The following is a 72,089-nucleotide window of genomic DNA, read 5'->3' as shown; positions in this document are numbered from 1 at the left end:
ACACCGAAGAGGTGATTTTTTTTGTAATTTGACCAGGCATGTCAATGGCCATAATCGTCCCACGGACAACAGGTGTCTCCCCGGTTGCCTGACTTAAACAAACCACCTCACCATCAGAATCCTCCTTGTCAATATCCTCCCCAGCGCCAGCAACATCCATATCCTCATCCTGGTGTACTTCAACAATGACATGTTCAATTTGACTCTCAGGAACTGGACTGCGAGTGCTCCTTCCAGCACTTGCAGGGGGCGTGCAAATGGTGGAAGGCGCCACCTCTTCCCGTCCAGTGTTGAGAAGGTCAGGCATCACAACCGACACAATTGGACTCTCCTTGGGGATTTGTGATTTAGAAGAACGCACAGTTCTTTGCTGTGCTTTTGCCATCTTAACTCTTTTAAGTTTTCAAGCAGGAGGATGAGTGCTTCCATCCTCATGTGAAGCTGAACCACTATCAATGAACATAGGCCAGGCCCTCAGCCATTCCTTGCCACTCCGTGTCGTAAATGGCACATTGGCAAGTTTACGCTTCTCCTCAGACAATTTTGATTTAGATTTTTGGGTCATTTTACTGAGCTTTTTATTTTTTTATTTTACATGCTCTCTACTATGACATTGGGCATCGGTCTTGGCAGACGACGTTGATGGCATTTTATCGTCTCGGCCATGACTAGTGGCAGCAGCTTCAGCACGAGGTGGAAGTGGATCTTGATATTTCCCTATTTTACCCTCCACATTTTTGTTCTCCATTTTTTAATGTGTGGAATTATATGCCAGTAATATATCAATAGCAATGGACTACTACTATATATACTGCGCACAACTGAAATGTACCACAGGTGTGGATGGATAGTATACTTGACGACACAGAGGTAGGTAGAGCAGTGGCCTAATGTACCGTACTGCTATATATTATATACTGGTGGTCAGCAAAATTATGCACTGTCATCCTACTATATATATACTGCGCAAAACTTAAATGGATCACAGGTATGGATGGGATAGTATACTTGACGACACATAGGTAGGTAGAGCAGTGGCCTAATGTACCGTACTGCTATATATTATATACTGGTGGTCAGCAAAATTATGCACTGTCCTCCTACTATATATATATACTGCGTACAAAAACTTAAATGCACCACAGGTATGGATGGGATAGTATACTTGACGACACAGAGGTAGGTAGAGCAGTGGCCTACTGTACCGTACTGCTATATATTATATACTGGTGGTCAGCAAAATTATGCACTGTTCTCCTACTATATATATATACTGCGCAAAACTTAAATGCACCACAGGTATGGATGGATAGTATACTTGACGACACAGAGGTAGGTAGAGCAGTGGACTACTGTACCGTACTGCTATATATTATATACTGGTGGTCAGCAAAATTATGCACTGTCCTCCTACTATATATATATACTGCGCACAAAAACTTAAATGCACCACAGGTATGGATGGATAGTATACTTTACGACACAGAGGTAGGTAGAGCAGTGGCCTACTGTACTGTACTGCTATAGATTATATACTGGTGTTCAGCAAAATTATGCACTGTTCTACTACTAAATATATATATATATACTGTGCACAAAAACTTAAATGCACCACAGGTATGGATGGGATAGTATACTTGACGACAGAGAGGTAGGTAGAGCAGTGGCCTACTGTACCATACTGCTATATATTATATACTGGTGGTCAGCAAAATTATGCACTGTCCTACTACTATATATATATACTGCGCACAAAAACTTAAATGCACCACAGGTATGGATGGGACAGTATACTTGACGACACATAGGTAGGTAGAGCAGTGGCCTACTGTACCGTACTGCTATATATTATATACTGGTGGTCAGCAAAATTATGCACTGTCCTCCTACAATATAAATACTGCGCAAAACTTAAATGCACCAAAGGCTTGGATGGGATAGTATACTTGACGACACAGAGGTAGGTAGAGCAGTGGCCTACTGTACCGTACTGCTATATATTATATACTGGTGGTCAGCAAAATTATGCACTGTTCTCCTACTATATATATATACTGCGCAAAACTTAAATGCACCACAGGTATGGATGGATAGTATACTTGACGACACAGAGGTAGGTAGAGCAGTGGACTACTGTACCATACTGCTATATATTATATACTGGTGGTCAGCAAAATTATGCACTGTCCTCCTACTATATATATACTGCGCACAAAAACTTAAATGCACCACAGGTATGGATGGATAGTATACTTGACGACACAGAGGTAGGTAGAGCAGTGGCCTACTGTACCGTACTGCTATATATTATATACTGGTGGTCAGCAAAATTATGCACTGTTCTCCTACTATTTATATATACTGCGCAAAACTTAAATGCACCACAGGTATGGATGGATAGTATACTTGACGACACAGAGGTAGGTAGAGCAGTGGACTACTGTACCGTACTGCTATATATTATATACTGGTGGTCAGCAAAATTATGCACTGTCCTCCTACTATATATATACTGCGCACAAAAACTTAAATGCACCACAGGTATGGATGGATAGTATACTTTACGACACAGAGGTAGGTAGAGCAGTGGCCTACTGTACTGTACTGCTATAGATTATATACTGGTGGTCAGCAAAATTATGCACTGTTCTACTACTAAATATATATATATATACTGTGCACAAAAACTTAAATGCACCACAGGTATGGATGGGATAGTATACTTGACGACAGAGAGGTAGGTAGAGCAGTGGCCTACTGTACCATACTGCTATATATTATATACTGGTGGTCAGCAAAATTATGCACTGTCCTACTACTATATATATATACTGCGCACAAAAACTTAAATGCACCACAGGTATGGATGGGACAGTATACTTGACGACACATAGGTAGGTAGAGCAGTGGCCTACTGTACCGTACTGCTATATATTATATACTGGTGGTCAGCAAAATTATGCACTGTCCTCCTACTATATAAATACTGCGCAAAACTTAAATGCACCAAAGGCTTGGATGGGATAGTATACTTGACGACACAGAGGTAGGTAGAGCAGTGGCCTACTGTACCGTACTGCTATATATTATATACTGGTGGTCAGCAAAATTATGCACTGTCCTCCTACTATATATATACTGCGCAAAACTTAAATGCACCACAGTAATGGATGGGATAGTATACTTGATGACACAGAAGTAGGTAGAGCAGTGGCCTATTGTACCATACTGCTATATATTATATACTGGTGGTCAGCAAAATTATGCATTGTCCTCCTACTATATATATACTGTGCTAAAACTTAAATGCACCACAGGTACGGATGGATAGTATACTTGACGACACAGAGGTAGGTAGAGCAGTGGCCTACTGTACCGTACTGCTATATATTATATACTGGTGGTCAGCAAAATGATGCACTGCCCTCCTACTATATATATACTGCACAAAACTTAAATGCACCACAGTTATGGATGGGATAGTATACTTGACGACACAGAGGTAGGTAGAGCAGTGGCCTACTCTACCATACTGCTGTAGATTATATACTGGTGGTCAGCAAAATTATGCACTGTCCTCCTACTATATATATACTATGCAAAACTTAAATGCACCACAGGTACGGATGGATAGTGTACTTGATGACACAGAGGTAGGTAGAGCAGTGGCCTACTGTACTATACTGCTATATATTATATTGGTGGTCAGAAAAATTATGCACTGTCCTCCTACTATATATATACTGCGCAAAACTTAAATGCACCACAGTTATGGATGGGATAGTATACTTGACGACACAGAGGTAGGTAGAGCAGTTGCCTACTGTACCATACTGCTATATATTATATACTGGTGGTCAGCAAAATTATGCACTGTCCTCCTACTATATATATACTGCGCAAAACTTAAATGCACCACAGTTATGGATGGGATAGTATACTTGATGACACAGAGGTAGGTAGAGCAGTGGCCTACTCTACCGTACTGCTATATATTATATACTGGTGGTCAGCAAAATTATTCACTGTCCTCCTACTATATATATACTGTGCAAAACTTAAATGCACCACAGTTTCGGATGGATAGTATACTTGATGACACAGAGGTAGGTAGAGCAGTGGACTACTGTACCGTACTGCTATATATTATATACTGGTGGTCAGCAAATTTATGCACTGTCCTCCTACTATATATATACTGTGCAAAACTTAAATGCACCTCAGGTATGGATGGATAGTATACTTGACGACACAGAGGTAGAGCAGTGGACTACTATACCGTACTGCTATATATATACTGGTGGTCAGCAAAATTCTGCACTGTCCTCCTACTATATACTACAATGCAGCACAGATATGGGGTGTTTTTCAGGCAGAGAATGTATAATACTGGTGGTCACTGGTCAGCAAAACTCTGCACTGTCCTCCTACTATATAATACTGGTGGTCCCCAGTCCCCACAATAAAGCACACTGAGCACAGATATTTGCAGCACACTGAGCACAGATATGGAGCGTTTTTCAGGCAGAGAACGTAGATATTTGCAGCACACTGAGCACAGATATTTGCAGCACACTGAGCACAGATATTTGCAGCACACTGAGCACAGATATTTGCAGCACACTGAACACAGAAACTGAGAGAACGCCAGCCACGTCCTCTCACTATCATCTCCAATGCACGAGTGAAAAATGGCGGTGACGAGCGGCTCCTTATATAGAATACGAATCTCGCGAAAATCCGACCGCGGGATGATGACGTTCGGGCGCGCTCGGGTTAACCGAGCAAGGCAGGAGGATCCGAGTCTGCTCGGAACAGTGCAAAAAAGTGTGAAGTTCGGGGGGGGTTTGGATCCCAAGGGAACCGAACCCGCTCATCACTAATAGTCACTGTGCTCGCATTGAAATGATTTAAAAAATTATAAATAGACAACAGTTAATGTTGAATAATTTTATTGTACAAACATTTTCTCTTCTTTTTCACTATCCTTTATTTTATATTTCACAGTTTTAACAATTAAATAATGAGATATTTTAAAGGGAAGGCAATTATGTGAGCGGTGGTCAGGAGACTGCCGGTCACAATTCCGATGCCGGAATCCCGCCCCCTCACAGTCCCGATAGTCAGCATGCCAACTAACAGGGATTATTCCCACTCATGGGTGTCCTTGACACCCATAGATTGGGAATATCACCAGTGATGAGCACAGCTTGCCACCGAGCCCGCAGTGTGGCGAGCGGAGTGAGCATGCAAGGGGCTTTGATCCACTCATCCCCCCACCCCGCTGACCATCTGCAAGTCATACACTTTTGATGAAAATTGTTTGAGTCCCAGTACACCCTGGTAAACTACTTACTTTCTTCTTCTGTTTTATTGAGAGATACAGTATGTTTGTTTGAGGTTTCTCCCCCAGGTATTTTAAAACACCAGGAAGATGTTTGTGGTTGCTCTGATGAGAACTTTTGGGCTTTTTGTAAAATCCAGATAAGGGTTCCTGGGATGTGGGTGTGAGAGAAAGAAGGGCTCATTCCAAAGAGGACAATTTTGGGTCTTTAGGCCTTCAGCATTAGAGCAGGCAAATTAGTGCCTGTGCCTATAAGAGGCTGATAAAAGCTTCGTCAGGGCTTGGATCAGGGTCTCACTATCTGGGGAAACAGGCAGCAGGTCTGTTACTCTATGAGACACAGTGATTTACTGACTGTAAGTACTTTGAATATGCCTGTGTTTGTGGTATGGACATTAGATCATACAACTCTGAGAAAGGGAATCTATAATGTTTATTTAGTGCTCAGATGGGTTTATTTTTATGTTTTATTTTTGCACTACACTATAAAACTTAAACAATTTGAAGGGGCCGCGCTAGAGAGCCAATAATGGATATTCAATAGTACCGGTGGTTCCAATTAATACATATTTATTTCACACAATAAAACATTTAAAAACACTCATTACTAGCAAGTGAATAAAACCATTATAGGTACATGTAACAATATGGAAAGTAGCCATAAGAAATGTAGTAAATGGATCTGTTACATATGTTACAATTCAAACTGTGCATGTATCTATTTTTCCACTTATTAAAACACAGTCCAGATGAATAGCTTGAGAAATAGAGAAAATTTGCTGATAATTTTCAAAGTAATTTAAGCGCCGAGGTCCATATGAGCTGCTGTGAATATTATATATGTATAAATACAACCATATAGCTTTGAGGGAATTTTCACAGGTAGTCTTTAGACATTTACAACTGTGTATGTATATTTTAAAGACCGCTGCTGGGGGCCGCTACTCACTCTATCCCTGCTGTCCAGGACCCGTTTGTAGGTGAGAGGAGAAGGTTGGACCTGAGCATGCTCGGGTGATTGCAGCTGTAGATACTGTAGCAATAACTGAGTGGATGCAGCAGCTGACTCCGGCTAATTGCAGCCAATTGGGAGACGGTGGAAATCAGTGCAGCTGTGGATGCGGAAGCCGTGTAGGTGCTGTGGCTAACTCCAGCTGATCGCTACCCAGAAGGAGAACTGAGAACCTTATCATAAGCCGCTGCACATCGCAGTTATACCGGCGACGGCTCCTGCATCGAGCCGCTCACAGTCGGTAGCATCTGCCGCCTCCTCCTGGGTAGCGATCAGGCTAGCAAGCACTAGATCAGGGGTAATGACAATCGTAATTACATTCAACAAAGGTTAAGAAATGTAACCCAAAATTGGTGAAGGTGCAAGGGGGTGGCGGTGAGTGTAGTGCCTGCTGCCGTGCAGGTGTGGGTTCACCACTTACCAGGTGCCGCACTCTCTCACCTTCAGGTATCGGAACCTTCATCGGACCTAGAAATCTTCAGTCGGACCCGGACACGATGACCTAGGAGGAAGGAGATTGCTGAGTGCCGTCCTCCTGACTGTGGACCAAAACGCCCTCCGGAACTGAGGAAAATAGCGCTTTTGGGCTAGGTGAGGGTCATCCCAGGTGTACGCCTCAGAGCCCGAATTTCACCTATTGGCACTGTCACACCAAGTGGAAATACTACCTTGCACCGGTGTGCAAGGCTCACCGTTTGCCCTGAAGGAAGGGAGATAGATAGGGACAAACACAGAAGGAACTCACGGACAGATGTTACTCACCGTCCTACATCTTGTACTCCAATCTTCTCCACTTACAGGTCCCTGTAAGGAGGCAAAGAGAGAAACAGCCATGCAGGGCCTAACTCTAACCTAGTGTAACACCCCTATACTAACTACAATGGCAGAGCCCTTAAACTAGCTTTGTGGGTGTGGTGCAACAAAGCTAGACACAAACTTAACAAACTTACACTTTGCCCTGCACGGTAACCACACACATAACATCATCAGAGTACATAATCAACGGTGCTGTTCCTTTAGATCCCTACCTGCACTCTGGGGGTGGACGCCGTACAGCCTACCCACCTCCTATACCCTCTCTTATGTGGGTCTCAAGCCAAACAAGCCTGCCTACCTATACTCCTTGGGGGGGGGGGGAAACCAGTTATCTACTGGGCCTAACGCCCCCTAACTGCACACAGGCCAGAGGCCTGACTTTATCCCTCGGGCCTAGCGCCCGCCTAACTTGTCGCCTGTTGGGTGACCTGGGCCTAATGCCCTGGGTCACCTTATATCCCTAACCACCAAAATACACTAGGGCCTAATGCCCTCTAATGTCCCACAGGCCCATTGCCTGAATTGCCCCTCGGGCCTAATGCCCGCCTACTGTGCCCATGGGCCGGGAGGGCCCGACTGTGCCCACGGGCCTAGTGCCCAATCACCCGGTGGTCTAGGGAGGAGAGGGGGGGCACCTTAGAAGGGCCTACCTGCGGTGGAGAAGGCTGCAGTGGGGAACTGCACAGCTCAATTGCTTCCTACCACTGCAGCGCTTCTCGGCCTGGATGGGCTTTTCTGCCGCTGGCCCATCCTGGCCAGCGGCGCCGCCGTTTCCTCTCCGCATCCAGCTGCCGCTGGATATCTTCTTCCAGGAGCTGGGCATCTTCTGGCCTCTTCCGCAGCCACCGGAGCTCTTCCCGCGATGTCTTCCTCCTCCTGGCACTGCCCGGATCTTCACCGCTCTTTGGCGCGGCTTTTTCTAGCTTCGGCTCCCGCCCGCCATCTTCAACGCTCTTCCGCGCGCTCTCCGTCTTCGGCTCCTGCTCGGCATCTGACGTCAGATGCCGGGGGCGGGGCCTATGATGCGGTGAGCCTCCGATTGGCTGGCGCCCGCGAGCCGCGATTGGCTTGCGGACGGCGCCGGATTTGAAAGGCCGTGGGCGGCGCTTTCCATTGGCGGCCAAATTGGCACCATGTTTGAAGCGCCACCGCGCCGCCGCGCCGCTGCCCGACGCCGCTTCTCATCCGGTGCAGGGAAAAGTCTATTCCCTGCACCAGACACCCGCCGCTGTTGCTCACTGACAGGCGCTGGGGACAGATAACCTGCCCCAGCGCTGTCCACAGCTGTCCTCTGCAGGGATGCAGATCCCCAGCACCCTGTCATTGGGATGTGTCCTGGGGTACAGGACACATCTCCACAAAGGGAAGGACAGTCCCAAAAAATATGTAGGAGTGTACCTTCCTCTGCACACTGACGCCAACAATATTTTGAGCATGATGACCATATTTTATAAAGTTTAGCTAGAGTAAAATATACCAAGTGAAATTATTTAAAATACATGGTCAGTACATCTACTGTATATGTATGTATATATATATATATATATGATTAATGAATGTATATACTTTCCCACTGCTAAGTTGTAAAAGCCCAGTGTAAATCTGATTCCCTTTTCTGTTTAGTCACAGATTTATCAGAGGGTGCAATCTAAATATGGTGATACCAAAATATCACCTCGAGAGCAAAAAGTGGTCAATTTTTAAAAAAAACAGGGAAGTGGAGAGGAAAAGGCTTTGTGCAACTTAGACATGGCCCTTTGAGCAATTTGAAAATACTCATACTGTGTGGTGGCGGGAAGGCCATATTTCAACTGTAGATAGGAGAAAGATAACAGGAAATTCCCTTGAAGGAGATCCTGGGGGGCACTCAAACCTTTTAATACCCATATATCAAGGCATAGATGGTGTATTATCAGCTTGTGCAAGAGTGTGGGCGTCCAATACTTTAAAAGCATCTTAAATAATTAATAGACAGTGTTTAGGTTGTGGGTGAATCATTCTCAGAAGCCAGAGCATGTCTATAGTTGGAAATCCTGACAGAGTATTCTTTTGAACGTCAACCCAGGGGTTCTGTCCAAGTGGCAATTTTTTATTTAAATTGTGCCAAAATACATGCAGATTGATAAAAACTGGGATGTTGGAGCTAAAGCCTAACATACCTCTTAGGTAATGTCATCTTATGAGCCAACAGGCAAAGTCATTTACACTTCCAAACTTCATATATTTTTTAAATTGTACTAAATAATGGGGAAGGAAAAGGTAGCGAATAGTCCCAAACAAGTACATTAATTTTGGGAGGAGCAACATTTTAAAGGCAGCTATACAGTATGGCCCAACCATAAAATCTCAAATGTGCCCCAGAGATCAAAACTCTTCTAAACGCAGGGACAAGTTCACCTCAAATATGTCCTTAACTAAAGTACCAATTTGAACACCTACAGAAGTGTGATGGGTTGTCCTCTTTATGTACTTAAAATTATGTTTAAGGAAAGTTATTGTAGATGGGGAAATGTTGATTGGAAGGGCTTAAGATTTATAGGCCTTGAATTTATAGTAAGAAACTGTGCTAAGACTATCTAAAATAGATTGCAAAGCAGATAAATAGATTGTCTGCTCAGTAACGAAAAGCAGGACGTCATCAGCAAAAAGGCATAAATTATGAGCACCACTCAGAAAGATAACCAGGAAATAAACCCAGAAAGTCAAATCTTTTGAGCCAGGGGTTACATGGCAAGTAAAAATATTAAAGGAGAGAGTGGACAACCCTGCCTAGTACCATTAGAGATTGGAAATGTGTTGGTCATAAACCCATTAATGAAGACAAGCACTGAAGGGTTCAGCTAAGGGGCCATTATTGAGTCCAAGATTGCTCTTTGAAAACCTAAAAGGCATAAGGTTTGTCACATATAGTCCCAATTAAGCCTATTGAGGGCTTTCTCAGCATCTAGATTTACGATCACAAATGATTTCTTGGTACATAGAAGCACATTAAACACCCTACAGGTATTGTCCAAGGCCTGTCTGCCCAACACAAAAAAAGCTGACAATGCTTGCATCACTTCAGGTGGCTGGAGGAGATTGTTGTAGGAGCCCCAAAGGTCTTACAGCAGGGTTTGTAGGGGAAGAATTCATAACCCAAAGTTCTGGGGCTTGATCTGACTAGGTAATGAGTAAATATTTTTTATAGAATCAGTAAGCTGGAGGGCCCATTTGTCCACTAAAATATGATCTATTTGGGAGCTGGTGTTGTTGACATGAGAAAAAAAGGTGTTGTCCCTTTACACAAGACATCATAAATGTCAAATTCTGATAGAAGGTTCTTTAAAATAATCACAGGGCTGAATTGTCCAGAGGAGAAATCTTTCTTACGGGCTCCTGATTTATCTAAACAGGGGGCAATGTTAAAATCTCTGCATATAATAAGATTACCCTTTTTAACCTTATGGATCTCCAAGAAGACCATCCACAAAAAAAGGGACCTGGCTGGAGTTTGGGGCATATAATGAAATCGGAGCCGCGTCTGCAGATCATCTCAAATTTTTATCAGCAATTTTATGATAGAGGGTGAAGGTGAAGGACACATTAATTAGAATGGCAACCCCTTTACACTTAATAGGTCCATTAGTTGTGAAGCAGGCTGGATATCTATGATCCTTGATTATGGGGGGTTAGTAACAGACACATGGGTTTCTTGAAAGCTATCATATCCACCTTTTGTGAATGTAAGGACCATAAAGCAAGGTGCCTTTTATTGGGGGAATTCAGCCCTTTAGTATTTCATGAGAAAAGTTAAAACATTTAGTAGATACACAAAATAGCAAAACATTCACCTCATGTAACCTAAACAATAAGGACATGTTCCTGCAAAATACTTGAAAAATAATAATAATAATGAAAATAAATTAAAAAAGGAGAAAAAATAAACAAACCCAGTACAGTATATATGGCAGAAACATTTGCCACAGGGACCTAAATGTGGCAACATAGTAAATGTGCTTCAAAGTGGTATGCAGCAGGAGCAGCTGGGCAGGATAGAGAGACCTTGACTGCAGTGGGACCCATTGGATGACTTGCTTATTAACTGAGGCTGTGGTTTTCACTTCCAACCAGGCTGCAGTGATAACTGCCACTGGAATGTCAGCACACCCTGCAGTAGCCGCAGGTAAGGAGAGCAATTTAAGGATGGGCTAATGCCAAGAGAGAGAGCTGTAGATGGGTACCAAGCAGTAGTGCCGTAACTAGGCATTTTAGCGCTGTGTGCAAGAAACGACAGTGGCACCCCCCCATGTTAGATAGGGGCAGTGCGCGCCGTAGGTGCGTGAAAAATTTATAGGGGCGTGGCTTCACGGGGAAGGGGCGTGGCCACAAAATAATAGCAATTCATACTACGGTGCACAGTAGTCTACATTATTCAAATTACGCTGCACAGTAGCGCCACTACACCAGGTAGAGCCCCTTTTATACATTACAGCAGACAGCGTCCCCCTTATTACACATTACAGCAGACAGTCTCCCTTTTAACACATTGCGGCAGCCAGTCCCCCTTTTTACACATTGCGGCAGACAGCGTCCCCTTTTTTACACATTACAGCAGACAGCGTCCCCTTTTTTACACATTACGGCAGACGGTGTCCCCCTTTATACACATTGCGGCAGCCAGTCCCCCTTTTTACACATTACGGCAGCCAGTCCCCCTTTTTACACATTGCGGCAGCCAGTCCCCCTTTTTACACATTGCGGCAGCCAGTCCCCCATTTTACACATTGCGGCAGCAAGTCCCCTTTTTACACATTACGGCAACCAGTCCCCCTTTTTACACATTGCGGCAGCTAGTCCCCCTTTTTACACATTGCGGCAACCAGTCAGCCAGTCCCCCTTTTTACACATTGCGGCAGCCAGGCCCCCTTTTTACACATTGCAGCAGCCAGGCCCCCTTTTTACACATTGCAGCAGCCAGGACCCCTTTTTACACATTATGGCAGACGGTGTCCCCCAGAGAGAGAGAGAGAGAGAGAGACAGAGAGAGAGAGAGAGAGACAGAGAGAGAGAGAGAGAGAGAGAGAAAGAGAGAGAAAGAGAGAGAGGGATATACTTACCTTCTCCCCGCTGACAGGCTCCTCGTGCAGCTCCCTCGGTGCAGGCAGGTGAGAAGGAGGAGGAGGGAGGGGGACTGGAGCCGCAGCAGCGCTATTTCATTGGTAGTAAGCGCCGCTGCAGCATCCCCCTCTCCTTCCGTATTGGCTGCCCGGCGCTGCTGTGGATGCTGGGATGGAGGAACCGCATCCCAGCATCCACAGCAGCGCCGGGCAGCCAATACGGAAGAAGAGGGGGATGCTGCAGCGGCGCTTACTACCAATGAAATAGGGCTGCTGCGGCTCCCTGCTCCCCCTCCCTCCTCCTCCTTCTCACTTGCCCCGCGCTGCTGACTTCTCCCTCCACAGCGCGGCGCACGGCGCAGACTTAGAGGCGGCATGTAATGAGTCAATTTGACTCATTACATGCCGCTGGCCATGCGCCCCAGAGCCGGCCATAGGCATAGGCAAACTAGACAATTGCCTAGGGCATTTGATATGCCTAGGGGCATCAGCAGCTTCTGCTGATTAAAATGATATGCGGCATGCCTATATTCTGTGTGTAGCATTTCATATGCAGATACAGCCACAGTCTCACACAGTATATAGGCATGCTGCATATCATTTTAATCAGCAGAAGCTGCTTGTGCATCCTAGCCACATAGCAATGCAAATAATATGCATTTTCATTAAAAACATGTGCCCAATGTTAGCACTGAGGCAAGATTTATGAGGACACAGTGCTAGGCAGAGGTCACAGTGCTAGTGGCAGTGTGAGTGCTGTGTGCATGTGAGTGGGTTGGTTGTGCAGTAGTGTTCGGAATATGTGTAAGGAGCATTATGTGTGTTATGTAAAAATGCATAAAACATGTGCAACATATGTGTAAGGGGCTCTATGTGTGTCATTATGTGTATAAGGGCATTAATAATGTGCGGCATATGTGTAACAGGGCACTACTGTATGTGTGTCATTATGTGTATAGGGGCACTAATAATGTGCAGCAAATGTGTAGGGAGCACTATGTGTGTCATTATGTGTATAAAGGCATTAATAATGTGCAGCATATGTGTAAGGGACATTATGTGTAAAAGGGCATTAATAAAGGTTGTCATAATATGTAAGGCACATTATGTTTATAAGGACATTAATAATATGTCTCATATGTGTAAGGGACATTACTGTGTGGCATTATGTGTATAAGGTGCTCTACTATGTGGCATTGCATATAGAAAGGGCACTACTGTGTCGTCTAATGTGAATAAAGAGCAATAGGGTGGGGTGTAATGTGAATAAGGAGCAATTCAGTGTGATATAATGTGAATAAGGGGCTCTACTGTGAGGAGTAACGTTTATAAGGTAAAGTGATACTACTGTGGGATGTAATATGAATTATAAACACTATTGCATAATCAAATGTGGATAAAGTTGCAGTTCTGTGTGGCGTAATTGGAATTGGGGTTACTATTGTGTGGCCATGCCCCTTGCCAGCAAAAACACACCCCTTTTTGGGCTGTGTGCCAAATGTGCGATCTGTTCCTATTTAAAATATAGGGGGTACAAACACCAAAATAAGGACTGCTATGGATGAGGGGTGGTGGTGCTGGGAAAGAGGTGCAAGGTCAGAGGCGGAACCAGCGGTGGTGCTAGGGAGCACCAGCCAAAATCTTGCCTAGGGCATCATATTGGTCAGGGCCGGCTCTGGTGCGCCCTCAGGGCAACTGCGCTGTGTGCCAAGCCCACATGGCACACACGTAGTTACGGCCCTGCCAAGCAGCTACAGCTATTGATACAGCAGTGTGGTACAAGGAGGTCCTAGAACACAAGTCCTGCTGGTGGAACCGTTAAGGCAACACCCCAAATAATAATAATAATAATAATAATAATAATAATAATAATAATATATTGATGTAATCAATGTTGCATTTGCTTGTCTGTAGTAATATACTGATTTCCTAAATACTGTATAAGCCTCATTTATAGAGAGATGCATCAAGACATGGAGAAAGATAAAGTGGAGCAGTTGCCCAAAGCAACTAATCAACTTCTGCAACTTCAAAGACTGTGCTTGAGAAATTACAGAAGCTGATTAGCTGTTTTGCGCAACTTCTCCACTTTGTCTCTGTCCAAGTCTTGTTTTATTTACCTCTTAGGGGTATATTTACAAAAGTGCAGGTAGAGATGTTGTCCATAGCAATCATATTCTAGCTGTTTTCTTCTCGAAGGTGCTTGATAAATAAGGAGAATCCGATTGGTTGCTATGGGCTACATCTCCACTTCTAGAAACCTGCACTTTTCTATATAAACCCCTTAGTGTTTATTATTATTATTATTATTATTATTATTATTATTATTATTATTATTATTACTACTGCTGTTATTATAATTATTATTGTTGTTGTTGTAATTATTATTATTATTATTATTATTATTATTATCCTTTATTAATATGTCACCACATGGGTTCTGCAGCACCTAACAAAGTACTGTACATAAAAAAATAAGTGAAGTAGGAAATCAAACTAGCAAGTGTTGTCTTATAGTTTGACACAACCATGTTGCATTGCAGATGGTTGTGGAAGGCTATTCGAAACAGGCAGATTTAGAGGCACATCATTTTTCAGCTCTAAGAGGCATATCCAAATAGTCATGGGATATTGGTGGTGCCAAATTCAATCATTGGCCAATACTCTGCGTGTTAATTACCAAAGGGCACACTTTTCCTCACAGCCTCAGAAACTGTCAGTGTAAAAATGCACCTCTGGTAATTAAAGTGCAGGTAAACCCATTAAGTTCTATATCTGCTTCTAGTTTACATTCTGAAGGGGAGGGGCAGACAGACAGGGGTGACACAGATGGGGTAGAAATGAGTATGTAACAGAGGGTTAGGATGAGAGCTGGCTGGGTTTGATGAAGAAGTGGGTCTAGAGAGCACATTTAAAGTTTTGTGGTGAGGTTGAGAGTCTAATAGGGAGAGGTAGAGACTTACAGTGTTAGGAAGCACCACAGCCAAAATATTTGAGGCAGGAATGGGAGGAAGTAATCAGTTGGCAGGAGAGGAGGCATGTATTTGTGGAGCGAAGAGGGTGGGTGGGAGTGTAAAGGGAAATAAGGTTAGATATGTAAATGGCAGAGGAGTGGGTGGGGGCTTTGAAAGTGAGTGTGAGAAGTTTCAAATGGATTTGAAAGGGGAAGGGGACCCAGTAAAGTGCTTGTAAGATAGGAGACCTGGACATAGTACGTTTGAAGAAGAAGATGAGCCAGACAGCAGCATTGAGGATAGTTTGGAGAAAGGAATTATTCAAAGAGGCTGGATAAAAGATTACAGTAGTCCAATATAAAGAGATTTAGAAAGGGATGGAAGCTGCGCTCACAGGGAAGGGGTACCAGAAAGTGCTGCTGAACCTGAAGGCGTCTTACCTCCTTTAGTGGAATGATGATTGGAAAGGTTAGCGCACTGATTGGTGATTATAAGGGTAAATAGAATAGGTGTTGATAGTCTGGGTGAGATTTGTAAAATACCATACATATGTGTGTGAATAATGATCAATCTGAGAGGATAGGTACCATATGCTTTATTCGTGTGTGCGGTGTCCAAGGCAGTATATAAGCTGTCCTTATATCAGCAACCTCTTATTAGTATTAGTAGTTCCTTAAAGTTGTTTGTACACCACTGTCAGGTGTGTCCTGCAGACTACCCTTTACCAGTATACCTTCCTATTGGTATACACGATAGACCCCGGCTCAGGTGAATGTCAGGTGTACCCTGCGGGTCACCTTTACCATAGGAGTGGTGAGTGCCTATGTTCCCTCTGAGGCAGGGTGTCAGATGGTACTTGGCAGTGTATGATCAGTGCGGCGTCCCGCCTGTCATCAAACCTCTGTGTGTAGCGCTGAGGTGTGGGGTAGTGGGCTGTGTATCCTTACACTTACCGCCGGGGGCAGGTGTTGTGCCTACCGCCGGTGAGCCGCGTCTCTGCTTTCCCCACCTCAGGCTGTCCGTCCTCGGTGTCCTCTGTCTCCTTCGCTACGTGCGCTGCCCAGCGGCCGCCGGTCTCCTCCGTCTCCTCCTTGTCTGTGTCCCGTCCTGCTGTTTCCGGGTTCGCGCGTCACGTTCAGTGTCACGTGAGCGCTCTGTTTGTGCACAGTTGAAAGTGCCGTATTCCCTTCTCCGGCCGGAGAGGGGAATCTGTGAATCTATGAGTGAGTGTGGTATCAATGAATCCCAACGCGTTTCAGCACGGATGCCTTTGTCTAGGGTTGCATGCACATGTTCCTACAGCCATTATATAGTACAATCGCTGTAGTGATAGGTCAATTTTGATTGTACTTGATTGCCACCCTCCAATGTGATTGGAGGTGGTTCAGTCTCCACTTGTCAATCACTTCCATCATGTCATCTGTGTATTTTGTGTTTCCTCTTATTACTACTACAGATCTCAGTTCTGAAAATGATTCCAATATCAGTGTTCATTATTTTTATTAGTGATGTATAATGTGCCCAGCTATATGTGTCTTTAAGCAGCAGTCTGTGAGTGACTGCTTTTATTAGAGATGATGATGAATTGTGATATGGGGATGAACCTATGATATAGTGGATTCCAAAATACGGTGGGCGGTAGATGTGGGTGAGGCTGTCCTGTCAGTAGGGGGGGGGGGATAGGGTGAATTTGGTTGGGCCCATGGGAGCCTGATCCAAAATGATCGGGGAGGAGGGGGGTGGGAGTAGGGGGGGGGGGGAAGTATGTGGGTAAGTCTTTTCAGGTGATTCCATTGTTCCTATACAGATTATTTGTTAAAGAGCTGGGACAATGTTGTAGTCTATGTTAAGTCCCCTCGGTGTAAGGGTCTTCAAATTGTAGATCCATCTGAGTTCCTCCCTATTGATTTTTTTCAGGTAGTCTCCCCCTCGCCAGTTATTGGTTATCTGTTTTATAGCCAAAAATTGTAATTTGGACGGGTCCTGCATGTGAGTCTCCTTAAAATGCTGTGAAACACTATGTTTCTCATATCCCTTTTTTATATTCTGTATATGCTCAGAGATCCTTATCTTTAGTGTTCTGATAGTGTGTCCCACATACTGGAGTCCACATGGGCATGTAATGAGGTATATCACCCCTTTTGTGTGACACGTGAGTTCTTCTCTAATCTCATATTTTTGACCAGTAGTGTTCGAGCAAAACTCTGTGGTGTTCTGTGTTGTTCTGGAATTTGTTGTTCTGCACCCTAAACACGACCCACAGTGATGGAATCCTCGCCTTCTCTTGGTACCATCTAATGTAGTCTGTAGTGTTCTTGATGGTGGAATGTGATTGTGTACTAATTTCTCCCTTAGATCTGGGGCCTTCCTGTACACTACTTTTGGCTGTGGAGGTAGTATTTTCGCTAACGTCTCATCTTGCATTAAAATGGCCCAGTGTTTCATTATGCTCTGTCTCATCCTGCCTGCTCCGGTGTTGTATTGTGTTACAAAGTAGATGTCATCGTTATGTTGTTTCTCTTTTCTCTCCTTGTATTTCAATAAATCTTGTCTGTCTGTGTCCTCCAGTTTCTTGTATGCTTTGTGTACAACTTCCTTGTTATATCTCCTGTCTATGAATCTCTGTTTCAAATATTGTCCTTGTTTGTGGTAGTCTTCTATCTGTGTGCAATTTCTTCTAAGTCGTGTGAATTGTCCTGTCGGAATGCTTTGAAGCCAGTTGGGGTGATGGCCACTTGTAGATAGGATATAACTGTTAACGTCCACCTGTTTGTGATGTGTACGTGTTTGAATCTTATTGTTCACAATGTGGATCTCTAGATCAAGGAATACTACTTGTTCTTTGCTGTATTGTGTTGTGAAGCGTAAATTCCAGTCATTGTCACTGATGTATAGTAAAAATGTCTGTAATTCGTTCTCGGTCCCCTTCCATATGAATATGATATCATCTATGTATCTGTGCCAGAGGACCAGGTTCGCTCCAAAGTCGTGCCCCTTCCAGATGTAGTCCTCCTCCCACTTACTCATAAACAGGTTAGCATAACTCGGGGCGAACCTGGTCCCCATAGCTGTCCCTGTCCGCTGTTTGTAGTAATCGTTGTCAAACCAGGTGTAATTGTGTTCTAATATGAATGTGATGGCCTTTGTTATAAAATCTGTCTGTAGAGGTTGTAGTGTGTTGTCTTGTGAGAGAAAGTGTTTTGCACTATCAGTCCCTTGTTTATGGTCTATGATTGTGTACAGGGATGTTACGTCACTTGTCACTAAAATCATGTCCTCTGTCCATGCTATGTCCTGTAGTATTTGAAGTATGTGAGTGGTATCTCTTAGGTGGGATTTATGTTTGACTACATGTTGTTGGAGGAAAGAGTCTATATATCTGGAAAGATTGGATGTAAGTGAATTGATCCCTGAAATTATGGGTCTCCCTGGTGGGTGTTCCAAATCTTTGTGTATCTTCGGGAGGTAATAGAATACTGGTATCACAGGATTTGATGGAGTGAGAAAGTCAAATTCTTTCTTGTTAATGATCCCTAACGATAGGCCTTCATTCAGTAATGATTGTAACTGCCGTTTGTATTCTTGTGTTGGGTCCCCTGTCAGTTTGGTGTATGTTTGTGTGTCCCCAAGTAGTCGTCCTGATTCCTGGATGTAGTCATTTTTGTCAAGTAATACGATGCTGCCCCCCTTGTCCGCCGGTTTGATAATCAGTGTTTTGGAGCTCTTTAGTTCCTCCAAAGCCTGTATCTCTCCCCTGTCCAAATTTAGATGTTTGTTACATGTGTTATCCATTTTGTCTAGGTCATTTGTGAGTAATTGTTCAAAGGTGTTTATGTGTTGTGGGTAGAATGTCGATTGCGGTTTGTAGTCAGTATGTTTGAAAGTTGAGATCTGTTCATCTGGTATGTGTTGTAGGTGAGTTTGTGCAAAGAATTTTTTGAGTGTGATCTTCCTAGTGAATGCCTGTATGTCCATATAAGTGTCGAATTTGTTCATCTTTTTAGTGGGGGCAAATTTGAGTCCTTTGCTAAGTAATTTCTTGTGTTGATCCTCTAGGTGGAAACTACTTAGGTTAAATATCCCTTCAGAGGACGTTTTTTTCTCTGTGTCCTTACTGGTCTTGTTTTTTTGGCCTCCCCTACAACCTCGTCTGGTTCCATGAGTTTTCTTTTGTTGGTTTGTGTGTGTTTTGACGGTGTTTGGCAGGCCGCAATGCCTGCCTCTAAATCTAAAAAATCTATGTCCCAATGTTCTCCACTTTTGGTTGTTGTGCTGATGGGTGTTTGATCTTGTGTGTCCTCTATTTGTGTGATATTTTCTAACCCTAGGTTGCCTTGTTTTCCTATCCGTGTATCTGTTAATGCTGTCAAACATCCTTTCTCTAGGGATTGTCTTATTGTAGCCTCGTACTTTGGATCCTCTATCTCGTGGATGGAGAAGGATGATTCTGCTTCTATCATGCATGATATGTCCGTGATGTCTGATTCTGTTTCAGATTCTCTATCTGTGGATCTTGTTGTGTTTGAGTGTATCAATGTCATATATGCCTGATACGTCAGGATCTTGTTGGTGTTTGGGTGTCTGTATGTTTTCGAAATTGTCTTGTATGAGTTTGTTCTCTGGGTCGTGTTTCTATACCTTGACTTCAATTGTGTTGGTACTTTTGATGTGGGAGGTGTGGCTTTCTTCCCTTTATGTGTACTTTTGATGCCCCACCTATCCCTGAGGAATTTTTTCTTTTTCCTTTCAATAATGATGTCCTCCCCCTTCCTTAGTCTGTTTTGGGTCAGTGTCTCTATTTTCTGATAATCTTGATCCTTTTGATATAGTTCCAGATTATTGTGTAGTGAAATAATGTCTCTATCTATTGTAGCCAGATCTTTCTCGTGCTGTTCTATAATAATGTGTATCAGTTTCAACGAACAGTCTTTTAGAGTGTTGTTCCATTTGTCCATGAACTCTTTGTTTTCTCTATTGTGTGTGGGTATTTTCTTAATGGTAAGTCCCTTTGGTATGGTTTTCTGGTCTGCGTACCATTGTAAGGCAAAAGTGTCCCACCATAATTTAGTCTCCTGTTTGAGTAAGCGTTCCAGCCGGACTATGTGTGTGCATAGATCCTGTCCCTTGCTAAGGAATGATGTGGTTTGTTCAAAAGTTTTGAATGTTTGTTTTGCCCTATCTATACGATCATTCCTATAATCTAATAATCCCATGTGTGACTGCTATGGTGTTAATCTCTGTATGTCCCACTGGGGAATAGGGTGATGGGGATACGGTGTGTGCTGCAGACTCTATTGGACAATACGGTATTTAGAAAGGGATGGAAGCTGCGCTCACAGGGAAGGGGTACCAGAAAGTGCTGCTGAACCTGAAGGCGTCCTACCTCCTTTAGTGGAATGATGATTGGAAAGGTTAGCGCACTGATTGGTGATTATAAGGGTAAATAGAATAGGTGTTGATAGTCTGGGTGAGATTTGTAAAATACCATACATATGTGTGTGAATAATGATCAATCTGAGAGGATAGGTACCATATGCTTTATTCGTGTGTGCGGTGTCCAAGGCAGTATATAAGCTGTCCTTATATCAGCAACCTCTTATTAGTATTAGTAGTTCCTTAAAGTTGTTTGTACACCACTGTCAGGTGTGTCCTGCAGACTACCCTTTACCAGTATACCTTCCTATTGGTATACACGATAGACCCCGGCTCAGGTGAATGTCAGGTGTACCCTGCGGGTCACCTTTACCATAGGAGTGGTGAGTGCCTATGTTCCCTCTGAGGCAGGGTGTCAGATGGTACTTGGCAGTGTATGATCAGTGCGGCGTCCCGCCTGTCATCAAACCTCTGTGTGTAGCGCTGAGGTGTGGGGTAGTGGGCTGTGTATCCTTACACTTACCGCCGGGGGCAGGTGTTGTGCCTACCGCCGGTGAGCCGCGTCTCTGCTTTCCCCACCTCAGGCTGTCCGTCCTCGGTGTCCTCTGTCTCCTTCGCTACGTGCGCTGCCCAGCGGCCGCCGGTCTCCTCCGTCTCCTCCTTGTCTGTGTCCCGTCCTGCTGTTTCCAGGTTCGCGCGTCACGTTCAGTGTCAGTATTCCTTGATCTAGAGATCCACATTGTGAACAATAAGATTCAAACACGTACACATCACAAACAGGTGGACGTTAACAGTTATATCCTATCTACAAGTGGCCATCACCCCAACTGGCTTCAAAGCATTCCGACAGGACAATTCACACGACTTAGAAGAAATTGCACACAGATAGAAGACTACCACAAACAAGGACAAGATTTGAAACAGAGATTCATAGACAGGAGATATAACAAGGAAGTTGTACACAAAGCATACAAGAAACTGGAGGACACAGACAGACAAGATTTATTGAAATACAAGGAGAGAAAAGAGAAACAACATAACGATGACATCTACTTTGTAACACAATACAACACCGGAGCAGGCAGGATGAGACAGAGCATAATGAAACACTGGGCCATTTTAATGCAAGATGAGACGTTAGCGAAAATACTACCTCCACATAGGCACTCACCACTCCTATGGTAAAGGTGACCCGCAGGGTACACCTGACATTCACCTGAGCTGGGGTCTATCGTGTATACCAATAGGAAGGTATACTGGTAAAGGGTAGTCTGCAGGACACACCTGACAGTGGTGTACAAACAACTTTAAGGAACTACTAATACTAATAAGAGGTTGCTGATATAAGGACAGCTTATATACTGCCTTGGACACCGCACACACGAATAAAGCATATGGTACCTATCCTCTCAGATTGATCATTATTCACACACATATGTATGGTATTTTACAAATCTCACCCAGACTATCAACACCTATTCTATTTACCCTTATAATCACCAATCAGTGCGCTAACCTTTCCAATCATCATTCCACTATAAAGAGATGACCAGTGAATGGATAAGGATTTTAGTAGCATCCAGGTTAAGAAAGGGTCTGATCCTAGAAAAAACTTTGAGATGGAAACAGAAGGACTGCGAGAGGTACTGAATGTGTTTTTTTGTCACATATGCCTCCCTACTCTTCAAATATAACATATACACCACACTCCCATGATCCATTCTTAAAAACTAGCACTGTCATTAAACAAATAGCCTTCATATCTAATATATTTTCATTATTCCCTCCAACTAGCCCTGCATTTAAAATAAAAGCCTCCACATTTAATACAGAAAGCCCTATATTGCATCAGTAACCCATACCGTATAAGATTAGCCATGAGCAACACCTCACTACATTATTAGCTTCCATATTTAATGAGAGAGGGATGAGAGACACTCTATACTGTATTTTACTATATGTGGAACTATATTACAGTTGCAAGAAAATGTTTGTGAACCCTTTGGAATTTCCTGGATTTGTGCATAAATTGGTCATAGAATGGGTTCTGATCTCCATTAAAGTCACAACAATAGACAAACACAGTCTGCTGAAACTAATACCACACAAGCAATTATATGTTCTCATGTTTTTATTGAACACACCATGTAAACATTCACAGTGCAGGGTGGAAAAAGTACTTGAACCCTTGGATTTAATAACTGGTTGACCCTCCTTTGGCAGCAATAACCTCAACCAAATGTTTCCTATAGCTGCATATCAGACCTGCACAACGGTCAGGTGGAATTTTGGACCATTCCTCTTTACAAAACTGTTTCAGTTCAGCAATAGTCTTGGGTTTTCTGGGGTGAATCACTCTCTTGAGGTCATGCCACAGCATCTCAATCGGGTTGAGGTCAGGACTCTGACTGGGCCACTCCAGAAGGCGTATTTTCTTTTGTTGAAGCCATTCTGTTGTTGATCTACTTCTGTGCTTTGGGTTGTTGTCCTGTTGCATCACCCATCTTCGGTTGAGCTTCAATTGGTGGACAGATGGCCTTATGTTCTCCTGCAAAATGTCTTGATAAACTTGGGAATAAATTTTTCCGTCAATAATAGCAATCTGTCCAGGCCCTGAAGTAGCAAAGCAGCCCAAAACCATGATGCCCCCTCCACCATACTTCACAGTTGGGATGAGGTCTTGATTTTGGTGTGCTGTGCCTTTTTTTCTCCACACATAGTGTTGTGTGTTCCTTCCAAACAACTCAACTTTGGTTTCATCTGTCCACAGAATATTTTGCCAGTAGTGCTGCAGAACACTGAGGTGCTCTTTTGCAAACTTCAAATGTGCAGCAATGGTTTTTTTCAGACTGTAGTGGCTTCCTCCGTGGTATCCTCCATGAACTCCATTCTTGTTCAGTGTTTTACGTATGGTAGATTCGTCAACAGAGATGTTAGCATGTGCCAGAGATTTCTGTAAGTCTTTAGCTGACACTCTAGGATTCTTCTTCACCTCATTGAGCATTCTGCGCTGTGCTCTTGCAGTCATCTTTACAGGACACCCACTCCTAGGGATAGTAGCATCAGTGCTGAACTTTCTCCATTTATAGACAATTTGTCTTACTGTGTACTGATGAACATTAAGGCTTTTAGAGATACTATTGTAACCCTCTCCAGCTTTATGCAAATCAACAATATTTAATCGTAGGTCTTCTGAGAGCTCTTTTCTGCGAGGCATGGTTCACATCAGGCAATGCTTCTTGGGAATTGCACACTCAAAACTGGTGTGTGTTTTTTTATAGGGAAAGGCAGCTTTATCCAACACCTCTAATCTTGTCTCATTGATTGGACTCCAGTTTGGCTGACTCCTGACTCAAATTAGCTCTTGTAGAAGTCATTAGCCTAGGTGTTCACATACTTTGTCCACCCTGCACTGTGAATGTTTACATGGCGTGCTCAACAAAAACATGAGAACATATAATTGTTTGAGTGGTATTAGTTTCAACAGACTGTTTTTGTCTATTGTTGTGACTTAGATGATGACTGGAACACATTTTATGACCAATTTATGCACAAATCCAGGAAATTCCAAAGGGTTCACATACTTTTTCTTCCAACTGTATATATTTAATGCAAAAAGGGCATTATTTTATTTATTGTAAGGGAACACTGCAAAATGTTTGCCCTTTTGGAACATCATTTTACATAATGACAGGATGGGGAGACGTGGGAGGCAGCTTATTGGTGTAAACTTCAAGAGAATTCCATTAATCTGCAGATGCTTTTGTCTATTTGAGTTATTTCAAGCATCACCAAAAGGATTCAAAACAACCTCCAGAACTCAGATTAGTAAATCTGCTGGTTTGAAGGTCAAAACCGCCATTGATCAGCAGCAAGTCACAGAAATTTGAAATCACAGCAAAAAATTATCTTTAATAAATTAAGCGATAAATATGAAATCGGTATTCCCTCTAGTCAATACATTACATGATAACCCCTACATTATATTAATAGCCCCCACATTACATTATTAGTTCACACTAGCCACCATATTTCTTTAAAAGTACCATGGCACAGTACACCCCCACAACACTACATAAATAAATCCATTATGATATATTACATTATTACCCCCTCCCCCACATTGCATTCATGCCCCACACCATATTCAGGTGTTAATTCCTCTTATTAGCAGTAGCAATAAGGATGGTGCAACTACTGTAGGTAAGGTTCAGCCATCAGCTAAGGTACTACTACTGAAGGTAAGGTTCATCCACACCTTCAACAAATAAAACAAAATTCAAAGAAACCAGTGGCTACTGTCATTAGCATTTTGGTTGGTTGGCTACTTTCATTCAGTGTTAAAGAAAACTTTTAAAGATATGGTCATGATCATTAACACTTAGCTAGTTAGCACTTGTGGTTCTGTCATCACATATGGTTATCTTCCCAAAAAATATCTCATATGATGATAAGGTCAAAGGAAACCTAGGCATAGATTTCAAGATATGTATCTACAGTAATTCCAAAGGTAAAACATGGGGCCATAACATTACATTACTCTACTTAGCTTATTTTTAATTATTCTATTGACCATGTCTGCCATTTTACAGGCAAATGGCCTTTAAAATGTTTTCCCCTATCATTTTCAATAATACTAGAAATACCAAATCTGCTGACAAACTTTTTTGAATTTTCTTAACAGTAGAATCCTGGCTTGAAAAGCTTCTATGCAGCGACTAAAAGCATCAATCACAACTAGTACATATTGCTAGTTTTGAACTTTGGGAGGAGGATGAAGTCAATCTGTATTTACATCAGAGGGTCCTTCTGTATGAGGAAAATTAGATGGCAATGAGGCTATGCCCTTATCAGGGATTTTAACCAACTCATAAGACGTGAAGCTGCTTTCTTACAAGCATACATAGGAACAGAATACTGGGGTGCACACGTATGTTCTTACTAATCTTCACTTGCTACCCTTTCTAGGTGTGTCAGTTTATGCTCTTATCCTGCCATGCACAGTAGACATGATTTTGGTGCTACTTGTGTACCATGCCCATTGTTTCACATTGATGTGGAGTCAAGTATAACATCTCTTAACCTTCCAGATAACATGTTCCTATGGAGTACACAACTTTTACATTTTCAATAGTTTTTATTCACTTATATGGTCAAATAACATTACATTCAGTACTGTAGATTCATTTGATTCATGTCTTATTATTATGGATGCTTGCCTTTCATTCTCAAAAGTCATGCAATTTCCCATAGTGACTGGATCTGTAATATTGAGAATGCTTGACAATTTGTGACAGCAATAATTTTGGGCAATTAAATATAATTCAGTAACATTTTTACTTGGAGATGCATATGATACTGGTGTGCTAGCAGATGTTTGAAACTTTCTTTGGTCCCAAAATCATGCACTACTCAAAAGTCATACTGGAGGCAGAGTAAGTGTTTACATTCTTGTCTTTTGCTAACTTTTAGCTACTTTAATTTTAGCATACTCTAGTGAGGTCTATACAGTAAAAGGTAAACTCAAATCCTGGTGCACTGTCAACAGCAGCTAGTATGGGGTTGTTACTCTCCTATAAAATATACTATAAAAGGTGACAAGGATACCAGCATTTGCTGAGAAGTATATATGTACAATATTACATATTTAACAAATTAATTTATTCATCCAGTTACTATACTGTAGCTACAACAGCACAGTGCTGTATCTCATGAGTTATTGGCTAAATTCCACTCATCTTACTTGTTCTATTATTATTGTTAGCAATTATCTTTTGCCTCATGACATCACCGACATTACTAGAATTTTACAGCAATATTTAAAATCTCCAAATGTTATTAACATTGCAGAGCTCCATAGAAGGAATATCCAAACAAAAAGAAAACATTTCAATGTGAACAATGGGAAATTTAGAATACTTTGGGTATATTTAAGGGCATTTATGTGGAGATGTTGCCCATAGCAACCAATCAGATTCTAGCTATTATCTTCTAAAAGGTGCTAGATAAATGATAAGTGAAATCTGATTGGTTGTATGGGTAAAATCTTCACTTCTGAAAACCTCAAGTTTAGTAAAGATACCCGATATAGGTGGTCATTCCGAGTTGTTCACTTGCTAGCTGTTTTTAGCAGCATTGCAAATGCTAGGCTGCTTAGCAGAATTGCGAACGAAAGATTAGCAGAACTGCTACTAAATAAATCATTGCAGTTTCTGAGTAGCTCCAGACCTACTCCTAGAATGCGATCACCTCAGTCCGTTTAGTTCCTGATTTGATGTCACAAACATGCCCTGCGTTCGGCCAGCCACTCCCCCGTTTCCCCAGCCACTCCTGCATTTTTACCTGGCACGCCTGCGTTTTTTTAGCACACCCCCAGAAAATGCTCAGATTCTGCCCCGAAACACCCACTTCCTGTCAATCACACTACTATCCCTCCAGCGATGAAAAAACGTCGGTCGGCCGTGTGTAAATCTACTAAGTTTTGTGTGAAATTACTTAGCGCATGCGCGATGCGTAACATGCACATGCGCATTTTTGCCATTTTTTCACCTAATCGCTCCATTGCAAAATCGGCAATGAGCGAATAACTCGGAATGACCCCCATAGTCTATAACACAGATGTGTCCTCTTTCACCTAGTAGTTAAGTGCCATATGGTGGATGACACTTTATGTGACTTAGATATTGTGCCATTAATTATTTCTGCACTTGTATGTCTTATTTACACAGCATAGGATAATTTTTGCACCACAGCTGCATACCAAGAGACTTATAGTGTACTGGGGACTTAGGATTTGCACTTTTTTAATTATAGTGGCATTTTTAATTTGCGTGATACTGCATTGTACAATGCATGGCATGGCTCTGTCATATGAATCCTCAGTCTCCTACCTTTTTATTCACAGAGGAGAATCTTTTTTTGCACTGCTATTAGTATGCATATCCAAAATTAGCATACAGAGCATGCATGCCTTCAGAAAGAGTCAGAGGGCCTTCATAAGGGGTATCCCAACATTAAAGATCCTGATGTTGGAAGGGGTATGTATTTGTACCCCCTTCCCTACTCTAACACTCCAGGGGTGGCAGCTAGGCTATCCCTCCAGTGGTGGCAGCTAGAGCTAACCCTCCGGGGGGGTGGTGGTTAGGGCTAACCTTTGGGGGTGGCAGCTAAGGATAACCCCCTCAGTGCCTATCCCTCCTCTGGGCTCTAACAGTGACCCCGATACTTACCTTCAGGATGTCAGCTGTTTTTGTTCCACCGCCGGTCTCCTGTGTGGCAGGGTCAGATTTAGGAGTAAGGGCGCACCTAGGCACAACAGGAATGGGGGCCCCCCTCATTGCCTAATTTTGTTATCTTCATTGGTTGGTTATAAGCTCTCATTTGATGCTAGCCAATTTAATAGATTAATAAAAAAGCCACAATGACTGTATGTATACATATTTACTAAGTAGGACAGCTTACAGGGGCCGTCTGTGCATGTTCTACGCTTTACACTCCATTCAAGATGACATAAGGTACGGTATAGTGAAAATATGTTACAGTCACTGGTACATTTTGGGCTGAAAATACCAACACAAGCATCCAAGTGGTTCACCCAAACAAGTGCCGCCCTGAGGTACGTGCCTCATGTGCCTAATGGGAAATTATCCACTGCCAAGCGTTGTTGAGATTCCAGCATTGGTCACATGACCACTAACATCCCCTCCATTGGAATGCTTAATGGGGCTAATTGGCACGATTTGAAAACAGGTTTATATGTACAGGTTTATCAGTAGCTTCGGTTTATTGTTTTTTATGCCATTCAACTTGCAAATGTCAGTAAAGCTGTATAAGATATTTGATATTTCTCACATTGTTTTTTTCACATTTGCAATTTTTCTGTTTTCTATCATTAGGTGTATTACTTGCGCCTTATCGCAGTTATCTCAGATAGTATTTTACTGTATCTATTTTCATACCACAAGCCTTGTTTGAGACAGAGGGTGAAGATTTGTCATGTACTGCGATGAATACCCTATTAACTATCACTAAAGTTTTTGCCGTAATAACCTACTTAAAGCCACTTTTACACCAGAGTTCTGTAGACTGTATATGATAGGATTTAACATGGGTATAACTGTTGTGTAGAATGCGGTGAAAGCAAAATCCATAACATCCGAGTACAATGGTAACAGGTAAGCTAACAGAACACATGAATAGTACATGGTGATGACGGAGAGGTGGGATGAGCAGGTGGCGAAGGCTTTTTTTCTTCCATCACTGGACTTAATGCACAAGACAATGGAGAAAATCTTTATGTAGGACATCGAAGTACATAAAAATGGACAAAACCCAAATAACAGTAGTTGGAAAATAATAACTGTATAAAGTCGCCCTGTGCCTCTGCAGGAGGTCATAGTAAGAGATTTAGCATCACAGAAGAACTGGTGGATAGCATCAGAATGACAGGAGGACAGATGTAAAACTGAGACTATAAATAGTAATGAATTAGAACCCGCAGTCACCCATATTCCCATAGTTATCAGGGTGCAGTTTCTCTTACTCATGATGTGATGATAGTGTAAGGGGAGACATATAGCCACATACCGGTCATACGCCATGATGAATAACAGAATATCCTCTGTAATGCCTACTGTAAAGTAAAAGTAAAACTGTGTGAAGCATTGAGCAAAAGACACAATATTATTTCCTGATAGTAACACGTCCAGAAATTTAGGGACAGTGACTGTTGGGTACAATATATCTACAATAGACAGATTGCAGATAAATAGAAACATTGGTTTATGTAACTGTGGTTCCAGGGATATGACTGTGATTACAGAAGAATTCACCAGCACTCCCAGCATAAATATCAAGAGAAATAAACTGGAAACTAATGTTCTACTTATCATATTCATATCAGAAAGTGCCAGGATGTGAAAATATTCCACTGATGTCTGATTCTTCATTATTGCTACCAGGCCATTCTAAATAAAAAAAGAGTCACATGTCATATTTTATTTGTACAGTATTTAATATGGCACTTATTCCTTCAGCTCACACACTCATTCATGCTGAATAGATCTTAAACCACCCACTGTCTCTGGGCCTGACTCAGAGGGGATGTGGTCAGGATGCTAGTGCTAAAAATACAGGTGCTAGAATCCCAACACGCAGGCAAAACCAGGTGCCGGAACTCCAACATCACTTAAAATACCAATGCCAGAATCCCAACCACCAACATCCCGAACATAAGTAAGCCAGGGACTCTTACATTTTAGCTGCATGGAGAGGTTAGGTTTAGGCTACGGGGGCAGGGTTAAGGTTAGGCTTTTAGAAAAGGGAGGGTAAAGTTTAGGCTGCGGAGAGGTAGGTTAGGCACCCCCTGGAAGGGTTAGTGTAAGGCTGTGGAGAAAGGATGGTTTGGGTTAGGCTGTGTGGAGGAGGGTTTAGTTTAAGGCACCACTAGGGAGGGTTAGGTTTGGCTGTGGGGGTGGTGTGTTGGAGGGGTTAGACTGTGGGAAGGGAAGGCTAGGGTTACGGGGTAAGGGGGAGGCAGCGGCAATAAAGACAGTAGGGGGCCCATATGCTGACTTCGGGTGGGCCCCCTTCTCTCCACAATGCAGTAAGCTGGAGTCTACTGCACAAGCGCATGTCTCTGAAAACATGAAGACCACCATGGTCTGGAGACGGTGGACATTTTGGCAGTGATTTTTGCTGCAGCACCCATCGCGGGACTCCAGAAAGGTACAATTTCAAACATAGGTGCAGTGTGTGCGGTTTGAGCCCCCCTGGACCGCACACATTGCAACCATTCTAGAAACGTCAGTGTGGGTAGGGTAAGCACACTGTACTTACCGAACCGCTGCTGGTATTGTATGCATTGTGATGCCAGTGTTGGTCTTAAGACCGCCGGCATCTCAATCACCGGCATTTCGTATCACACCCAACTCAGAGATGTACACTAATGCTGCTGTACATGTAAATGTGCATGCAGCGGCTGTGCAAAAATATGCAGTTGCTGCTGCTGTCTGAATATGTACTGAGACGCCCATTAGCGGATTTGCAAGTCCCAGAAGCTGCATACAAAGATGTAGCATCAATCACAGATCAGTCACTTACTAAACATCTGAGTAGCCCTATGGTTGCGCAGCATGGCCACAGTAAGTAAGGCGGGATCGCAAACTGAGACACGCCCTGAAAATGGTCATGACATGCCTGCGTTTTTGCTGCCACTCAACGTAACTTCCCCCAAATGCTTCCCGATGGTCAATCGCTTAATAAAAAATTCCTCTCTGTGAGCACCGTTGCAGGACCATCCCGCCACGTGGACATTGTAATTTATCAGGTGAAGTCGGTAAATAATCTCTCAACTGCGAGAAAATAGGGATTGCATACATCTCTGAATCAGTCCCTCTATTCAAACATTTACAGTACGTAAGTGTAAATGTGGATTGTATGACATTAACTTAAATATAAATCCAGTAAACTGAAAATCTTTCAAACTTCTTGTTGGGTTTTGTTCAATTATTACATTTAAAGTAGTATTGTTAAATGAAGGGATGAGTGGGTTCGGTTCTCTGAGAATTGAATCCACCCGAACTGGGAATCTGGACTTGGACAGTGCACAAGACGTGTTCCTTCTGTTTTGCTGTAGTTAGTGAAGGGACAGGAGAGAGCAGAGGGGGCAGTAGAGACCAGAGGGGGGCAGAAAAGAGCAATGGGGGGCAGGAGAGAGCAGAGGAGGCAGGAGAGAGCAGTGCTGCTTGTGCAGGTGTGCTGTATCAGTCACTGTGTTGGGCTCTGCACAGTACAGTAGTGCACTGCACTAGCATACTGTGGCTGTGTATAGGAAGGACCAGGTGTTGTTTTCTGTCTATAAGGAGCTGTGTACTGCTGTACACTACTGCTATATTTCTCTGTGTGATCCAAAGACAAAAATATATTTAATTTAATTGGTGCATCACTCAGTACTGCGGCTGCCATACACTAACACTACTGCTATATCTGTATGAGATCCAAAGTCTAAAATATATTTAATTAGTGCATCACTCTGATTACTAGTACTGCAGCTGCCGTACACTACTGCTATTTACTGTATCCTCTGTGTGTTATCCAGAGCAAAAAGTATATATTTCTATTGGTGCGTCTCTCAGTGATGACTACCAGTACTGCCGTACACTACTGCTATATATAATCTGTGTGTGATCCAGAGCAAAAAATACATTTTTATTGGTGCGTCACTCTGACTATTAGTATAGCGGTTGCCATATACTACTGCTATATATCCTCTGTCTGTGATCCAAAGCCAAAAATATATTTCTATTATGTACAGTATATGAAAGGGGTGCTCTGTCTGCTGTATTTAAAAGGGGTGAACTGTCCATCCGGGTGGTTTTCTGTATGCCGAATGTCGGGATCCCGGCGCACAGTATACCGGCGCCGGAATCCCGACACCCAGCATACCGACAACTATTCTCCCTCGTGGGGGTCCACAACCCCCCTGGAGGGAGAATAAAATAGTGTGTCTCGCTTAGCGTGCCACCGTGCCCGCAGCGTGGTGAGCGCAGCGAGCCTTCCATGGGCTCCCTTGCACTCGCCAAGCTGTCGGTATGCTGGCGGTCGGGCTCCCGGCGCCGGTATGCTGGTCGCCGGGAGCCCGAGCGCCGGCATACCGTACTACACCTGTCCATCCAACCATCCATCCAGCCATTCAGGGGCTCCGCCCCAGTGTAAAATTAAATTAATAAAAGCAAAAAACAAAAAGCCTAAAATTGTAATTATACAAAAAACCTTTTTTGTTTGTGCTATACTCCAGTGTGACACTGCCAGCCAGACCACAGTATATTATTTCCTACTCATAAACGCATTGTGTGATGCTGTCGGTGTGGTCAACCGCAGTGTGTAATTATTATATATATTTCTGATTCATTTGTGTGACACTGTAACCACTGGTGTGTGATATAAAAAATACTTCTACATATTTTTCACTCATTTGTGCGACACTGTAACCACAATGTGTGATATAAAAAATAATATATATATATATATATGTGTGTGTGTGTGTATATATATATATATATATATATATATATATTTTTTTTTTAAATTCATATTTTGTGCTTTGTCATCTTAGTATACATCCAGGGACTGCAGCTGCTCCATCCATCTAGGGGTGTTCTGTCAGTCCACCCAAAATAAAAGACATCTTTTTTTTATATACTGTATATATATTTTGTGCTGTATCCTCCCAGAATACATCCAGGCGTGCTCCGTCCATTTCAGGGTGTTTTTTGTCTGTAGCTCATATTCTCATTATAGCTTATTGTCCTATTTCCATAGCTCTTCTTATCACCACATTGTAGTTAATTCAAATTATTATTATTTTTAATAATAAATATAAATTAGCTGCATTTAAATTAAATGAACATAAAAAAACTATCCACACTCATATACTGACGTTTCTGCATATCGAACAGATCTTGGAGAAAATGAAGAATTTGATTCTAATAAATTAAATAAAAAAATTTGAAAAGAAAATAAATGAAATCTAAAATATTGTCTTTTCTATTCTTATTTGCCTTAATCATCTTTTTGTGAGCTGAAACCTTGAGCCTTGCTTAATGCATCCTTTTTTAAATACATTCTTTTTTTAAATATTTTGTCTGCCCAGTTTATACATAAGTAAAGAAATAAAAATTCTCATAAACATGTATATATAATACTCTGTATTCGTGTATAAAGAAAGGGTTTAATACTCCTCACACAATTCCATAAAATAAAAATGTATAATTTATTTTTAAAGAATTTCATATATAAACAAAAGCATTTTTCTTTAAATAAAACTTATAAAAACATATATTGCTGGGCATAAGTTTAAAGTAAACTTTTTCTTTTAGAAGATACACGTGTGGAGATTAGTTGTATAGCTGATATAGCTTTGTTTTTGAAAAGGACAGTCCTCAGGATTTGAAACAGTGTTAATCTGTGTAAATGTCCTATTATAGCGATCTTTGCTACAACTTAGCTTTGTTTAATGGACCAAGTTCACTGAGTCACTGCTGTGCACAGCTTTTGATGTTTATTGTTAAGCATGCATTATAGATTAATATACCACTCGACCTTGTATCCACGTTATTTTCCCCTGGTTCCAAATGTAACAGCTTGATCCCTCCAGACTTAAAGTACCTCAATTAGGTTGCCGTGTTTAAATTCTGCCGGGATTCAGGTATTGCTGCTGGTTCCGATTTCTTTGGGGTCCGTGGCTGTCACCTTGTTCCGTCAATCTCAGCGGCTTCCTGTCTGAGGAAGCCGCTGAGATTGACGGAACAAGGCGGAGAAACGCGTTACATGTTCAAAGGAGCCCACTTATCATCACCACGGTGACAGCCACGGACCCCAAAGAAATCGGAACCAGCAGCAATACCTGAATCCCGGCAGAATTTAAACACGGCAACCTAATTGAGGTACTTTAAGTCTGGAGGGATCAAGCTGTTACATTTGGAACCAGGGGAAAATAACGTGGATACAAGGTCGAGTGGTATATTAATCTATAATGCATGCTTAACAATAAACATCAAAAGCTGTGCACAGCAGTGACTCAGTGAACTTGGTCCATTAAACAAAGCTAAGTTGTAGCAAAGATCGCTATAATAGGACATTTACACAGATTAACACTGTTTCAAATCCTGAGGACTGTCCTTTTCAAAAACAAAGCTATATCAGCTATACAACTAATCTCCACACGTGTATCTTCTAAAAGAAAAAGTTTACTTTAAACTTATGCCCAGCAATATATGTTTTTATAAGTTTTATTTAAAGAAAAATGCTTTTGTTTATATATGAAATTCTTTAAAAATAAATTATAAATTTTTATTTTATGGAATTGTGTGAGGAGTATTAAACCCTTTCTTTATACACGAATACAGAGTATTATATATACATGTTTATGAGAATTTTTATTTCTTTGCTAGTGGTGTAGCGCATCCCTAAAACAAAAAATTCTTCTTCAGTTTACTATATTGAGGTTGGCAATTGCCTCATTAGGGGGAAGCAGCAGCACACACTGACAAATTTATGAAAAACTAATTAAACCTGAACTCCACCCAAGTCAGCGCACCTGTTTTTGTTTGTGTTCAGTTTATACATACAAGGGCTGTTGCTGCTCCATCCAGCTACCCCGGTGCTACCTTTTGGCCTAAACTAGGTAAAAACAATGGGGGTAATTCAGACTGCATCGCTTGGTGTGGCGGGCACACTGCGCATATGCAGCCAATGAGATGCTATCAGCATCTCACTGGTGCGATCGCCTCTGCCTGATTGACAGGCAGAGGCGGTCGTGGGGTTTTAATTGGATTCTGAAAGGGAAGGGAAGCCAGTGAAGGGCTTGTAGGAGAGGGGAGGTGGATGTAGTGCATTTGGCGAGGAAGATGAGCCAGGCTGCAGCACTGAGCATAGATTGGAGTGGAGAGAGGTAATTGTCAGGGAGGCCAGTTAGGAGGAGATTACAGTAATCCAGTCCGGAAATAATCATTGAGTGAATAATGGTCTTGGTGGCATCCTGGGTGAGAAAGGGTCTGATCCTGGAAATGTTTTTGAGATGAAAATGACAGGTTTGGGAGAGGTGCTGAATGTGTGGTTTGAAGGAGAGGGCGGAGTCAAGGATTATACCAAGACAGCGTACTTGGGGGCTGGGGGAGATAGTCGTACCATCAATGGATAATGAGATTGTGGGAGGTGAGGTTGTGCGGGAGGGTAAGAAGGTGATCAGCTCAGTCTTAGACATGTTGAGATTAAGAAAGCGTTGGGATATCCAGGAAGAGATAGCAGAGAGACAGTTGGAGGTATGAGTGAGGAGAGCCGGGGGAGAGATCAGGGGAGGAAAGGTAGATTTGAGTGTCATCAGCATAGATGTGATATTGGAAGTTAAAAGAACTAATGAGTTCACCTAAAGAGAAAGTATAGAGCGAGAAAAGGAGAGGACCAAGAACAGAACCTTGGGGGACACCAACAGTTAGTGGAAGTGGGGGGGAGGTAGTGTCATGAGAGGAGACAGAGAAGGAACGATCAGAGAGGTAGGAGGACAGCCAGGAGAGGGGCAGTATCATGCAGATCAAGAGAGGATTTGCAGAAGGAGAGGGTGGTCCACAGTGTCAAAAGCAGCTATGAGGTCAAGAAGAATAAGCAGAGAGTAGTGGCCCATGGATTTGGCTAGATGGAGGTCATTGGAGACTTTTGTGAGGGCAGTTTCAGTGAAGTGGAGAGAACGGAAACCAGACTGTAATGGGTCAAGCAGTGACTGACAGAAAAGAAAGGCAGTGAGGCAAATATAGACAATATGCTCAAGGAGTTTGGAGGCAAAAGGGAGGAGAGAGATGGGTTGATAGTTGCAGAGGGTGTTTGGATCAAGGGTATGTTTTTAAGAATAGTGGAGACAAGAGCATGCTTGAAGGCAGAGGGGACAGTGCCTGGAGAGAGGGAGAGATTGAGAAGGTGGGCAAGATGGGAGCAAGCAGAAGGAGAGAGGTAGCGGAGGAGGTGGGAGGGTATAGGGTCAAGTGGGGATGTGTTGGTGGGGGAATGGATGAGGGCCATGATTACCTCCCCAGATATATGGGAGAAAGATGTCAGAGTTGGTGAGAGTGAAGGGCAGGGGTGGCAAGGAATGGGTGGTGGCTGGTTGTTGATCGTCTGGTGGGATGTGATGTCCTGACGTATTGAGTCAATCTTGGATGTGAAATAAGTGTCAAAGTCAAGAGCAGACAATGAGGAAGGGAGAGGAGGTGGTGGTGAGCAGAGGAGGGAGTTAACAGTGGCAAAGAGTCGCCGTGGGTTGGAAGACTGGGTAGAGATGAGAATTTTGAAGTATGATTGTTTAGCAAGGGAAGGATGAGAGCATAAATTTGAAATGGAGGAAGTCTGCCTTAGAGCGTGATTTCCTACACTGTCGCTCAGCAGTACGTGAGCATTTTTGTAGATATATGGTGCATTTAGTGTGCCAGGGTTGAGGTGTTGATCTGCGAGAGTGAATAGTGGCTGGTGGAGCAACAGAGTCAAGAGCAGAAGTAAGAGATGCATTGCATAGGGATGTGCAATGTGCTTGTTCAGGGCATGTGAGAGAGAGAAGAGGAGAGAGAAGTGAGTCAAACAGCGAGGATAGGGATGAGGTGTCAATAGCCTCAATGTTACGCTTAGTGATGGTAGCCGTAGGAGGGAGAGATGGGGAAGCAAATATAGATAAGTTAAAAAAGAGCAGGTGGTGGTCAGAGAGGGGAAAAAGGGAATTGGAGAAATCAGAAATATTGCAGCGGTGAGTAAAAAAATTGTAATTATTGATTTACAGAACAGACGGCTATTTTTGTACCTAAAATGGCACTTTGCTAAAACACACACAAGTAAATATTAGATATTTTTATTACCATTGATATACACCCTTAACATACAAAACCTGACAGGTGAACCGAAAAAAATGAATTATCTCTTTACAATGGCACCTTTCAAGGGTGGGATATGTTAGGCAGCAAGTGAACAGTCAGTTATTGAAGTTGATGTGTTGGAAGCAGGAAAAATGGGCATGCGTAAGGATCTTAGGGGGTAATTCAGACCTGGTCGCATAGAGGCTGTTTTTTGCACTGCTGCAACCAGGTAATCGCCGCCTACAGGGAAGGAAATAATCGCTGTGCAGGGGTGTGAACGGCTGTGCAGAGAGCTGCACAAACTAAAGTTTGTGCAGTTTCTGCACAGCCCAGGTCTAACTCAGCTGCTGCGACGATCCGGGCTGTTGCTGACGTCAAAAATCCGCTTCCCGAATGGCTGGACACGCCTGCATTTCCCAGACACTCTCTGGAAACGGTGAGTTGCCACCCACGAACGCCTTCTTCCTGTCAATCTTCTTGCGATCGCCGCTGCGATTGCTTTATTCGTAGAATCTGTTGCTGTCTGTCGACACCCGTGACCAGCCTGTGATGCGCCTGCGTATTGCGGACTGCACCATGCGCTGTTCAGACCCGATCGCATGGCTGCAAAAAAAAAAAAGGCTGCAAAAAAAGGCAGCGTGCGATCGGGTCTGCATGACCCCCTTAGTGAGTCTGATAAAAGTCAAATTGTCATGGATGAACGACTGAGGGCCTAATTCAGACCTGATCGCAACGGCAACATTTTTCTCTAATGGACAAAACTATGTGCATTGCAGGTGGGGCAGATGTAATGCGCATAGAGTTAGATTTGGGTGGGGTGTGTTCAAACTAAAATCTAAATTGCAGTGTAAAATTAAAGCAGTCAGTATTTATCCTGCACAGAAACAATATAACCCACCCAAATCTAAATCTCTCTGCACATGTTATATCTGCCTCCCCTGCAGTGCACAGGGTTTGCCCATTTGAGAAAGATTTTGCTTTTGCGATCAGGCCTGAATTAGGCACTGAGTCAGAGTGTTTCCAAAACTGCAGGTCTCATGCAGTATTGCTGGTTTGCAGTGATTAGTGCTGTACCTACCAAAAGAAGTCCAAGGAAGGACAATCAGAGAACCAAAAACAGTGTCTTGGATGCCCAAGACTCATTAATGCACTTTGGGAGTGAAGGCTAGCCCGTCTGGTCATATCCCACAGAAAAGCTACTGTAGCACAAATTTCTGAAATGTTAGTGCTGGCTATGATAAAAAAAAGCCTCAAAACACACAGTGCATCACAGCTTGCTTTGTATGGGGCTGCATAGCAGCAACTTACAGGACCTAAAGGATCTGCTGCTAACGTCTTGGTGCCAGACTCCACAGTACACCTTCAGAGGTTGTATGGAGTCCAAGCCTCGATGGGTCAGATCTGTTTTGATGGCATGAGGGAGAACTACACATTAGGCTGGTGGTTTTCATGTTACGGCAGATCAATGTATAATGGGGGTCATTCCGAGTTGTTCGCTCGCAAGCGGATTTTAGCAGATTTGCTCATGCTAAGCCACCGCCTACTGGGAGTGAATCTTAGCATCTTAAAATTGCGAACGATGTATTCGCAATATTGCGATTACACACCTCGTAGCAGTTTCTGAGTAGCTTCAGACTTACTCGGCATCTGCGATCAGTTCAGTGCTTGTCGTTCCTGGTTTGACGTCACAAATACACCCAGCGTTTGCCCAGACACTCCTCCGTTTCTCCGGCCACTCCTGCGTTTTTTCCGGAAACGGTAGCGTTTTTTCCCACACGCCCATAAAACGGCCTGTTTCCGCCCAGTAACACCCATTTCCTGTCAATCACATTACGATCTCCAGAACGATGAAAAAGCCGTGAGTAAAATTCCTAACTGCATAGCAAATTTACTTGGCGCAGTCCCAGTGCGAACATTGCGCATGCGCATTAAGCGGAGAATCGCTGCGATGCGAAGATTTTTACCGAGCGAACAACTCGGAATGAGGGCCATTAATAGTAATAGTTTTGCAAGCAGAATAATTTCAGTAAGAAATAAAACAACCCACTAGTATAATGTTATATCTCTTGTGAACTTGAGTTCTATTCTTCCCTTGTCATTCCTGCAGTTATACACAGTGTCCTTTTATGTAACTTGCAGCACAGAAAGGGAATTGAGTAGATTATTTATACACTGTTAAGCTTTGCACAATGTTCATGCGTTTCAAAAAAATAATATATACCTATGGGAAAATTATAATGTTTTGAATTGCATGACCCTCTGGGGTTTCTTTTTATATGTACTATAAATAGCAACTTAATGTCAACACAATACATACAGTTCTATACATATTATACATATTCCATATTTTTTGGAAATCTGCAGTATAATGAAATAGGGGATTAGGGGACAGAGAATGAAGGGTGTAGTGGATATAACCGGGGGGTTGCGGCTGAAATGCTGGCTGCCGGGATGTCGGCGGTCAGAATACTGACTGCGGAATCCCGTGTTAAGAATACAGATAGGGGTCTAGAAGCATGATACCCCTCACCCCCTTTACCCCCTAATCCTAACTCACCCTTGCTGCAGCCTAAACCTAATCCTCCCCCCACCCCCGCAGCCTAACCCTAATACTCACTGGTTGTACCTAAACTTAACCCTTCCTTCCCGCAGCCTAACTCTAACCCTTCTCCCACAGACTAAACCTAAACTTCACCCCCCACCCTTCCCCATGCGGCATACCTCTACGATGTCCCGACAGTCACACGATGGGGATCCGGCTGTTGGGATGCCGGCACTAGCATTGTGTTCTGATTCAGGATGGCAGTGCTGGCATTCTGATCAGTGGCCCTCATTCCGAGTTGTTCGCTCGTTATTTTTTTCTCGCAACGGAGCGATTAGTCACTAATGCGCATGTGCAATGTTCGCACCGCGCCTGCGCCAAGTAAATTTGCTAAGAAGTTTGGTATTTTACTCATGGCTTTATGAAGAAATTTCTTCGTTCTGGTGATCGGAGTGTGATTGACAGGAAGTGGGTGTTTCTGGGCGGAAACTGGCCGTTTTATGGGTGTGTGCGAAAAAACGCTGGCGTTTCTGGGAAAAACGCGGGAGTGTCTGAAGAAACGGGGGAGTGTCTGGGCGAACGCTGGGTGTGTTTGTGACGTCAAACCAGGAACGAAACTGACTGAACTGATCGCAGTGGCAGAGTAAGTATCGAGCTACTCAGAAACTGCTAAGAAATTTCTATTAACAATTCTGCTAATCTTGCGTTCGCAATTCTGCTACGCTAAGATTCACTCCCAGTAGGCGGCGGCTTAGTGTGTGCAATGCTGCTAAAAGCAGCTAGCGAGCGAACAACTCGGAATGAGGGCCCGTGTCGGGAAACAGGCATTGGTCTTTCGAGGGCCGGGATCTCGACTGCCGTGTTCCTGTCCGGATCTCATTACAGGTACACTATACTAATGCACCAATGTATTTCAATTCAGCAATGTTATTGAGTTTAGTAAAAAGTACAGGGACATAACTCAACTTGAGTCAGTAAGTTAGACATGGAGAAGAGAAGATCCAAATTACTACAGGATATGGTAAAATTTATTTCTTTTAAAGGAAAGTTACTGTGGTATAAAATGAGATTTAGGATAATTCTTTGTCCATCACTAAACAACCAGGAAGCCAAACTGCTAACATTTTAGATTTATTGTGGTCAGGCTTTCATTCCCAACATTCCACGGAGACAGCTCTGACTAAAGTAGTGAATAATCTGATCACTGCTACGTCCAAAGGCCACTACTCACTTCTTATTCTTCTAAATCTCTCTGCTGCTTTTGACACTTTTGACCACTCTCTTCTCATACAAATACAACAATCCCTAGGTCTACATGGCAAAGTCCTTTCTTGGGTCTTATCCTACCTAACTAATCGCTCTTCCAGTTTCCACTTCTCTGAATCCACCTCATCTTCACTACCTCTATCAGTTGGCATACTGCAAGACTCACTGTTAAGTCCTCTGATTTTCTCAATCTATACTGTACCACATCTCTTGACAAACTAATCAGCTCTTTTGGATTTAAGTATCACCTGTATGTGGATGATATTCAAATCTACTTATCCTCCCCTGATTTGTCACCATCTGTTTTAGTCCATGTTACTAAATGCCTTTCTGACGTTTCCTTTTGGATGTTATCTCTCCATCTCAAACTTAATATTCCCAAAACAGTTTCCAAACTGATATCTCTATCACTGTTGAAAACTCGACAATCAATCCTACCACACAAGCTCACTGCCTACTGTAGGTGTCATCCTCGACTCTGAACTGTCCTTTGGTCTCCACATTCAATCTGTCTCTAAATCTTGCTACATGCATCTAAAAAACATATCCAACATAACTTACAGAAGACACTGCAAAAACTTAAATCCATGCTCTCATCTCCTGCATTGATTGTTGTAATTGTCTTCTTACTGGTCTTACCAAAAAGAGACTCTCACCACTACAATACATTCTCAATACTGCTGTGAGGTTAATCTTCTGTGCTAGATGTTCATAGTCCGCTGATCCACTCTGTCAGTCCCTTCATTGGTTACCTGTATTCTACTGTATTCAATATAAAATACTTTTACTCACACAAGGCCATTAACCAAACTACACCAATGTACATCTCTTAGCTTATCCCAAAATATTGTCACAAACCGATCACTCACCAGTGCGAGTTCTGGGGTCCGTCTGTTGCCAGCGCAGCTGCTTGCGGTGCTGTTCGGCTGTGTAGGGACACAGTGTGGTCAGAGGCCGAGGTGATGCAGGTTCTGGGAGCCGGGAGTGCGGGGACTGAATGGCCGAAGGCGCCGCTGTGTGTCTGCAGTATAGGAGGTGGCCATGTTGGAGACCAAATGAGCACCTGTGAGCACTTGTGAAACACCTGTGGGTAAGTGTTAGCCAATCCCGTGCTTGTGCTGCCTTTAAGTAGGCTGGGATTATGTTACTCTGAGCCAGTGCTTTGTTGTATCTACTCTATGCCCTATCTCTGTGCTCTCTCCGTGATATCCTGTGGGGTTCCAGTGGTCCTGATATCACCTCCGCTCCCAGGGGTCTGCCTGCAGCCTTCACCGCAAGAGATCCACCAGCTCCATGCTGTGCTGTCAGTTAATCGCTCTCCAAGTGGCAGCAAGTGGATTCCTGGAGTCCTGTGAGAGGTTTCCCTGTTTGTTCAGTGACTACCTGCATCAATCACACAGTCTGTGGAACTTTCTGCTCAATCCTGGTTCTCGTTCTCTCATCATCCAGTTTAACTCATATTTCACCGTTGTTGTCTGCTGCAGCTTCACAGTGCTTCAAGTATTATCTTCACAACTTGCAAGTGTTCTTTTCAGTTTTGTATCTTCATTGTTGCTTCATTCAAGGACAATTCTTCACAGCCTTCCAGTTTAACCTTTAAGCTTCAGTACAAGTCTCTTCAGTTATTCATTTATGTCTACAATATCCAGTTAACACTCCTTACAGTTTGGCACGAATCACTGCTTCATTTGGACAATTCTTCATTCATTCTCAAGCCTGCTTAAACTCAGTTGTATGAACATTTCTTCAATGCATCTATAATACTGTTCCTGCTTTATCATTATGCCATTCATTGCAGTACGTCAGTTTACATACGGTGACTAACGATTGTCATTTAACTCATTATTGGAATTGTTGTCCTTTAATAAATATATGAAACGTAACTTTCTTCGCCCTCCCTGTTTTCACCTTACTCCTTCGGTTAGTCCAGGGTTAATGGATTCACAAAAACAGTCGGCCCTGACAGTTAACACTGGCCCATGGATCCATCGGGTGACCAATTCGCATGAGGCGGTGCTACAGCAAACATCCTTTCCCATCTGGAAAATCAGGAGTCCATACATATACAAATAGTTCAGTTTATTCAAACTATGGCAGATCATTTGTAGACTCTTTATACGGCTATAAAGACATCACAAGTTTAAGCTCCAGCTCCGGTGGTCTTGGCTTCCGCAACTGTTTCTCCAGTGACGGTGCCTATGTCTCGACTGCAGTTACCTTCGCCAAGTAAGTTTGACAGGACCCCAAAGCTTTGCAGAGGATTTCTGAACCAATGCGAGATCCAGTTCGAACTGTGGTCTGCTAGTTTCCCATCAGCCCATTCTAAGATTGCATATATTATTGCCCTCCTGTCCGGTCAGGCCTTACATAGTATCTAAGGTTGAAAAAAGACAATTGTCCATCGGGTTCAACCTATTTGTAGTCTCCTATGCACGATTATTTTGTATAAAATTTTGACTGAAGTTGCTGACTGCCGTTCCGATTAACCCCTCTTTTTTAAAATAACCATAGTGTGTGACTATGCCCCGTAACCCTGGATATCCTTATCCATTAGGAATTAATATAACCCATTCTTAAAGGTGTTGACTGAGTTGGCCATTACAACTCCCTCAGGCAGGCAATTCCAAACATGTATCGTCCTTACCGTAAAAAAGCCTTTACGCCGTATTGTGTGGAATCTCCTCTAACCTGAGTGAGTGTTCACGAGTTCTCTGTGTAGATCTAACCAAAAACAGGTCCTGCGCAAGATCTGTATATTGTCCCCTTATATATTTGTAAATGTTGATCATGTCCCCTCTTAATCTCCTCTTTTCCAGTGTAAACATGCCTAGTCTTGCAAGCCTTTCCTCGTATTCCAGCGTCTCCATACCCTTAATTAGTTTGGTCGCCCGCCATTGAACCTTTTCTAGCTCCAGGATATCCTTTTTGTAGTAAGCTGCCCAGAATTGTACACAGTATTCAAGGTGTGGCCTCACAAGTGATTTATATAACGGGAGTATAATACTCTCGTCCCTAGCATCAATTCTCCATTTTATGCATGCTAATATCTTATTAGCCTTCTTTGCTGCAGTCCTACTTTGGGTACTACTGCTTAGTTTGCTATCTATGAGGACACCTAAATCCTTTTCCAGTACAGAATCCCCTTATTTTACCCCATTTAGTAGGTAGGTGTTATTTTTGTTCTTGTTACCACAGTGCATTACCTTACACTTGTCTGTATTGAAGCGCATTCTCCATTTCGCTGACCAAGCTTCTAATTTAACTAAGTCATTCTGAAGCGACTCAGCATCCCCCTCCGCATTTATAACTTTACACAATTTGGTATCATCTGCAAAAATTGACACCATGCTCTCTAGACCTTCTGTTAGGTCGTTAATGAAAATATTGAACAATAGCAGTCCTAATACTGAGCCTTGCGGCACACCACTTAGCACTTCAGTCCAAGTTGAAAAAGATCCATTAACCACAACGCGCTGCTCCCTATTATCTAACCAGTTTTTGACCCAAGTGCATATTGTGCTTCCAAGCCCTGATTCTTGTAGCTTGTAGATAAGTCTCATGTGTGGTACAGTATCGAACGCTTTGGCAAAATCTAAAAAGATTACATCTACCTCTTTACCCTGATCTAGGTTTGCGCTTACTGTTTCATAAAAGCCAAGTAAGTTGGTTTGACAGGATCTGTCCTTCATAAACCCATGTTGATTCCTTTTAATGACCTTATTGACTTTAAGGAACTTCTGAATACTATCTCTTAGAATTCCTTCCAATACTTTCCCCACTATAGATGTAAGACTAACTGGTCTATAATTACCTGGTTCAGCTTTACTTCCCTTTTTGACTATAGGCACTACTTCCGCTATACGCCAGTCTTTGGGAACCATACCTGATATTACTGAATCCTTAAAGATCAAAAATAGCGGTTTTGCAAGTTCAGAATGAAGCTCCATCAGAACCCTTGGGTGAATACCATCGTGACCTGGTGACTTATTAATCTTTAAATGTTTTAATCGGTCACAGACTACTTCCTTGCTTAAATAAGTACCTCTCAGTGGGATATTCTCATTATTGATATTATATCTGCTGATGTAGCTATGTTTATTTACCCTGTACTTGTCCTATATTGTCATCAACTGTAAGTTGCTGTTTTCCTGTTTATTTGTTTATGTACTCTGTAATTGGGTGCTGTGGAACCCTTGTGGCGCCATATAAATAAAGGATAATAATAATAATAATAATAATATATGTTAGTCCATGAATTGGGTCCTCTCTAGTAAATACTGATGAAAAAAACTCATTTAGTGTGTCCACTATGACATTATCATTTTTGCTTAAGACTCCCAACTTGTCATTTAAAGGGCCTATACTCTCCTTCTTTTTTTTTTTTAATACAATTTTTTATTATGCAAAATAAAGTTGTGTACAATACTAGAGAAGTATCATTAAAGAACAATGCAAAAAATAAAAAGGAATCCAAATACACATTAATGCGTAATATGTTGCCACAATCATTAAAAAATGAAGTATTCTGATAGAAAACAGCAACCAATATAGAACGTAGTATACTATAAAAGAGGATTCAAACATATAAATGTCTCACCAACAATATTAACAACTATAGTGGAGATAAGAGAAAGGGGTGGAGATGACTAGGGAGGAAGGTAGGGAGGGAACGTTTCTGATCATAAGTAATAAGGAAGTATCCATGAGTATAGATATGAGTATAAAGTGATTAAAAAATAAGGTGGTATTATAAAGAAGCTAGAGAGCGTAATAAATGGCAATCTGTGTTTTCTTAAACTTTCATGATGCGATCCTGAGTGGGCAGATCCAGGATTTGTAAAAAGGGAGAACATTTAGCGTCAAATTTTTCTACATGTTTGTCAATATCCGGAAAGTGTTGTTTCGATCAAAATAGAGAAGTTGAAGTAATTTTAATTTAAGTTCTAGTAAGGTAGGGGAAGAAGAAGAAATCCAGTGTATAAGAATAATTTTCTTTGCAAGTGTCACAATGATCACCAATAACGGGATATGAAGGGTAAGAGCAGAATTGAAAAGCCAGTTTCTGAAATTTGCACACAAACAGGCTAGTGGATCGGGAAAAACATGTGAAGAAAATAAAGAATTTATAAAAGAAATTACCTTATTACAGAATTTCCTAATCTTACCACATTCCCAAAAACAGTGGAAAAAGGAGGCATGAGAGAGGTGGCATTTCAGGCATGCGTTGGAAGTGTCTGGAGAAATATGTTGTCTTTGTGCAGGAGAAATGTATGCTCTGTGTAAAGTTTTCCAGTGTACTTCCTGTAGATATGAAGAGCTTAAGTGTTTAAGATTTCTATGACAATGTGCAGTAAGTATCGATATGGAGTCAACTTCGGAGATATCCGATTGCCATGATATCATCAGTGATTGCCGTGGTTTAGTGTTGGAGGCAGGCAGAAGAATAGAATAAAGATATTTAGTACGATAGGGGGAATTGTTAAGTAAGCGTAAGAGAGAGTTAATTGGTTCGGTGGAGCATGAAGTCCTAGTGTTGGAATCTAAAGAAAGGGCGAAATGTCGAGCTGGTAGAAACATGAAGAAATTAGAAGTATGTAAAAGATGCTGTTTCTGAAGAGCCGAAAAAGTCAATATATTTCCTCCAGGATCAAAGACCTGTGAGGTGAGAGATAAACCTTTATCTTTCCAAATGAGGAATATCGGGTTATAAAGTGATGGGTAAAATGAAGGGTTACCCCAAAGCGTGTTGTAAGGAGAAGAAGTAGGATTTCTCGCCAATTTTTTGTTAATACTCAACCAAGCAAAATAAGTGTCATGAAACATAATGTGATGTAGGATATGAGTGGGAATGTCACGTTTCCTGGAGTGAAGGAGGGCACTAGGAGAGAATGGGCTGAATAAAGCTACATCTAAAGGAAGCGAAGTATAGGAGGATTGGGAGAGCAACCAATCGGAAATGTACCTAAAATGAGTAGCTAAAGTATAGAGCTTTAAATTTGGAAGTGACATACCTCCATTCGACCTATGTGTTTGTAATTTGTGCATTGCAATTCTAGGACGTTTGGTTTGCCATAAAAATTTTGAAGTAAGTTGATCAAATCGTTTCAGATCAGAGACAGAAAGACCAATCGGAAGCATTTGTAGCAAGTAGAAAATTTTAGGAAAAATAATACATTTAACAACAGCTACACGACCCAAAATTGATAATGGCAAATTCATCCAAGAATCATAAAGTGAATATATTCTAGAAAGAACTGGCGTATAATTGTGTCTATATAGAAGGGAGAGATCTGAAGAAATATGAAGACCGAGATATTTAATATCTTTTTTAAGTAGTGATAGAAAAAGAGGGTCAGACGAGAATGTAGTGACAGTACTTGGATCAGATATGTTTAGAATTTCTGATTTAGAGGTGTTTATCTTAAATCCTGCTTGAGCACCAAAATTAGATATTAAAGAAAATAATGAAGGAAGTGAGGTGGAGGGATTAGATATGAATAATAACATGTCATCTGCGTAGAGAGCAAGTTTTAAAGGAACATCACCGATTAGAATACCATGAATGTCAGGGGAATTGCGAATAGATATTGCAAGGGGTTCAATAGCTAAAGCAAAGAGTAATGGGGAAAGAGGACATCCCTGACGGGTGCCCCGAAAAACAGTGAAAGGTGTAGAAAGATATCCATTACAATAAAGTTGAGAAACAGGTAAAGTGTATAATGTCTGTATGAGGGAGATAAAGGAGGGAGGATAGCCAAATAACTGTAGGGATTTAAAAAGGTGGGGCAAAGTCAAAAGGTCGAAGGCCTTTTCTGCGTCTAAAGCCAATATAATATTGTGAGTAGATGAGGGAAGTGTCGCTGAGTGATGGATTACCGAAAGCACTTTACGCATATCAGTTACAGAATGTCGGTTCCAAATGAATCCAGTTTGATCGGGAAGAATTATGTGAGGGAGGGAAAATTTAAGACGGTCTGCTAAGATTTTTGTTAAGATTTTATAATCTAAATTTAATAGGGAGATAGGGCGATAGGAGGATGGAAGAGAAGAATCACGACCTGGTTTTAAGAAAACTTTTATTATAGCACTGTTAAAATATAAGGGGAGGGTTTTAGAGTGTGGTATAGAATTATACAATGCCAATAAATGTACATCAATTTTATCTAAAAGTAATTTGTAAAATTCGCTCGAAAACCCATCAGGTCCAGGGGCCTTGTTAGGTTTCAAATGTTTAACAGTAAAGCGAACTTCTTCTAAAGTAATTGGTGCAGAAAGGGAATCAAGAAAGTCAGGAGGGATCTGAGGTAGATGAGGAAAAGACCAGGATTGAGACACCTCATTAGAAGAAGAGTCAGGAGCAGAATAAAGTGCTTCATAAAATGTTTTCATAATATTAGTAATGCATTGTGGGTCATTAGTTAGAGAGTCATCCGGAAGTTTTAAAGGATGGACTATCATAGGAGAGGAGGAACCTTTTAAAATGTTTGTAAGGAGCTTACTGTTAGGCGCCGGGGTCCGCTCGGCCGTGCGGCCCGGCGCCTAGCAACCAGGGACGCCGTGCGCGTTCAGCCGCCGGCTCCCTGGCAACGCTAAGACGCCGGGCGCACGGAGCCGCTCTGACCTTAGCAACGGGGACGCCACGTTCAGCCGCGTTCCCCGTTGCTGGGTCTATTCTCATTACCCTGATTATGTGCTGGCCGTGCAGCATGCAAGCTGCACGGCATTTCTATTTGATTGTCCTGTCTGGATCCTGATTGGAGGGTGCCTGAATAAAGGCACCCTCAGGACTTCTTACAGACGCCGGTGATAGCTTCCTGTTTGCCTGTGTCTGCTGCAGAGAGTTCCCAGTCCCGGTCTTTTCGGTTGTTCCTGTCCTCAGAGATCCTGTACTCGGAAGTTACCATCTGTTCCTGGAGTCTGACCGAGCACCTTTAACATCTGGTGGTGTTCGTGAGTCGCGGCGCAGCCGTGTGTTGCGGCTTGTCCGCTTCTGTTTATTATTTTGTTTAATTGTGTTCTGGAGCTTTGCGGAGGATTCCGCTTCCACAGATCCACTCTGGTGTCCGGCGGTGCCGGATAGGAGTGTCGGATCAGTGGATCCTTGGTTGTCCTTTTTCCTGGCGGCTAGTCCGCACATACCTTTTGATTTAGTTAGTTAGCTTGTAACCCCTGGCCTGGTTGCTTAGTCAGAGGGCCCCTTGTTATCACCCTGTCTCGGACTTCCCCTTGTCTCCCATTAAGACCTGCGGGGGCATCGGGGTTGGGCAGACATAATCCGCCCTTCGAACGCGGCTGCCATGGGCTCAAGCGACCATAGTCTCGCAGGGGATTTCTGATAACACGGGCGAGACAATGGAGTTAGGGCGCCAGGGGTTACTAGGCTATCCAGCTCCCACAACCAGCTTATTTTCCTGTACTCAGATCCCTGCCATAAGATCTCCTCCGGTCTGGAGTACAGGAATCATAACATTATCACCGGCCTACAAAAGAAAAGATTTAACTTACAGTTAATTTTTTCACTTTTTAGTTGGGAGATTTTTGTCGGCCTTATGAATCCCACCGGTGTTGGGCCAAACCCTGGCCAGCTTCTTGTTAGTCAGATTCAGGAACTTACTCAGATGGTTCAGGATCTGTCCCTCCGGGTGAGGTCACAGGAAGATCTGTTACGGACTTCCCCGAGGGTCATCCCTGAACCAAAAATGCATCTGCCTGACCGTTTTTCTGGGGATAGAAAACAGTTTTTTAATTTTAAAGAATCTTGCAAACTGTATTTTCGTTTAAGACCAGTTACCTCAGGTACAGAGGCTCAGCGGGTTGGGATTATTATTTCTCTACTTCAGGGGGATCCTCAGACCTGGGCTTTTGGTTTAAAGACAGACGATCCGGCCTTATCGTCTGTAGACGCCTTTTTAAAATCTTTAGGGCTATTGTATGACGACCCTGATAGAGAGGCGTCCGCAGAAAGTCAGTTGCGTGCTCTTAGACAGGGTAGGAATCCCGCAGAGAATTATTGTACGGAGTTTCGCCGTTGGTCGAACGACTGTGGCTGGAATGACCCAGCCCTGCGCAGTCAGTTTCGCCTCGGCTTATCGGAATCTATAAAAGACAGTCTCCTCCAGTATCCCGCTCCTGAGACCCTCGATAACCTCATGGAGCTATCTATTAAAATAGATCGTCGGCTCAGAGAGCGGAGGGCTGAAAAAGGGGCATCTGTCGGGTCCTCTCCCTGGGTTCCTTCCATTCCTGTAGACATAGAGGAGCCTATGCAGATTGGTCTCTCCAAATTGTCTCCGGAAGAAAGAACCAGGAGGCAAAATTATGGTCTGTGTTTACACTGCGGAGGTAAGGGACATTTTGCCCGTAGTTGTCCAAACAAGTTGGGAAACTTCCTGACCAAGTGAATTGTGAGGGGGTTCACTTTGGTCTGCAGCTCATCTCCTCAAATAATTCACTGTTGGTTCCTGCTAAAGTTTCCTATGGCAGCCTCTGTTCCTCGGTCTCTGCTTTTGTGGACAGTGGAGCTGCAGGAAACTTTATGGATTTAACATGGGCCAAGGCCTTAGGTATTCCTCAGCTAACCTTAGGTAGGTGTATCACCATGCATGGTTTAGATGGGAGTCCTTTATCCAATGGGGTTATTTCTCTATGTACACCTCCTGTTTTGCTCTCGGTGGGAGCTCTGCATTCTGAAAAAATTGAGTTTTTCCTTACCCATTGTCCAGCAGTTCCTGTGGTTCTGGGTCATCCTTGGCTGGCCTTTCATAATCCCGTCATTGATTGGCAGTCTGGGGAGATCCTACAATGGGGTACCATCTGTGATAAAGAATGTATTACGCTTCCTATCCGAGTAGCTGCCGCCAGTTCCGCACATATTCCTGGGGAATACCAGGATTTTGTTGATGTGTTTTCCAAGGGCAATGCGGATATTTTGCCTCCCCATAGGCCTTATGATTGTGCCATTGAGTTAATTCCTGGTGCCACGTTGCCTAAAGGAAGGTTATATGCATTGTCTGGTCCTGAAACTGTGGCCATGAATGAGTATGTGAAAGAAAGCCTTGGGAAAGGGTTTATCAGGCCATCTAAATCCCCTTTAAGTGCAGGTTTCTTCTTCGTAGAGAAGAAGGATGGTTCACTCAGACCCTGCATTGACTTTAGAGCTTTGAATAAAATCTCAGTAAAGAATACTTACCCTCTGCCGCTGATCTCTGTCCTCTTTGATCAGCTACGTTCGGCTGTTATTTTTTCTAAGATTGATCTTAGAGGAGCATATAACCTCATCAGAATCAGGTCAGGGGATGAGTGGAAAATGGCATTTAGTACTCAGTCGGGCCACTATGAGTATCTGGTCATGCCATTCGGCCTATCTAACGCTCCGGCAGTTTTCCAGGATCTCATTAATGATGTGCTCCGTGAGTTTCAGGGAAGATTCGTCGTGGTCTATTTAGACGATATTTTGATATATTCTGACTCCGTGGAACAACATGTTACCCAGGTGCGTCAGGTGCTAAAGAGATTACGTGAAAATCACTTATATGCCAAGCTGGAGAAGTGTGAATTTCATGTCACGGAAGTATCCTTTTTAGGGTACATTATTTCCCCTCGGGGATTCCGAATGGAACCAAAAAAGCTCCAAGCCATCCTTAGTTGGGCGCAACCCACCAATTTAAAAGCAATTCAGCGCTTTTTAGGGGTTTGCAAACTACTATAGAAGATTTATTCACTCTTTCTCTGACCTAGTTGCTCCCATTGTGGCACTTACTAAGAAGGGAGCAGATCCTACCAATTGGTCATGTGAAGCGGAGTTATCTTTTCAGGCCTTAAAACAAGCCTTTGTCTCAGCCCCTGTCCTTAGACATCCCAACCCAGAATTACCTTTCATTATTGAGGTGGATGCCTCGGAGGTTGGAGTAGGGGCTATCCTTTCTCAGAAGGATCCAGATTCCCTTGAGTTACATCCTTGTGCCTTTATGTCCAGGAAATTCTCATCTGCAGAATCCAACTACGATGTTGGTAACCGGGAATTGCTGGCTATTAAATGGGCTTTCGAGGAGTGGAGACATTGGCTTGAAGGAGCTACCCACACCATTTCAGTTTTGACTGATCACAAAAATCTTCAATACATTGAATCGGCTAAACGACTGAATGCCCGACAGGCTCGTTGGGCTTTATTTTTTACTCGTTTCAAATTCATTATCACCTTCAGACCAGGTTCCAAGAATACCAAGGCAGATGCCCTGTCACGCAGTTTCCTTCCGGTTCAAGACAACAGTCCTGTTACTCCCATACTTCCGCCTTCAGTCATTCAGGCAGGTCTCACACAGGATGTATTTTCCCAATTAAAGCTGCTTCAACATCAAGCTCCGGGAAATACTCCTGCTAGTCGTCTTTTTGTTCCTGAGTTTTTGAGAGCAACTGTTTTGGCGGAATTTCATGATAGCAAAGTTGCAGGGCATCCGGGAATCGCTAAGACTTTGGAATTAGTATCCCGCTCAGTATGGTGGCCTGGTCTTTCCAAAGACATTAAAGAGTTTGTTTTTTCGTGTCAGGTCTGTGCACAGCATAAAGTTCCCCGTTCTTTGCCTATTGGTCAACTTATGCCCTTGAAAGTTCCTCTTAGGCCATGGTCGCATATCTCCATGGATTTTGTGGTGGATCTCCCTCTGTCAGCCGGATGCCGAGTCATATGGGTGGTAGTGGACCGTTTTAGCAAGATGGCCCATTTTATTGCTCTTCCCCGATTGCCATCTGCCCAGGGATTGGCAGTCTTGTTCCTCCATCATGTTTTCAGACTCCATGGGTTACCCACTGATATTGTTTCTGACAGGGGTCCACAATTCATTGCGCAATTTTGGAAGTCTTTTTGTGCTTCATTAAAGATGAAATTATCATTAACCTCCGGCTATCATCCACAATCCAATGGACAGACTGAGCGAGTTAACCAATCTCTAAAACAATATTTGTGTTTGTACTCGGCCAAACTCCAAAATGACTGGTCTGAGTTTCTTCCATTGGCGGAGTTTGCTTATAATAATGCCTGTCATTCCTCCACCAATGTGTCTCCATTTTTTGCAGTTTTTGGTTTCCACCCCAGAGCTAATTAATTTTTTCAACATTCCTCTGTCTCCTCTCTGGCCCTGACCTCTCATCTTAAACTTATTTGGAAAGTGCACCTGGCTCTCAGAAAAGCAGCTTTCCGGGAAAAAAAAATTTCTGACAGGCTCCGGCGGCCGTGCACTTTTAAAGTAGGAGACAGGGTGTGGTTGTCGACTCGCAACATCAAACTTCGACAAACCTCAGCCAGATTGGGTCCTAGATATATTGGACCATTTCTCATTATCAAAAAAGTCAATCCAGTTGCTTTCCGGTTACGTTTACCAAAAACTTTACGGAACGGAAATACCTTCCATTGCTCATTGCTTAAACCATATGTTTCGTCCAGCAGATTTCCTCGTAAAAAATCTCAGGGGAGATCACCAGTTAATGTACAGGGTCAGCAAGAGTTCTTGGTTGAGAAGGTTCTCGATTCCAAGTTGTCCCGGGGTCGGCTTTATTTTTTGGTGCATTGGAGAGGTTATGGGCCAGAGGAAAGGTCGTGGGTCCTGGATGAAGACCTTCATGCCCCAAAGCTCAAAAGGGCATTTTTTCGTGAATTTCCTCGGAAACCTGGCTTTAGGGGTTCCTTGACCCCTCCTCAAGGGGGGGGTACTGTTAGGCGCCGGGGTCCGCTCGGCCGTGCGGTCCGGCGCCTAGCAACCAGGGACGCCGTGCGCGTTCAGCCGCCGGCTCCCTGGCAACGCTAAGACGCCGGGCGCACGGAGCCGCTCTGACCTTAGCAACGGGGACGCCACGTTCAGCCGCGTTCCCCGTTGCTGGGTCTATTCTCATTACCCTGATTATGTGCTGGCCGTGCAGCATGCAAGCTGCACGGCATTTCTATTTGATTGTCCTGTCTGGATCCTGATTGGAGGGTGCCTGAATAAAGGCACCCTCAGGACTTCTTACAGACGCCGGTGATAGCTTCCTGTTTGCCTGTGTCTGCTGCAGAGAGTTCCCAGTCCCGGTCTTTTCGGTTGTTCCTGTCCTCAGAGATCCTGTACTCGGAAGTTACCATCTGTTCCTGGAGTCTGACCGAGCACCTTTAACATCTGGTGGTGTTCGTGAGTCGCGGCGCAGCCGTGTGTTGCGGCTTGTCCGCTTCTGTTTATTATTTTGTTTAATTGTGTTCTGGAGCTTTGCGGAGGATTCCGCTTCCACAGATCCACTCTGGTGTCCGGCGGTGCCGGATAGAAGTGTCGGATCAGTGGATCCTTGGTTGTCCTTTTTCCAGGCGGCTAGTCCGCACATACCTTTTGATTTAGTTAGTTAGCTTGTAACCCCTGGCCTGGTTGCTTAGTCAGAGGGCCCCTTGTTATCACCCTGTCTCGGACTTCCCCTTGTCTCCCATTAAGACCTGCGGGGGCATCGGGGTTGGGCAGACATAATCCGCCCTTCGAACGCGGCTGCCATGGGCTCAAGCAACCATAGTCTCGCAGGGGATTTCTGATAACACGGGCGAGACAACGGAGTTAGGGCGCCAGGGGTTACTAGGCTATCCAGCTCCCACAACCAGCTTATTTTCCTGTACTCAGATCCCTGCCATAAGATCTCCTCCGGTCTGGAGTACAGGAATCATAACACTTACTTACTTTATTTCCAAACTTATGGAAGTGAAAATCAACTTTGAATTTATTTTTGTCACCCATGGAAGAAAGAAATTCATTAAATTGAAGTTTCAGTGTTAAGTATGTAGATTTTGTAGACGGCGAAGGGTGAGTTTTGAAAGCTTGGTAGGCTTCAGAAAGGGACTGTTGTATTTCTAGATATGATTGAGTATATTTTCTCTTTAGGGCAGTGGAGTATGAAATGATATTGCCTCTAAGTACTGATTTGGCTGTTTGCCAAAATAAGGGAGGATCTACTTCGGAGTGTATTTTGTTCAAGAAATAAAAAGAATCCCAGGCCACATTCAAAGAATCACAGAATTTCGCAGAGTTAGATAAATGTGATGGGAATCTCCATTGGGGGGGTTGAAGTGCGTTTTGGGTTTAATATAAAGGAAAAACAAATCAGAGCGTGATCAGAGATAAAGATGGGTTCAATGGCCGAATCTATTACAGAAGGAAATAAGTGATGTGAAATAAACATGTAATCTATTCTGGAGAATGTATCATGGGCAGAGGAATGGCAAGAAAACTCTCTTTCGAGAGGATGTAGTGCACGCCAAATGTCAGTCAATTGTAAGTTTTTAGAGAAATAAGGTATTCCAAGTGTAGGAAGATGATGGGGTACTTTAGAAATATTGGAACGATCTAAGTTAGAAGAGGAAACCAAGTTGAAATCTCCGCATACAATAAGATTGTCGTTGATATAGGGATCTAGCTTAATTAGGAGCATCTGGAAGAAGGTTTTATTATATATATTCGGTGCATAAATATTACAAAAGATAAAAACACATGCGTCGATGGACATTTTGACAATTAAAAAATGACCATTAGGGTCTGTGTCCAGAGAAAGAACCTGAATATTAAGGTTGCGTTTTGCCAGTAGAGCTACTCCTCTGGATTTAGAATTATATGGAGCAACCGCTATGAAAAAAACCAATGCGACATCTGCAACTTCCCGGATTCCTGTTGTGTTAGGTGTGTTTCCTGTAGAAAGGCAATATTAATATCTATCTTAGTTAGATACATAAGAATTTTACGGCATTTGGCCGGTGAGTTAATACCACCAACATTTAGTGTACCAATCTTAAAATCAATCATTTATAAAACAGAAAGGGGTGAAAAATAATACCAGTATGTTGCTGATAATCAACACGTAGATCAGAAGTCGGGCATGGGAAATGGGGATAGGAAGGGGAGGAACATAGGATAAATCAATACAAACATCATGAAATTTGAGAAAAGTTTGACAAGCAAACAAACTTCCGAACAATATAACAAGTAAGGAATCATTAATAAGATCATGCATATTATTTTATCCAATGCAATACTCCAGATATCCTCCCGGCTGCAATATCTGGGCAGCAGAAGATATAGCGACGTGATAAAGCAATGCCAGCAAGTATAAAGTAAAATACTAACATATGTTAATATGTAAGATCTGCGTGGAAAGATATATACTCGTAAATCAAAATGTTTTGATGAAAAGGCGCAAGGTATATAAGTATAATAAGAAAACCAATACAGGTCACCAAATATGTCAAATAAACTAGATAGAATTAAATTCTCCAAGCGGAAAGAAAGCTATTTATGAGGCTCGTTGGACTAGTGAATACCAAAACTAAATTCGCAAAAGTATGTCCTTCATTGAAAAGAAATAGAGAAGAATCAAGGAGAGAAATCGCCAACTCCAAAGGAAGACAGAAAATCAGGTGTCCGCATCTGTGGGAGCATCAGAAATGTCCACGTGTTCTTCTGTGGATTCTTCACAGAGATATGCAGCCGCATCTTCTGGGTTGGTAAAATCAAAATGTTTATCTCCAACATAGATGCGAAGTTTAGCCGGGTATAGCATGGAGAATCTTTGTTTAGCGGATACCAATTTCGTGCAAATGGGATTAAAGGCTTTCCGAGCTCTCGTCAGCTCAGCTGAGAAATCCGGAAATATAAGCAAATGAGTGTTTTCCCACTGAATGGAGCGAATTTTCCGTGACGCTGTCCAAATGGCGACTTTGTGAAGATAGTTGAGGCATCTAAACAAGGTGACACGTGGACGACCAGCAGGGGAACGAGGAGGAGGACCCACTCGATGTACTCGTTCAATTACAAGATCTTTGCAAGATTCAGTAATGCCAAGTAGAGATGAGCGGGTTCGGTTTCTTTGAATCCGAACCCGCACGAACTTCACTTTTTTTTTCACGGGTCCGAGCGACTCGGATCTTCCCGCCTTGCTCGGTTAACCCGAGCGCGCCCGAACGTCATCATGACGCTGTCGGATTCTCGCGAGACTCGGATTCTATATAAGGAGCCGCGCGTCGCCGCCATTTTCACACGTGCATTGAGATTGATAGGGAGAGGACGTGGCTGGCGTCCTCTCCATTAGAATAGATTAGAAGAGAGAGAGAGAGAGAGAGAGAGATTGTGCAGACAGAGTTTACCACAGTGACCAGTGCAGTTGTTGTTAAGTTAACTTTTATTTAATATATCCGTTCTCTGCTATATCCGTTCTCTGCCTGAAAAAAACGATACACAGCAGTCACACAGTGTGACTCAGTCTGTGTGCACTCAGCTCAGCCCAGTGTGCTGCACATCAATGTATAAAAGCTTATAATAATTGTGGGGGAGACTGGGGAGCACTGCAGGTTGTTATAGCAGGAGCCAGGAGTACATAATATTATATTAATTTAAAATTAAACAGTGCACACTTTTGCTGCAGGAGTGCCACTGCCAGTGTGACTAGTGGTGACCAGTGCCTGACCACCAGTATAGTAGTATATTGTTGTATACTATCTCTTTATCAACCAGTCTATATTAGCAGCAGACACAGTACAGTGCGGTAGTTCACGGCTGTGGCTACCTCTGTGTCGGCAGTCGGCACTCGGCAGGCAGTCCGTCCATCCATAATTGTATAATTATATACCACCTAACCGTGGTATTTTTTTTTCTTTCTTTATACCGTCGTCATAGTCATACTAGTTGTTACGAGTATACTACTATCTCTTTATCAACCAGTGTACAGTGCGGTAGTTCACGGCTGTGGCTACCTCTGTGTCGGCAGTCGGCAGGCAGTCCGTCCATCCATAATTGTATTATTATAATATATACCACCTAACCGTGGTTTTTTTTTCATTCTTTATACCGTCATAGTGTCATACTAGTTGTTACGAGTATACTACTATCTCTTTATCAACCAGTGTACAGTGCGGTAGTTCACGGCTGTGGCTACCTCTGTGTCGGCAGTCGGCAGGCAGTCCGTCCATCCATAATTGTATTATAATATATACCACCTAACCGTGGTTTTTTTTTCATTCTTTATACCGTCATAGTGTCATACTAGTTGTTACGAGTATACTACTATCTCTTTATCAACCAGTGTACAGTGCGGTAGTTCACGGCTGTGGCTACCTCTGTGTCGGCAGTCGGCAGGCAGTCCGTCCATCCATAATTGTATTATAATATATACCACCTAACCGTGGTTTTTTTTTCATTCTTTATACCGTCATAGTCAGTCATACTAGTTGTTACGAGTATACTACTATCTCTTTATCAACCAGTGTACAGTGCGGTAGTTCACGGCTGTGGCTACCTCTGTGTCGGCACTCGGCAGGCAGTCCGTCCATCCATAATTGTATTATAATATATACCACCTAACCGTGGTTTTTTTTTCATTCTTTATACCGTCATAGTGTCATACTAGTTGTTACGAGTATACTACTATCTCTTTATCAACCAGTGTACAGTGCGGTAGTTCACGGCTGTGGCTACCTCTGTGTCGGCAGTCGGCAGGCAGTCCGTCCATCCATAATTGTATTATAATATATACCACCTAACCGTGGTTTTTTTTTCATTCTTTATACCGTCATAGTGTCATACTAGTTGTTACGAGTATACTACTATCTCTTTATCAACCAGTGTACAGTGCGGTAGTTCACGGCTGTGGCTACCTCTGTGTCGGCAGTCGGCAGGCAGTCCGTCCATCCATAATTGTATTATAATATATACCACCTAACCGTGGTTTTTTTTTCATTCTTTATACCGTCATAGTCAGTCATACTAGTTGTTACGAGTATACTACTATCTCTTTATCAACCAGTGTACAGTGCGGTAGTTCACGGCTGTGGCTACCTCTGTGTCGGAACTCGGCAGGCAGTCCGTCCATCCATAATTGTATTATAATATATACCACCTAACCGTGGTTTTTTTTTCATTCTTTATACCGTCATAGTGTCATACTAGTTGTTACGAGTATACTACTATCTCTTTATCAACCAGTGTACAGTGCGGTAGTTCACGGCTGTGGCTACCTCTGTGTCGGCACTCGGCAGGCAGTCCGTCCATCCATAATTGTATTACAATATATACCACCTAACCGTGGTTTTTTTATACCACCTAACCGTGGCAGTCCGTCCATAATTGTATACTAGTATCCAATCCATCCATCTCCATTGTTTACCTGAGGTGCCTTTTAGTTCTGCCTATAAAATATGGAGAACAAAAAAGTTGAGGTTCCAAAATTAGGGAAAGATCAAGATCCACTTCCACCTCGTGCTGAAGCTGCTGCCACTAGTCATGGCCGAGACGATGAAATGCCAGCAACGTCGTCTGCCAAGGCCGATGCCCAATGTCATAGTACAGAGCATGTCAAATCCAAAACACCAAATATCAGAAAAAAAAGGACTCCAAAACCTAAAATAAAATTGTCGGAGGAGAAGCGTAAACTTGCCAATATGCCATTTACCACACGGAGTGGCAAGGAACGGCTGAGGCCCTGGCCTATGTTCATGGCTAGTGGTTCAGCTTCACATGAGGATGGAAGCACTCAGCCTCTCGCTAGAAAACTGAAAAGACTCAAGCTGGCAAAAGCACCGCAAAGAACTGTGCGTTCTTTGAAATCCCAAATCCACAAGGAGAGTCCAATTGTGTCGTTTGCGATGCCTGACCTTCCCAACACTGGACGTGAAGAGCATGCGCCTTCCACTATTTGCATGCCCCCTGCAAGTGCTGGAAGGAGCACCCGCAGTCCAGTTCCTGATAGTCAGATTGAAGATGTCAGTGTTGAAGTACACCAGGATGAGGAGGATATGGGTGTTGCTGGCGCTGGGGAGGAAATTGACCAGAAGGATTCTGATGGTGAGGTGGTTTGTTTAAGTCAGGCACCCGGGGAGACACCTGTTGTCCGTGGGAGGAATATGGCCGTTGACATGCCAGGTGAAAATACCAAAAAAATCAGCTCTTCGGTGTGGAGGTATTTCACCAGAAATGCGGACAACAGGTGTCAAGCCGTGTGTTCCCTTTGTCAAGCTGTAATAAGTAGGGGTAAGGACGTTAACCACCTCGGAACATCCTCCCTTATACGTCACCTGCAGCGCATTCATAATAAGTCAGTGACAAGTTCAAAAACTTTGGGTGACAGCGGAAGCAGTCCACTGACCAGTAAATCCCTTCCTCTTGTAACCAAGCTCACGCAAACCACCCCACCAACTCCCTCAGTGTCAATTTCCTCCTTCCCCAGGAATGCCAATAGTCCTGCAGGCCATGTCACTGGCAAGTCTGACGAGTCCTCTCCTGCCTGGGATTCCTCCAATGCATCCTTGCGTGTAACGCCTACTGCTGCTGGCGCTGCTGTTGTTGCCGCTGGGAGTCGATGGTCATCCCAGAGGGGAAGTCGTAAGCCCACTTGTACTACTTCCAGTAAGCAATTGACTGTTCAACAGTCCTTTGCGAGGAAGATGAAATATCACAGCAGTCATCCTACTGCAAAGCGGATAACTGAGTCCTTGACAACTATGTTGGTGTTAGACGTGCGTCCGGTATCCGCCGTTAGTTCACAGGGAACTAGACAATTTATTGAGGCAGTGTGCCCCCGTTACCAAATACCATCTAGGTTCCACTTCTCTAGGCAGGCGATACCGAGAATGTACACGGACGTCAGAAAAAGACTCACCAGTGTCCTAAAAAATGCAGTTGTACCCAATGTCCACTTAACCACGGACATGTGGACAAGTGGAGCAGGGCAGGGTCAGGACTATATGACTGTGACAGCCCACTGGGTAGATGTATGGACTCCCGCCGCAAGAACAGCAGCGGCGGCACCAGTAGCAGCATCTCGCAAACGCCAACTCTTTCCTAGGCAGGCTACGCTTTGTATCACCGCTTTCCAGAATACGCACACAGCTGAAAACCTCTTACGGCAACTGAGGAAGATCATCGCGGAATGGCTTACCCCAATTGGACTCTCCTGTGGATTTGTGGCATCGGACAACGCCAGCAATATTGTGTGTGCATTAAATATGGGCAAATTCCAGCACGTCCCATGTTTTGCACATACCTTGAATTTGGTGGTGCAGAATTTTTTAAAAAACGACAGGGGTGTGCAAGAGATGCTGTCGGTGGCCAGAAGAATTGCGGGACACTTTCGGCGTACAGGCACCACGTACAGAAGACTGGAGCACCACCAAAAACTACTGAACCTGCCCTGCCATCATCTGAAGCAAGAAGTGGTAACGAGGTGGAATTCAACCCTCTATATGCTTCAGAGGTTGGAGGAGCAGCAAAAGGCCATTCAAGCCTATACAATTGAGCACGATATAGGAGATGGAATGCACCTGTCTCAAGTGCAGTGGAGAATGATTTCAACGTTGTGCAAGGTTCTGATGCCCTTTGAACTTGCCACACGTGAAGTCAGTTCAGACACTGCCAGCCTGAGTCAGGTCATTCCCCTCATCAGGCTTTTGCAGAAGAAGCTGGAGGCATTGAAGAAGGAGCTAACACGGAGCGATTCCGCTAGGCATGTGGGACTTGTGGATGCAGCCCTTAATTCGCTTAACAAGGATTCACGGGTGGTCAATCTGTTGAAATCAGAGCACTACATTTTGGCCACCGTGCTCGATCCTAGATTTAAAGCCTACCTTGGATCTCTCTTTCCGGCAGACACAGGTCTGCTGGGGTTGAAAGACCTGCTGGTGACAAAATTGTCAAGTCAAGCGGAACGCGACCTGTCAACATCTCCTCCTTCACATTCTCCCGCAACTGGGGGTGCGAGGAAAAGGCTCAGAATTCCGAGCCCACCCGCTGGCGGTGATGCAGGGCAGTCTGGAGCGACTGCTGATGCTGACATCTGGTCCGGACTGAAGGACCTGACAACGATTACGGACATGTCGTCTACTGTCACTGCATATGATTCTCTCAACATTGATAGAATGGTGGAGGATTATATGAGTGACCGCATCCAAGTAGGCACGTCACACAGTCCGTACTTATACTGGCAGGAAAAAGAGGCAATTTGGAGGCCCTTGCACAAACTGGCTTTATTCTACCTAAGTTGCCCTCCCACAAGTGTGTACTCCGAAAGAGTGTTTAGTGCCGCCGCTCACCTTGTCAGCAATCGGCGTACGAGGTTACATCCAGAAAATGTGGAGAAGATGATGTTCATTAAAATGAATTATAATCAATTCCTCCGCGGAGACATTGACCAGCAGCAATTGCCTCCACAAAGTACACAGGGAGCTGAGATGGTGGATTCCAGTGGGGACGAATTGATAATCTGTGAGGAGGGGGATGTACACGGTGATATATCGGAGGGTGAAGATGAGGTGGACATCTTGCCTCTGTAGAGCCAGTTTGTGCAAGGAGAGATTAATTGCTTCTTTTTTGGGGGGGGTCCAAACCAACCCGTCATATCAGTCACAGTCGTGTGGCAGACCCTGTCACTGAAATGATGGGTTGGTTAAAGTGTGCATGTCCTGTTTTGTTTATACAACATAAGGGTGGGTGGGAGGGCCCAAGGATAATTCCATCTTGCACCTCTTTTTTCTTTTCTTTTTCTTTGCATCATGTGCTGATTGGGGAGGGTTTTTTGGAAGGGACATCCTGCGTGACACTGCAGTGCCACTCCTAGATGGGCCCGGTGTTTGTGTCGGCCACTAGGGTCGCTAATCTTACTCACACAGCTACCTCATTGCGCCTCTTTTTTTCTTTGCGTCATGTGCTGTTTGGGGAGGGTTTTTTGGAAGGGACATCCTGCGTGACACTGCAGTGCCACTCCTAGATGTGCCCGGTGTTTGTGTCGGCCACTAGGGTCGCTAATCTTACTCACACAGTCAGCTACCTCATTGCGCCTCTTTTTTTCTTTGCGTCATGTGCTGTTTGGGGAGGGTTTTTTGGAAGGGCCATCCTGCGTGACACTGCAGTGCCACTCCTAGATGGGCCCGGTGTTTGTGTCGGCCACTAGGGTCGCTAATCTTACTCACACAGCTACCTCATTGCGCCTCTTTTTTTCTTTGCGTCATGTGCTGTTTGGGGAGGGTTTTTTGGAAGGGACATCCTGCGTGACACTGCAGTGCCACTCCTAGATGGGCCCGGTGTTTGTGTCGGCCACTAGGGTCGCTTATCTTACTCACACAGCGACCTCGGTGCAAATTTTAGGACTAAAAATAATATTGTGAGGTGTGAGGTATTCAGAATAGACTGAAAATGAGTGTAAATTATGGTTTTTGAGGTTAATAATAGTTTGGGATCAAAATGACCCCCAAATTCTATGATTTAAGCTGTTTTTTAGTGTTTTTGGAAAAAAACACCCGAATCCAAAACACACCCGAATCCGACAAAAATAATTCGGTGAGGTTTTGCCAAAACGCGTTCGAACCCAAAACACGGCCGCGGAACCGAACCCAAAACCAAAACACAAAACCCGAAAAATTTCAGGCGCTCATCTCTAATGCCAAGTAAAGCGGGTAAGGTAGACCGTACAAACTGAACGAGATCATCACCTTTGACCGATTCCGGCAGACCAACTAATCTAATATTTGTTCCTTGTGGATTTATTTTCTGCATCGTCTAGCTTCATCCAAAGCTGGTAATTATCTTTTTCAAGACGCTTAATACATCCCTGCGCCTCACTCAAATCATGACAAAGACCACCAATTCTGTTCTCATTAACAGAAACTTTATGCGAAAGATGTTGCAATTGAAGAGAAATATCTGATACTGCCTTAGATAATAATGGGGCCATGGCTTGCGTTATGGCGTCCGTCAGGTCTGAATATGTTATCGGTGAATCAGGGGACCGAGCAGTCGAAGACGACCCACAGAGAGATTGTGATGTTATCGTTTTCTTAGGAGCTGGAGAAGAAGGGGGGGTAGTGATGCCGGGTGCCATTGCTGTGTTAGCTCTGCGTTTTTCCTGTCTAACAGGGAGTGAGGATGCAGGTGCTTTTACCGGAGTACTGGGGGACAGGAATCGGTCCATCAGTAGCAGCAGAATGTGAGGGAGAAAAAGAGCAAATCTCACCAGTCAATAAATAAATAAATCACCCTGTGTGATATACAGGGAAAGAGAAATCTGTACTGAGAGTAACTGGAAAGGAAATGTCCACAAGCTAATATTGGCTCTGAACGTTATAATTTATAATTTTCCTAACAGTGATCAGCGCGTATAGTATAGGATAAACTATACCTGTACAGGCAACGTCACAGTAGTATCTCCTCTGCTGTCTTTGGCTCCTAGAAACCCCAATGAGTAATCAGAGCTCTCTTGTCCCGCTAGATGCTGGCAGCATCTCCCGCTGATATACCCGGCAAGTAGACAGCGGCGCGCCCGAGCCGTCTCCTTCTCCCGCTTATCACTAATACAGGGAGCTTCGTCAGAGGGACCATCCAGCCGCAAGAAGATGGTGACCTCCTCGAGCTGGCGGCTCCGTACAGTCTGCACTTAGGAAGCGCCGGAGGTGTTGCTGGGCCCGGGACTCTGCTTGACTACGGCGAGTCACACAAGCCGTCTCCTGCTAACTGCTCTGCTCACACCACAACCGCTACACTCTGTCAGAGTTAGGCACCCTGTGGAGACTGACAAAACAGTCGATATAACGACACTGCAGTCGGGGGTATCGGAGCTATGCTGTGGTGCGTCCTCACAGCATTAGACCGGAACCGGAAGTCTACTCTCCTTCTTTAATCTCTTGCTATTAATGAATTTAAAGAATTTTTGGGGATTTGCTATGCTTTCCTTTGTTACTAGTTTTTCAGTTTCTACTTTAGCTGCTCTTATTTCCTTTTTGCCTATTTTGTTACATTCCTTACAGTGCTGAAATGACTCTGCTTCCCCGTCAGATTTGTATTTTTTAAATGCTCGCCTTTTCTTGCCCATAAGTTCCTTAATCTTTTTGTTAAGCCACATCGGTTTATGATTTTTATTCCTTTTTTTGCTGCTCGTAGGAATAAATTTGAGTGTATTTTTAGCTAGTGGAAATTTTAGTACCTCCCATTTCTCCGTAGTATTTTTTCCTAAAAACAAACCTTCCCATTCAATATCCCTGAAAAATACCCTCATCTTATCAAAATTTGCTTTGCTAAAGATTAGAGTCCTAGTTGAGCCAGTATAGGGCTGTTTATGGAAACTGATATTGAATGTGACCATATTGTGGTCAATGTTTCCTATGAGTTACCCTACTATAATACCTGATACCAAATCCCCATTGCTTGTTAATACCAGGTCTAAGATTGCATTGTACCTAGTTGGTTCCTCAATTAGTTGAACTAAGTAGTTATCATTAAGTGTGTTTAAAAACATATTGCCCCTAGCAGTATCACATGAATCGTTTTTCCAGTTTATCTCTGGATAGTTAAAATCTCCCATCACTACTATGTCTCCTACTCCTGCTGCTCTTTCAATTTGCTTTAGTAACAATTCCTCATCAGATGCGTTGATACCAGGCGGCCTATAGCATACACCCAATACTAACTTTTTTATTCCTTTTTCCCCGCATGCAATTTCTACCCATAATGTCTCGGCAGTGTCTACAGTCCCCTCCTGAATATCTTCCCGTATATCAGGTTTTAAAAACGCCTTTACGTAAAGACACACCCCTACACCCTTTTTATTTAGTCTGTCTCTCCTAAACAGTGTATAGCCCTCTAGATTGACTGTCCAATCATGAGATTCGTCCCACCAAGTTTCAGTAATGCCTATAATATCATACTCTTTACTTGCTGCAAGTATTTTTAGTTCACCCTTTTTACCAGTAATGCTTCTGGCGTTTACATACATACAACTAAGATAAGTATTTTCCCTTGCGTTAGGGACATCTTTCACCTTATGTAGCAATGATGACCTGTAATCGTCATTGGTTAGTGCTTTGGTAAAATCTCTTTTAGTACCCATGTTAGTAACCTTACCGCCTGCTCTTACCCTCCCCCCAACTTCTCCCCCATTTCGTTTACTACTGCCATCCCGACTATTCTCACTGCATGACCCATAGTTTCTAGCTAAACCCTCCCCCCCGGCTCCTAGTTTAAAATCTCTTCCAACCTTCTAACCATCCTTCCTCCCAGCACCGCTGGCCCCTCCTCAGTCAGGTGCAATCCGTCACGACAAAAGAGATGGCGCCTGACTGAGAAGTCCGCCCAGTGTTCCAGGAACACAAACCCCTCTTTCCTGCACCAATCCCTAAGCCACACATTTACCTCCCTAATCTCCCTCTGCCTCCCTGGACTAGCGCGTGGCACGGGTAATAATTCCGAGAATATTACCTTAGATGTCCTTGCCTTCAGTTTCTTTCCTAAGTCCCTATAGTCTTTCTTAAGGACATCCCACCTTCCGCTAAATTTGTCATTGGTGCCAACGTACACCAAGACCGCCGGGTCTTTCCCAGCCCCTTCCAACAATCTATCTACCCGGTCCGCGATGTGCCGTACCTGAGCACCCGGGAGACAACAAACTGTACGGCGATCACGGTCCCGGTAGCAGATTGCCCTATCTGTCTTCCTGATGATAGAATCCCCTACCACCACCATCTGACTAGGTACCTCACTCTCTTTTATCCCAACCGCGCCAAAGGGACCGGTCCTCTGGATGCTAGAGGGAGCAGTCTCCTCCGGCACCGTCATTTCTTCACTATCATCCTCCGATTCCTCGTCCAGTCGGGCAAATTTGTTTGGGTTTGATAGTTCAGAGATGTCGAGCCTCCCCCTCTTTTTCTTCCTTCTAACTGTGACCCAGCTGGCTACCTGGTCATCATCCTCTTCTACCAGTGACCCCTCCCGCAACTCCTCCACCGTTCTGTCCAAACTTCGCTTGAGATTGTGAATCTCCCTCATTTGCGTAACGATTTGCTCTAGATCAGTTACCTGGGCTTCCAGGGCAACCGTTCGCACACACCTCGTGCAGATGTAATCACACTGGGCCGGTAGCTCCAGGTGTGCATACATCTTGCACGACATGCACTGAGTGAGGTCCCCAATCACAGCCCCTCCCATATTGTTTGTAAGGTCTATCTCCCTGTTACTCTCAAAGAAAAAGCAGCAAAAATAAAAAGTAGAAGACAAACAATCTCACTTATACAATAATTAAGCTGGCTTATACTTATTTATCTTTGTACGGTTCTTGGTCCTTCACTTTTATGCAGCCGTAGTACTCTCTCCTTGTCACGAACCGATCTCTCACCTCTGCGGGTTCTGGGGTTCATCCGGTGCCGGTGCGGATGCTCGCGGTGCTGTGCGGCCGTGTGGGGACGCGGCGTGATCAGTGGCACAGGTGATGCAGGATCTAGGAGCTGGGAATGCGGGGACCAAATGGCCAAAGGCACCGCTGTGTGTCTGCAGTATAGGAGGCGGCCATGTTGTAGACCAAATAAGCAATACAGAGCACTTGTGAAAACACCTGTGGGTAAGTGTAAGCCAATCCCGTGCTTGTGCTGCCTTTAAGTAGGCTGGGATTATGCTACTCTGGGCCAATGCTTTGTTGTATCTACTCTATGCCCTAGCTCTGTGCTCTCTCCATGCATTCCTGTGTGATTCCCGTGGTCCAGATATCGCCTCTGCTCCCAGAGGTCCGCCTGCAGCCTTCACTGCTAAAGATCCTCCAGCTCCCTGCTGTGATGTCAGTCATTCACTCTCCCAGTGGCAAACAAGTGGATTCCCAGAGTCTTGCAAGAGGTTACCCTGTCTGCCTGCTTCAACCACACAGACTTTGGAGGATTCAACTAACATCAGCTGCTCGTTTGCTCTGCTCTAAACTTAACCCATTCATCACCATTGTCGTCTGCTGCAGTTTCACAGTGATCTTCAGAACTCGCAAGTAACCCATTTCAGTACTATATTTTCTGTGTTGCTACAATCAAGGACAATTCTTCACAGCCTTTCAGTTAAATCTCTAAACTTCATTACAAATCTCTACAGTTACTTATTTATGTCTGCATTATCCAGTTAACACACTTTACAGTTCAGCATCAAATCTTGTTTCTTTTGGACAATTCATCATTCATTCACAAGCCTGCTTAAAACTCATTTCTATGAACATTTCCTCAATGTATCTTTAAGATTGTTCCTGCTTATCATTTCTACCACTTTATGCAATACGTCAGTTTATATATGGTGATTAATAATTTGTCATTTAACTCCTTACTGGAATTGTTGCTTACAATAAATATATGAAACGGAACTTTCTTCGTCCTCCCTGCTTTCATCATACCCCAGCACCTACACCTTCGGTTGGTCCAGGGTTAACGGATTCACAAAAACACCCGGCCCTGACAGTAAGCACTGGCCACATGGATCGGTCAGGTGACCAATTCGCAGGAGGCAGTGCTACGACAGACATCCTTTCCCGTCTGGAAAATCTGGAGTCTATACAGACACAAATAGTTTATGCAAACTATGGCAGATCGTTTGGAGGTTCTTCATACGGCTATAAAGACATCTCAGGTCCAAGTTCCAACTCCGGTTGTTTCAGCTACCACAACGGTTTCTCCTGTGACGCTGCCTATGTCCCGTTTGCAGTTACCCTCTCCGAGTAAGTTTGACGGGACTCCAAAGCTTTGCAGAGGATTTCTGAACCAATGCGAGATCCAGTTCGAACTGTTGTCCACTAGTTTCCCATCAGCCCATTCTAAGGTCGCATATATTATTGCCCTCCTGTCCGGTCAGGCTTTGGAGTGGGCGTCGCCACTATGGGAGAGGGGAGATCCTATTCTCTCTAATTACAAAGAGTTCGTATTATCCTCATGGAAAATCTTCGATGAACCAGGCAGAACTACTTCAGCATCTTTGGAGATTCTCCGTCTACGTCAAGGTTTACGTCCTGTCAGTCAATACATTATTCAGTTTCGCACGTCGTCTTCAGAGTTAAACTGGAATGAGGAGGCCCTGATCGCGGCGTTTTGGAATGGACTTTCAGAGAAAATCAAGGATGATTTAACCATTCGGGATGTGCCAACTAAGCTGGATGAATTGATTTCTATCTGTAATAAACTTGACCTACGCTACAGAGAGCGATGTTTAGAGAAATCCAAGGCAGAGCGATCTAGTCCACGCTATCATCCTAGACCGCGACAAGATTCTTCATCTCAGTCTCCTGTAACGACAGAAGAACTTATGCAGATCGGGCGCTCTCGCCTCACAGAGGAGGAACGAATTCGTCGTCGACAGGGTAACCTCTGCATGTACTGCGGGTCCTCCGAACATTTAGTTAAGTCTTGCAAACTCCGGCCGGGAAACTCTCGCTCCTAGCTTATTCAAGAGAGGTTAAGCTAGGAGTTACTTTGGAATCACAATCTGGGAAAGAGCCGACTTTGCCTATTCATTTAGAAATTCCAAGTTCTACAGTTAAAGTTTCAGCTCTCCTAGATTCCGGTGCAGCCGAGAACTTCATCACCTCAGCCTTTGTCATATGATCTAAAGTTCAAACTATGCCTCTGGGAGCGGCAGTTGCTGTTACAGCAGTGGATGGAAGTCGAATTGCAGATGGTATAATTACTAAACGAACCGTATTTCTCAAGATGAAAGTAGGTGTGCTCCATTCCGAATATATTTCCTTCTTCGTGATTCCCAAAGCCTCTCATGATGTGATACTTGGATTACCTTGGCTACAGAAAAATAATCCACAATTTAATTGGCAAACCATGGAAGTTCTTTCGTGGGGTAAATCCTGTACCAAGGACTGTTTAGCTTCAATTATACCTCTCCGGTCAGTTAGTCTTCCCGACTTACCCTCAGTCTATCAATCCTTTGTGGATGTTTTCAGTAAACAAGCGGCAGACTCCTTACCCCCTCATCGCGAATGGGACTGCCCAATCGTTTTGGTACCGGGCAAAACACCTCCTAGGGGGCGAATTTATCCGCTATCCATCCCAGAGACTCAAGCTATGTCTGATTATATACAAGAGAATTTAACCAAAGAATTTATCAGACCATCTTCTTCACCTGCAGGAGCCGGATTCTTCTTCGTTAATAAGAAAGATGGTGGGTTACGACCATGCATAGATTACCGTGGACTTAAAGAGATCACTGTGAAAAACAAGTACCCATTACCATTAATTCCAGAATTATTTGACCGGGTAAAGGGAGCTACTGTATTTACAAAGTTAGATCTTCGAGGGGCCTACAATTTAATCCGCATCCGTGCAGGGGACGAGTGGAAGACTGCCTTTAATACCCGGGATGGGCATTACGAATACCTTGTAATGCCTTTTGGTCTTTGCAATGCGCCTGCAGTTTTCCAAAGCTATGTGAATGAACTTTTTCGTGATCTTCTCTACAAGTGTCTTGTAGTGCACTTGGATGATATCTTAATATTCTCCAAGGTTCTGAAGTCTCACCGTCACCAAGTTAAAGAGGTACTGACACGTCTGAGGAAAAATCGACTATATTGTAAGTTGGAGAAGTGTACTTTTGAAGTATCCTCCATACCGTTCCTTGGTTACATAATTTCCGGATCAGAGCTATGTATGGATCCTGTAAAGGTACAAGCTATCCGAGACTGGTCCACTCCTACGACTCTCAAGGGGATTCAGCGATTCCTTGACTTTGCTAATGTCTACAGGAGATTCATTAAGAATTACTCTAAGTTGGCCGCTCCCATCACAGCCTTGACTCGCAAGGGAGCAAATCCTATGAACTGGTCTTCTGAAGCAATTAAAGCCTTCTCTGATTTAAAACAAGCCTTTGTGTCAGGCCCCATTCTTCGACAGCCAGATTTGAACCGTCCCTTTCTTCTGGAGGTAGACGCATCTACAGAAGCAGTAGGAGCTGTGTTGTCACAATCTTTGAAGATAAAAAAGTCCATCCCTGTGATATTTCTCCCGTAAGTTCCTACCGCTGAATGTAATTATGCAATTGGGGAGCAGGAATTACTTGCCATCAAGTTGGCATTTGAGGAGTGGAGATACCTTCTAGAGGGAGCACAACATCAGATTACAGTATATACCGATCATAAGAATCTTCTATATCTGCAGTCAGCTCAGTGTTTGAATCCACGACAAGCTCGATGGGCGCTTTTCTTCACACAATTTAATTTCAAGCTCACCTATCGTCCAGGGTCTCAGAACAAAAAGGCAGATGCCCTTTCTCGGTCCTTCAATTCTTCTGAATTAAATGATGCTACCACGAATCAAGCCAATGTGAGTCCTACGTCCTTTTTAATGACTCGAACTACTCCGGTTCCTCAGCCTGGCAAAACCTTTGTTGCCACAAATCTTCGAAAACGACTGCTTACTTGGGCTCACTCTTCATCCTTCATGGGTCATCCTGGGGTCCTAAAGACTCTCAAATTTATTCAACAGTCTTACTGGTGGCCACGTCTTAAAGCCGATGTTCAAGAGTTTATAGCAGCATGTCCTAAATGTGTGCAACATAAGAGTCCAAGGGGTTCTCCGCCAGGTTTGTTACATCCATTATCTATACCCAAACAACCATGGACTCATATCTCAATGGATTTCGTGACCGATTTACCTCCATCAAAAGGGCGGAATACCATTTGGGTGATAGTGGATCGATTTTCGAAAATGGCGCATTTCATTCCATTAACTGGATTACCATCAGCCCCTTCACTAGCCAGATTGTTCATTTCTGAGATCTACAAGTTGCATGGCCTCCCTCGAGAGATCATCTCTGACTGGGGAACACAGTTTGTAGCCAAGTTTTGGAGGTCGCTTTGTTCATCTTTAAACATTAAGTTGAATTTTTCTTCGGCATATCATCCTCAGACAGATGGACAAACTGAGAGAGTAAATCAAGATCTTGAAACCTTTCTCTGGCTATACATATCGTCCTCACAGGATGATTGGGTTGACTACCTTCCATTGGCAGAATTCGCTCATAATAATCTCTTTCATTCGTCTTCAGAATCTACGCCATTTTATACTAACTTTGGTTTTCATCCTCGTGTGCCAGAGTTCCATCCGTTGCCAGCCCTAGAGGTTAGAGATTACCCTGTCTGCCTGCTTCAACCACACAGACTTTGGAGGATTCTACTAACATCAGCTGCTCGTTTTCTCTGCTCTAAACTTAACCCATTCATCACCATTGTCGTCTGCTGCAGTTTCACAGTGATCTTCAGAACTCGCAAGTAACCCATTTCAGTACTATATTTTCTGTGTTGCTACAATCAAGGACAATTCTTCACAGCCTTTCAGTTAAATCTCTAAACTTCATTACAAATCTCTACAGTTACTTATTTATGTCTGCATTATCCAGTTAACACACTTTACAGTTCAGCATCAAATCTTGTTTCTTTTGGACAATTCATCATTCATTCACAAGCCTGCTTAAAACTCAGTTCTATGAACATTTCCTCATTGTATCTTTAAGATTGTTCCTGCT

The sequence above is a fragment of the Pseudophryne corroboree genome, chromosome 7 (genome assembly GCF_028390025.1).
Source record: "Pseudophryne corroboree isolate aPseCor3 chromosome 7, aPseCor3.hap2, whole genome shotgun sequence".
Classification (NCBI taxonomy): domain Eukaryota; kingdom Metazoa; phylum Chordata; class Amphibia; order Anura; family Myobatrachidae; genus Pseudophryne; species Pseudophryne corroboree.
Note: the sequence above shows the minus strand (reverse complement) of the source record.